The sequence below is a fragment of the Carassius carassius genome, chromosome 35 (assembly GCF_963082965.1).
Source record: "Carassius carassius chromosome 35, fCarCar2.1, whole genome shotgun sequence".
Lineage (NCBI taxonomy): Eukaryota > Metazoa > Chordata > Actinopteri > Cypriniformes > Cyprinidae > Carassius > Carassius carassius.
In genome coordinates, this window is record NC_081789.1 from 22,360,280 (window position 1) to 22,432,368 (window position 72,089).

General features: G+C 36.1%; 1 protein-coding gene across 2 annotated transcripts in view; it reads right to left on the reverse strand.

Moving 5' to 3' along the window:
• Window positions 1–1,567, reverse strand: part of ptbp2a (polypyrimidine tract binding protein 2a) — a 12,634-nt gene extending 11,067 nt beyond the window's left edge. The window contains exons 1-2 of one of the 2 annotated variants that reach the window (XM_059524961.1): window positions 1,415–1,567; window positions 300–327 (exon numbers count right to left, since the gene is read on the reverse strand). In XM_059524961.1, coding sequence (XP_059380944.1) covers window positions 300–327; window positions 1,415–1,422 — 36 coding nt within the window. In that variant the 5' untranslated portion in view covers window positions 1,423–1,567. The remainder of the gene's footprint in view (window positions 1–299; window positions 328–1,414) is intronic. The other variant, XM_059524960.1, reaches the window with a different exon arrangement.
• Between the last annotated feature and the right edge of the window lie 70,522 nt (window positions 1,568–72,089).

The window sequence follows — 72,089 nt, forward strand, 5'->3', positions numbered from 1 at the left end:
TCAATTAATCACATGGCAAATTTGTAATCGAGAGAGACCTATCTCAGAGTAATATATATTTTTTTTTAAATACCCTTGTTTACCATGTAACAGCAGTAGAGGAAACTACTAACCACACTGCTCTGGTATCTATGGGGTCAAATTTCTGTTCTGGTTTCCACTTGTTTACACCATGTCAACAGACAGCCATCTATTAAAAAACTGCAAAATCCTCCATTAGATTACTTTAGTAACCACCTATCCATCCATCCATCATACAGACTACATACTGCACAAAGGATACTGAAAACAGTGTTTACCTTTACACCAACTGCGACATCACCAATGCTGTTGAAAACACACAATGTGAGATTTGATCAGACGGATACTAAACACCAGGAACGCACATGCAGAAAAGAAAAAAAGGGAGGTCTAGAAATCCTTTAATCTGAATCTTTTCAAATCCCCTCCAATATTCGATGACACAAATTAAGATGATGAACATTTCAGTATTGCATCACTTTATCCCACTTTTCCAGCAGGCCAGAAATGCAGCTATAATTGCCGTCTAGGCAGGCTGCTCACTAGGCTTTAGGACTATAATGTTCATAAAGGATATTTTGATATCTAGAATAATTAATTTGGAGGCTAAAATAATGTGTGCAGGTCACTAGGTTATGAACCTTAGATTCTCAAAAATGAATAACAGTTAGGCAGATCACTAGGTTATGGCATAATGATGTCCAAAAATGCAATGTAATAAGGTTAGCCAGTTTACTATGTTTGGGGACTAAGTTGGAGTATGCTGTCTAGGTAACAACCAGTTCACTGGGTTTTGACACACAGCCCTAGAGTACAGGCTGGGGTTAGTTGGTTGACCAGAACTTGTGTTAACTATCAACATTTAGACGTTCAACAATCAGCTTTAAATGCAACACATTTTATAACCAATGAGAGGGGTTTTGTTTTATAAATTTTCTGATGGTATAAATGCTATCGTGAGGCTAACAAAAGATATAATTACAACCTAGATGTGGTCGACTTGGGAATTAAATCAAATTCTAGCACATTTATATAACTAAAACTAGATAAAAGACTCGCTTAATTAAACTAACGTTACTGTTTAATTTTGCGTGCACAACGTGAGCAAACAAACAGCTAAGTTAGTGAGGCTAACTTGCTAACGCATGCTTGCTGGTTTTTGGACTCATTTTTGCTGTTTACTAATTTGAGTTCTTGCCCATTTATATCTTGGAATTTCATACAATACAACCATTACAATAAGAGTATGAAACAACAGTTGGTCAAGTGTTACCGCGCTAGCGTGTTAGCAGCGTTAGCATACCAGTAACGTTATGTGTGAATAAACTCTTCTAATTCACGTTCAAATTATTGTTTTATATACATATAAATAAAGAGAGCTTTTAATGCTCACCCGTCCATTTCTGGCGATCTGTGTAAAAAAAATAAACCCGCTGAAGAGTTAGTGTGTGTGTGTGTGTGTTATTCCTCTTCACTGGCTTTAGCAGAGACACACAAATACACACACACGCACACCACTGACAAAATGGAGCCGGAAACTGAGTCTGAGACACGAGGAAACACGTATACACACACCTACTGTAAATACACAATACATATGAGATACACACCTACTGTAAACTTAAACCCCATTTACGCCTGTAATATATAAAATAATACAGGTAATAGGCTATATTAAGAAAACACACACACACACACCAACTTTAAATAGATACTATTTTATTATAAGCAGTAAAAAATAATAAATGTAACCAATCCTTGAAGAAAGTTTTATTGCTCAGAGCTTGATCTTTCAAATTTCACGACACTCGATGAAGATCTCAGCATTAGCCTTTTACTATATACAGAGAGTTCCTCCTAAAATCCTTCTGAGAAATAAAAAGCACACAAAGGTGAAAAAAGTTTCATTATTTTGTCATATTCGGTGACAATTTAGTTTGATTTCATACCGAAACAATTTGTGAAACTGTTAAGATCTCGTTTAAAACTCTAGAAGAGACGTGAGATAATAAGTTCCTCACTGAAAATACACCTCTGAATCTTGAGACTTATGTATATATTTAATTACATTTGCTGTTGAGGGGAAAATAACAGATTTTATATACAGTATATATGAAGAGTTCAGATGCAAAAGCCTCTAAGTGCCATCTGAAATTTTCACCTAAAATTAGGATTTTCATCAGGCTCCTAAATTTATGTTCAGTTATTTCACTTTAATAGCCTGGAAAAGGACCTGCACATTGCCATTAAAGTAAAATGACTCAACCTAAGCAGCTCGATAAAAATCCAAATTTTAGATGAAAATTTCAGATGGCATTTAGAGGCTTTTGCATCTGAACTCAACTCTTCATATATATATAGAGAGAGAGAGAGAGAGAGTGAGAGAGAGAGAGAGAGAGAGTGACAGCAATATAACAGAGGACAAACTGGATTATAAACTAAAATAATGTATTAAATAGGCTGCATATAACACGTGAGACAGTTTTGTAATCCACCTTCTTGTAAAACCTTTGCGTTTGAGTTATCATTGTTGTTGTCATTAAACGATATTAGGAACCAAAATTTAGTTAATCACTTAGCATAATTAAAGTGATTATGCATTATGCTATTAACATTTAACAAGTCAGTCAAAACTGCTGTAACAGGCGGTTAGATATCATTGACTGTGACAGACTTACATAATGTATGTTGGCTCGGTGCTTGATGCCCCAGGTGAAATTAAAGTCTAACAGCTTATCTTAAAGAACCTGGGATTTAATTAAAAATGACATTTCCCCAAACACTTGGGTCTAGTTTTGCTTCTGAGGCTGCCATGTTGGAATTAGATTCCAGGATCCCTCTGAGCAAAGGGGAAATAAGAAAACTGTCAGCTGATCACCAAATCTCAAACGTTTATCATTTGGTTTGTGGCACACAACAGCCAGACGGTTCTTGACACCAAGTCCCAGCTGCCATAAAACAAGTAACATTCCTTTTAGCAGAATCAAGCATATGAGAAATGATTCCCAACACACTGATAGGTGTCTTCAAGATAAAAAAAGTTTGGTAAAAATTAATGTATAAGTAAGAGTATATGCATGGTAATTTTAGTTGCTGCAACCATTTTACATTTTTATTTTTAATAGCCAAGCACTGGACAAATAAATTTTAAATACAAATATTCTATATATTTACTAACAAAAAGTGCATGCATTATAATTAAAATGATTATAGAAAATGCAAAATTGAAAATTATTTTAGATATTGAACAATTTTAGATATGTCACACTTTACAGAGTTATTATTGTTAACTAAAACTAAAATTATTGAAACAGTTTTGTTAATTGAAATAAAGCTGGAATAAGTTCAAGTCTAAACATTAGATGAAAAAAAAGTCAAATATTGTGTTGTTAACTAAAATAAGTTTAATTACAATTAATAACTGGAAATTAAACAAAAATAATGATAATAAGAATGAAACAAAAATAAATTCAACCTAAATGGTAATATTTAATGACAAAATTGCATAACAAAATTAAACTGAAATAAAATGTAACTAATATTAAAACAAAAACAAAAACTGATGCAAAATATTAATAAAAATATAAAATTATATAAATAATACAAAAATAACACTGCACTATACACAATAAAAAAATTTTACAATTTATTTTACAGTGTGCCTGAGGCATAACAGAGATTTTCCAATGCAAATGTCCCACTGTTTTTTTTTTTAGGCATTATGTCATTTTTCTGATATCATCATGGGACTGATGTAGTCTGGAGTGATGTCACTGCAATTTGACCCCAGTGTTGTGAAATGTGCTGTGGTCACTCTGAACCGACAGCCTTGGGTCGAGATTATATGATACCTGTCTTATATCCAGTTCATCCTTTTATAGTAACTGATGAGATCTTACCAAGATGTGCAAATTTAACTAATTACATCGTAAGATGATAAAATCATAGCGATTCACTGAAGAATTATAATGTATATTTTGTACAAACAGGTTGAGGGTGTACTGAACTCATATGACAACCTTTAGAAAATAATAGGTGACAGGTTCATAGATTCATAGATTTAATAGACTAATAGACCCTTTCAGCCATTCTCCACATTTCTACTGACTCAGACCATTCTACGTTAATGGCAGCATGATGCCTCCCATTTTCTTTAATTACCAAAAGCAGCACTACTTCTGCAATATTAAAACGTTGCATTGATTTTCATTTTTCTACATACGTGTTCTTGCATCTAACCTGCTTCCAGCACGCAGGCCTGTCATCTCGGTCCAGTTGTGTCAAATCAATGTCTTAATGCCTACATAACCCACTAAAGTTCCAATTTAGCACTGTATTGAAAATCTTGCAGCCGTTTTTTGGAAAGGCCAAACACATCCCCATGGCTCTGTTTATATGTTTGATCATATTGTGTTTCTCAGTGCATTCTGATGAAAATGGTCTGGAGTGCATTATGAACCAGGCACAAAATAGAATGCCGTGCATTGACCACCATTACATAGTATGGGTATTTTCGACCAGAATCTGACTGAGTTTTTTTTTCCTGAGAGTGTATGTGTTACCAGTGCCTGATATGGACCATTTCTAAAAGGTCAGATGAATGACCCCCCAAAAAGACAGAATCAGATTAGAGCACTTCTGATTTGCTGTGTGAACACAGACATGAAAATATGTGTGACAAAAGACAACATGTTTTGATCAAAGACTTTCAGAAGCATTTAATTATTGACTGTTAAGTCAGTTTGGTCAGAAAGACCTGGCAGCCTTGCTGTTTGCTGAATTTAATCACAACAGTTTTCAAGCTGTGTGGGAGATGCGCAGCACGGCTAACATGGGCTATTAGGCAACATGCAAGTTGATACCCACATAAACAGAAAGTATAGCGACCTAGCTGACGGTCCAAATTATAATCCAAAACTATGCACGCTTTTATCATAACGTTGAGTGTGGCTGTGTAATATTGATGATATGACCTTACTTAAATATCTTCTTGTTTAAGCCAAGATGTTGCTTTGTAATAAAAGCAGCCAACAGCATGTTTTCACATAAATTGAGGAAATGGAAATATTGAATACAGGAAAATAAACAGCATTAATGAGTCAACACAACATATTTCTGAACTATTCCATTATTTAAACAGTGACACGAGCTTATCAGAGCGAATTTAGCATCTGCTGAAGAGTAATAAACAGCCAGGCGTGATCACAAGGTCATATGTGATCAAATATTCATGTGCAAGTGTTGCAAATGAGACTATTGTGTTGGTTTGAAGGAAAAGCTTACAGTTTTCACCTCACTGATGAATTCATCTGTGTGGAAACAACAACACATTTCAACACTAAGAGTTTTAATTAAAGCGATAGTTCAACCAAAAATGAAAATTCTGTAATTAATTAATCACCCTTTCAACTCCGTAAGACCTTCGTTCATCTTTTATAACAATGTCCTTACTTCCTTTCTGGGCCTTGCGTTGCTCTCTGTGCAGGATCAGAAATGCTTTGGATTTCATCAGAAATATCTTAATTTGTTTGGGTTTGGAACAACATGAGGATGGGTAATTAATGACAGAATTTTCATTTTTGGGTGAACTATCCCTTTAAGAAATGGATACGTTTATGTATTGTTATTATTTGAGGAAAAAATTATGTTGCCAGAACGAGCACCAAGAAACAATATGTCAGATTTAAGGTCTAAATTGGACACAAATCAAAGTGAAAATAAGACTTATGTGAATACTGTTATGTTGCTAATCAGTTGTTGAGTGGTATAAGGGGGCAGGACATTCTCATTCTAAAAAGCATCTGATTGGACAGAAATCTGTGTAGTGCAGGAGTCATCAATATTTTCTTATCTATTTTCTTATCTATTTTCCCACAAGATAAAGGCTGTAATTAATATATATATATATATATTTTAGCATACAATCAGAATTGACTGAGCAGTTTTGACTAATGCTGTAAACGTGAATTTTGTCAGCTTTTAGTAAAACGAAAGCATAAAGATAGTCTCAAAGCTAACAAACACAGACTAAAAGCTACAAAACTTTAATTTTGTTTGCATGCGGTCTTTAAAGTGGTGTACTGTTGCAAATCGTGTGTGTCTTTCCCTTTTTTTATTACCCGTGAAGCTCAGACAAGGGATTGTTGGAATGGTGGTGGGAAATAGAATTGGGTACATTTTTCTAAATTTGATCCAATTTCCATGATTCTCAAGTCTCCCTTTTAGATGCTCATTCAGTCCATGCAGAGCCCAGACCTGGACACTTCTTCTGTAATAAAATCATGTTTTCTCCCAACGTGGCCTACATAATATTGGCACAGCTGTTGCTCTAGGACGCCTTATGATTATGAAATGGGATGAAATGGAGAACAGCAAGCTATCTTGTGTCTCTTGCGGTCCATCACCTTCATGGCGGACACGCTGAGACCAGCACCAGCCACTAAATCCGGCCCGGTGCTTCCTGGTGTTATTGTTCTCAACCATTACCTTACCCTCCATGTTGCCTTTTATTGTCTTCATAAGCCATTTGCCTGTGGTGAAAAGCCCAGTGAGTAGAACAGCATGTGCGAATTTCACAGCTGATGAGTCTTGCGATGAGACGAACAAGTTGCCAGTGTCAGCTCACTCCTGGCCTTTTGAGGAGTAAACACTGAGCAGAGGGTTGATGAGCTTCTAGAGAGGTTAAAGGGTTAATAAACAGATCCATTCAGTAGTCCTGTGTGGTTCAAAGCAGCTTTTGGTGGTTAGCAGTTAGCTTCTGCTGGAAGATGCTGTAACTACACCGTTCTGCAAGAAACATAGAAAAGATTTTAGTATATTATTAAACCTTCTGTTGTGTTCAGGTTAGTTTGACCCATGTTCAGTTTTCTATCTGCTTGAAACACTGGTTTTGGAAAGGCTGTACAACTTTTGTGTTTGAGTTACAATTGACCACCTCATTAGTTTTTTAGGTTTGCCAAAAATTAACTATTTGAAAAACAACAAAGAACCAGTTGAAAAAAACAACAACTATGAAATACAAGAGAACTTGATATTCACTGACATTTTTAAAACTATAAGTGAAATATTTTTGAAAACCATGAAAAACTGCATTTAATTCTGCCATACAACATAACATGAAAGTTAATTGATTTGTATATATATATATATATATATATATATATATATATATATGGTCACATGGTGCACCATGGATTTAAATTTGAATGACAAGAAGAGGAATTTACAGAACAGTCACATTTTTTTCAACAAAATGTATTAGCTGGTGAAGTACTAAAAATCTAAAAGAGAACATAAGAATGTTAAGGCTCAAAATCTATTTGAAACTGAAAACTCCATGATATTCATGATAAATTCATTTAAGTTTCACAGTCAGAAAAAAAAAAATATGTCAAGGCATTTGTTTGGTTATTAAATGTATGAATCTATTTATTACTATACTGTTGCACCTACAAGTGAGAAACCCATTTTATCCCCACAAAGGTTTGAGAACCAGACATAACAAAAAGCCAGAAATACAAATAGCAGTACTTACACATAACTACAAAAAAATGTTAACCATGACAATATAAAAAAAATTGGGTTTTAAATTTTGTGTCTGTGAATCTAATTTTCAATATTGAACATAAAAATATGTGTTCAATTGATCACTAACACCCTAGAAATATTAAATTTTTCACACATTTTTTTTTTTGTCTCTGACAAGCTATAAGAGCGATCTTCTGTTTATACATGAATCTTTGTTTTTCACAGTATCTATTTTTGGCAAATTGCATGGAAACCAATGTGGGCCAATTTGACCCACAACACAGAAGTTGTACCCAGTTCTTTAACAAAACAGGAGGGTTAAAGTAAATGTTTTACCAGGCCTTATTTGGTTTTGGAATGCTCTTAAAAGTGTGAAATAGACTTCACATACTGTTCTTCCAGCGCTGCATGTGCCAGTCGAGCAATTGCCATGTAGATGAATGGAAACAGATGGGAAACACAGTAGCAGCTTGTCACATGTGAAGCAGATATGTCTTCGATGGGAAATGAATGTATCCAAAGCACGTAGGAGCGAAGTTCAGCAGAGAGATAGAAAGCCCAGTGAGTGGATCCAAACAATGGAGTCGATAGATGAGGCCAGTGACCCATCAAGACCTCACTAAACTCAGCAATCATAGATGAACCAGGGCTACAAAAGCACTCATCACTGCGATCCAGAACCTCACAACACTAATTTCTGTCCACCAGGATCCACCATTTTTATCAGGATTTAAAAATGGGAACTTCATCTTTCAATTCATGAGTTGGAATTTGAATTGAATTGGTCACATGAAGCAAGGGATTGAGTTTCATGTCAGGAAGAGAGATTTACAAAAAAGTCACACTTTTTTTTTTCAACTAAAATATAAATAAATTTTATTAATTTGCAATAATTTATTCCTTGACATTTAGATTAAAACTGATTATTGATATTTTTCTGAACTGTGAGTCCAATAAAAAACAACAACAAAAAAACATGAAAAACATTTAATTTTGCCATACAGTACAACATGAAAGTTAATTGATTCATTTATAAAAGGAATACATATTTGTACGTATTACGTATTATTGTATTATATATTATATTCGTATTATATATATATATATATATATATATATATATATATATATATATATATATATATATATATATATATATACAGTGCCTTGCATATATATACACGTTTTGTTGTTGCAGCCTTATGTTAAACTGCTTTGCATTTCCCCACATCAGTCTACACTCCATACATCATAATGGCAAAGCAAAACAGAACTGTCACAACTTTGTACATTTATAAAAAATAAAATAAAAAAAAATAAGTTAATTGCATAAGTAAGTTCTTAGCTGAAGCACCTTTACAGCTTCAAGTATTTTGGGATATGATGCGACAAGCTTTGACCATCATCATTTGGCAATCATATATTATATATATATATATCTTTAATACATTTGCAAAGATGTTAAAACCTGTTATTTGCTTTGTCATTATGGTGTATGGAGTGTAGACTGATGTGGGGGAAAAAGTAATTTAAGGTAGTTTAACATAAGGCTGCAAAATAACAAGCTGTGAAAAAATGAAGGGGTTTGAATACTTTCACAAGACACTAACAGGAGACTCTTATCGGGCGATAAAAAAAATATTTTAGATGGATGTATACCTAGCCGAATCTGTAGGTGGCGAGAACGAATCTTTAAACCTGTGTGTATGCCTACTGTGAAATAAATTACCACATCAAACGTGACGTGCTAACATGGATGCAGCTAAGATGCCGCCGGGTTTGCTTCAGGGAATTTTTTTTAAAGAAGCCTCCCAATGGAAACCTCGACAAGACGAACGCCTGTTTCACACATACTCCATCTGCAGTTCGTATGCAGTCCATGTGCATTTCGTATGTGGTACAGAAGCAGCACGTACTCATTGTGCTTTCACACAGGACGCGTTTGCAGTCCGCTACTCAGTACGTGAACAATCGCTGCACTGCTGCAGACGCAACGCTCCTGGAACACACTGACGGACCGCAACCGTGTGAACCCTGGAATTTCTCAAGCAGTTTGTGATGCATTTTGGAAACAGGAGATGAGCCCCTGGTCTAATGCACCACCTGTCTTGAGAAACCCGTTCTCAAAGACTTAACGTTACTTTTAGTCATTATTTTATTTGGGTAGCACACATATTCTGAATGCCTTCAGCAGAATTCAAATGAGCCATTTTAATCTAGATTAATTCCAAGATTACAGTGAGATTAATCTAGATTTAAAAGATTAATCTATGCCCACCAATAATATATATATACAGTACAGACCAAAAGTTTGGACACACCTTCTCATTCAAAGAGTTTTCTTTATTTTCATGACTATGAAAATTGTAGAGTCACACTGAAGGCATCAAACTATGAATTAACACATGTGGAATTATATATGGAATTATATACATAACAAAAAAGTGTGAAACAACTGAAAATATGTCATATTCTAGGTTCTTCAAAGTAGCCACCTTTTGCTTTGATTACTGCTTTGCACACTCTTGGCATTCTCTTGATGAGCTTCAAGATGTAGTCACCTGAAATGGTCTTCCAACAGTCTTGAAGGAGTTCCCCGAGAGATGCTTAGCACTTGTTGGCCCTTTTGCCTTCTGACTGCGGTCCAGCTCACCCCTAAACCATCTCGATTGGGTTCAGGTCCGGTGACTGTGGAGGCCAGGTCATCTGGCCCAGCACCCCATCACTCTCCTTCTTGGTCAAATAGCCCTTGATGCCTTCAGCGTGACTCTACAATTTCATAGTCATGAAAATAAAGAAAACTCTTTGAATGAGAAGGTGTGTCCAAACTTTTGGTCTGTACTGTATATATGTGTGTGTGTGTGTGTGTGTGTGTGTAGAGAGAGAGATCAATAGATACACAGACAGACAAACAGACAGACAGACAGACAGACAGACAGACAGACAGATAGGTAGGTAGGTAGGTAGGTAGATAGATAGATAGATAGATAGATAGATAGATAGATAGATAGATAGATAGATAGATAGATAGATAGATAGATAGATAGATAGATAGATAGATAGATAGATAGATAGATAGGTAGATAGGTAGATAGATGATAGATAGATAGATAGATAGACAGACAGACAGACAGACAGACAGACAGACAGACAGATAGATAGATAGATAGATAGATAGATAGATAGATAGATAGATAGATATTTGTGTGTTTACTTAATATAAATGCATATATTATATATAAAAACTTAAATTATGTAAGTGGCATTTCAAACATGGGTAATAACCCATAAGTTCTGTATATAATATTATGTTTGAGGGAAATTCATATAGAAAAATCAAATGTATTATTAAAAACTGTTCACGGTAGGTTGTGTGATTTTTTTTTTTCTGAATCCTAAATCCTGTGTTAAACAGGAAATTCATTTTTGATTCCGAATGGTGCACAACCCTGACTTGTAAGAAATAGTTCCCATCAGAATGCAATACAGAGCATTTCTTTTGTTGAGGTCACGTTATTTACACACACGTTTGCACAGTATTTGCATAGAAGCTTAGAGGCATAAAGCATGTTTTGTCTCAAATGACACCATTCATTGCTTCTGGGCTTTACAGCATTTCTCAGCTTTAAGTTCTGAGATAGATAGACAAATAAATGTGCTTTATTGATCTCTGGAAATTCAGGAAAATCATTGTGCGCAGCATATTGGGTCTGTGGAGTTTAACGTTTGCACTTTCACCTACGGGGCACTGCTGCTAAGAGCGGAGTGGTGTTAAAAGTCAAAGGTCAATTATTGTTTCCATGGGTTCGGCACAAAAATAAACACACAAAGGCAGCGAGGGTAAAGAAATCATATCTCATTGCATGCAAAGTAAGAATATGAAAACTGAGTTGAGCTAAAGCTAGCAATATTTTATTTTGCTTCACAAACTAAATCTTCATTAATTATTTGTGTTTTGTGTCTGTAATATTTATATGTACATCGAATTACTGCTTCTAATAAAAATTAATGGTTACACTATATTTTAAGGTGTCCTTGATACAGTGCGATTATACATTTAAGTACTGAGTTAATATTAACTAACTAACTACATATTAATTAATTACATGTACTACTTATATGTTTAGGGTTTGGCTTAGTGTTACTTGCATGTAATTATGCATAATTTATTGTACTATAATAGCGTAAAAGTACATGTAACGTGTAACAAGGACACCCTTAAATAAAGTGATACCAAATAAACTTTTTAATAGTCAACATGTTTCGATCAAATAAGATATATCAAGTCCAAAAATGACTTCAGAAGGTTTTGTAGCTCTCTTCATCCCATGACTTGAAGTTTTTTTTTCATTTCCTGCCACAAAACAAACAACCACTGCTCAACATCTTATCCTGCATTTACATGTCACTTTTATTGTCGTGGAGTGCTCCATTCCTTTGATGGTGTAATGGCTGCAGACAGAGTCTGAGCTAATTTGACATCCTTAGACTTTCTTTCCTTCAAGAACTGTTCTGTTTTGACAAGCAATATAATTTCACCACAAGGTAAGTGATCAAGTCTGCATTTTAAATCAACAGTTCATCTTTAACCTGAGTGACAAAGACATTAAACGATTCGAGTGATCTGCCCATATGGTCAATGGGCCCCTAAAATTGTAATGACTCCCATTCAAAAGGCATAATTTATCTAAAGTGACTTAAACTGCATGAATAGTCCTGCTGGTGCATCCAGGGGTCAAATGTCTTGCTAATGGACACAATGATAAAGCTAAATCATTCAGCTAAAGCTAGCATCTTTATTGCCAGTTCATAATCTTCACCCCAGAGGATGGTTTTATTGCTTAGAAGCTGCTCAATATTGGATTTCTCTGTTGTTTTTTAAAGGCATAGTTCACCCAAAAATGAAAACCCTGTCATTAATTACTCATCCCCATGTTGTTCCACACCTGTAAAACCTTCATTCATCTTCAGAACACAAATTAAAATATTTTTTATGAATTCCAAGAGCTCTGCATAGACAGCAAGAGTGCTAATATATATATATATATATATATATATATATATATATATATATATATATATATATATACTGTGTGTGTGTATAGAGAGATAGACGGTGGTTCAACCGTAATTTTACAAAGCTATGAAAAGTTTTTTACATTCAGATCAAAGCGTAAACAATGTATCTTTCTACATATGTTGTTTACGTATGTAATACTATCAAAAACGGTGCTAAAGAGTGGTGGAGACAAGTTGTTGAATAAAGTCATTATTTTTGTCTTCTTTGCACACAAAAAGTATTCTTGTAGCTTTGTAAAATTACGGTTGAACCACAGGTCTGGAACGACATAAGGGTGAGTAATTAATGACAGAATTTTCATTTGTGGGTGAACTATAACGAAACTATCAACAGTAAGGCTGGGTAAAAATATACATTTGAGAAAATAATTGCAGTCTTTATGTGAATAATATACATTCTTGAAATCTCAACTTTTCACATGGCCTCACAATCCTAATTGAATGTCTTTAGACAACAACAAGTTGTAAAGGCAAGAAAACATTTATTTCTATGGAGTTGACCTCACAGGCTGCACACAATAACATACAGCGTGACCAGTGTCTTATAAGCTGTTTTTTTTCTCAGTGAATCAAAAACATTCAGTGCAAACAACGTAGTCTGATTCATGAACAAATGATTCTTTTAATAAGTGATTCAAAAAGAGCCACAAACTAAGGAGTTACAAAACCTTCATTGAATTATACATCAGCAAAATGGGCATTGCAACTGAAATTTACCCAAATGAATTCGAATCAAACTGAATCAAAATTGAACCGAACTGAGAAATGTGTATTAATACCCAGACATGTAGAGAAGACATTTCAGACATTTCCTCAGACGAAAGTTTCATTTTGCACTCAAAGATTAAAAACTTAATCTAATTTAGAAGAAACAAGTAGCGGTATATCATTAAAAATGCTATATTTCTTTAGAAATGAGATAAGCCTAATAGAGATGAGCACAGACAATGAGATTTGATGGCATAATGTGCATTAAAAGGACGTGACTGTTGTCTTTATACTGCTCAAAATTCAGCTGAGGACCACTGTGCAGTTGAATTCTCCACAGGCAATTTAAGTGACTCATAAGCCATTACAATAAGGAATAGAGGATAGAGAAAATAAACCGTCCTCTTGATTAATGTGCTGAAAAAGATCAACATCAATGGTAGAATCAGTTACCTTTCAATATTTAGTTTTTACTCTACAAATAATGAGCACTAGGCCTTGTCCTTTTCAAACACTGAGGCAGAGGAGTGGAAAAGACAAACTTCTGACTGTCTTCAGTGGCAGCGGTGTGCAGTGAATGTACTGTGATGATGTTACACACTGCAGTGCTTCTTCCTTCACACGACAGACCGCTGGAACCAGAAGTCTACGCTGTGTTTCACAATTCTGTCCGGCTCCACAGAAGCCCGTGATTAATCAAACATCCATCTCGGCTTGGAAAAGCCGAGACACTTTAATCATTTCACATACTTGTGTGTTTAGCTGTAATAATTTGACTCTATCATGCTAGGACAGTTCCTGCAGTGATTTATGGGCGGCTCTCGTCTGCCAGTAGACACACAGGAATAAAGCTTTCTCTCTCTCACTGTATTTTCTCACGGCTCATCATTTTTATTCCATCAACAGTCAAATAAACACTGTGTCCGAATATGTGCACAATATAGCAGGCAAAAACCAGTATGTTCAAATGAATCATTTACAATTCATGAATCATTTATGATTATTACGCCACTCGCAGAAATTCCACCCATGTTTGAACCGAAGTCCATTCCTCTACTAAACTGGAAGACTCTTCTGTTTATAACAGGATGGTTGTTTATTTGATGTGATTAGAAAAGATTCATTTCTGTGCTCATATGCTGTGTTGTTCTTTGATTAATGATGCTTGAAACCCAAAGGGTTTGAAAAATGTGAGACGCAACTGGCTGACAGTTCCACCTGAGTTCTCACTTTTATGACATGCTCGCACATTATTAGACAGTAGGATGCTTAGCATTGTCATCACATTCATGCATTTAATGTCAATCTCATCATTTGTATTTGTCGAGTGTCCTACTTCTCTATTGCTCTCAACTATCCTGTTCATTAAAAATAATAAAATAAAATAAATATACATTTAAAAAAATTATAAGAAATAAAATGTGATGCTTTTAAAATAAAATATATATTAAAGTACAAATTAAAGCAATATCATTTAAAAACAATTACACTATAAGTGAATGTGGAGGTTTATATTAGATTTACAAAATGTGCTTATAAAATGTCTAGATACACATCATTAAACAACAATTTGGGGAAGTCGTGGCCTAAAGGTTAGAGAGTTGGACTCGCAATCGAAAGGTTGTGAGTTCGAGTCTCGGGCCGGCAGGAATTGTGGGTGGGGGGAGTGCATGTACAGTTCTCTCTCCACCTTCAATACCACGACTGAGGTGCCCTTGAGCAAGGCACTGAACCCCCAACTGCTCCCCGGTGTGTGTGTGTGTGTGTGTGTGTGTGTGTGTGTGTGTGTGTGTGTGTGTGTGTGTGTGTGTGTGTGTGTGTGTGTGTGTGTGTGTGTGTGTGTGTGTGTGTGTGTGTGTGTGTGTGTGTGTGTGTGTGTGTGTGTGGCTGTGGCTGAATGTCACTTCACTTCACTTCAATCATAACATCAGTAGCATATTGGCTGGTTTAAAATAAATAAAATAAAAATACAAAATTAAAATAAATAATTTGCAATAAAATAAAACATTAAATAAATAAAAAAAACTAAATATCCTTTCCATTAAAATAAAAAAGTAATAAAACAATAAAATAAATTGTATAATAAATTAAATTGAATAATTTTACAATAATAAAACAGAATAATTGAAGATAAAATAAAATAAAATATGGTCCCCTTACATTTTCAGTGGCTGGTTTAGATGTTTGTTTTCTTAATCTACAAATAAATGTTGAGGTCCATGTGTAAGTGCTTTTAAAATCTATACACACCAAATGTAAATGATGCAAATTAAGCCTTAAAATCTAATTCACTATGACAAGTCTTTGCAAATCCCTGCTGTAGTCTGACACAATTATCCCGAAGTAGCGCCAACAAGATAATGGCAGTGGCCGTTCGAGCCTCAGGAGTGAGAATGTGATTAAACAGAGGTTGTTCTCCCTGTTGCTTTAGGGGGTTGAATATACTGCCTGCCGAATAAACAAATGCTTAGTTTAACTGAGTGGCCTTTAACAGAAGAGCTTCCTGGTTTACGATTCGGCTGTTGGAAATGTCACGGTAAAACTGTGGTGTCTGCTCTTGTTTATCTGACCATCTTGAGACGCTCAGCGCTGAAGCTGGTTTGCTGGCCCTGTGCTTTACGGGCTAGTTATGGGTTGGCCTTTCCATTCCTGCAATTTCTCGCATGCTGACTTTTAAAAGCACATGAAGGATAGCTTTGTTGCCGCTGCTCCCAAAATAAGCCGGAAAACGTATCGCTCAAAAGTTTTCTGTATTAAGCAAATAGGCTGCTAAAGCATAAAATGGATTGCAGGGGCTCTGCAGACCTCCCAGTGAACTCGAGCCCTGCTGCTACAGATTTAAATTATGCCACACATCAACGTGAAGTGGCTTCTCTCTCCGCTGCATCTGTCTGAGAACGGTCTGGAAACAACAGCAGATCAGGCTGCAGACAAGACGGCCGGGACAGCTTGATCCAAATGTTGTTCTGAAGTTGTTAACCTTTTAAGGGGACTATGGATGAATTTTCTGTCTTTTATATTTCAAATTCAATGAGACTAAGTCTGTGTGCGCCACACTGCGGGACATTAAGGAGAGCAGAAAGCCTGTTTTATGGGGTATTACCAGCGTAATAGTTCATCTGTCAGCTTTTAGAAAGCAGAAAACTTTTTTTTGTAATGCGGAGATGCAGATTGCTACCAAAATGACAGAAGTTCAACAACATTACTGGTAGAATGTAAAGTCACTCAACATTAAATCAAATGGTGTATTTTAAATGTATGCAGAATATAAAACATAATGTTGTGCCCATAACATAAACATTATTCCATAATACTAAGTTTAACCCTTTAGAGTCGAAATGAAATGGCATTCACAATGCATTTAATTTCCATAATGGGACATAAAGGGAGTAAAAAAGAATATTTAGACTGGGACTTGAATTCATTTATTAGCATTTAATTAGAGTCAATCTTTAATAAATGGAAAATATGTTAATAGAATAAAATAAAATATAATAAAATATAGTTGTGTGCTTTCATTTAATTTGATGTACAATATATATATATATATATATATATATATATATATATATATATATATATATATATATATATATATATATATATATATATACCGTACAGACCAATAGTTTGGAAACATTACTATTTTTAATGTTCTTGAAAGAAGTTTCTTCTGCTCATCAAGCCTGCATTTATTTGATAAAAAAATACAGAAAAAAATCTAATATTGTGATATATTATTACAATTTAAAATAATTGTTTTTACATTTATTATACTTTAAATTATCATTTATTTCTGTGATGCAAAGCTGAATTTTTAGGATCATTATCACATGATTCTTTAGAAATCATTCTAATATGATGATTCATTATCAAAGTTGGAAACAGTTCTGCTGCTTAATATTTTTTCAGAACATGTGATACTTTTTTAGGATACGTTGATGACTAAAAAGTAAAAAAAAAAAGAAGAAGCTATGTTTTTAAAATATAAATATTTTGTAATAACAATATACACTACTGGTCAGTAATTTGGGGTCAGTATTTTTTTTTCTTTCTTTTTTTAAAATAAAATCAATACTTTTATTCAGCAAGGATGTGTTAAATTGATAAAAAGTGATAGTAAAGAAAATATATTATTAGAATATATATTATATATATTTTTTGCAGTTCTTTTTAACCTTTTATTCATGAAAATATATTAGACAGCAGAACTGTTTCCAACACTCATAATAAATCAGAATATTAGAATGAATCTCTAAATGGTCATGTGATAGACTGGATGTTACATGTGACACTGAAGGCTGGAGTAATGATGCTGAAAATTCAGCTTTGCATCACAGGAATAAATTATTTTTTAAAGGATATTCAAATAGAAACAAATAGAACTATTATTTTAAGTTGTAATAATATTTCACAATATGAATGTTTTTTCTGTATTTTTGATCAAATAAATGCAGGCTTGATGAGCAGAAGAAACTTCTTTCAAAAACATTAAAAATAGGAATGTTTCCAAACTTTTGGTCTGTACTGTAGATAATACAAATTACAAAACCACAATAAAATTACTTAAACTTTTACACAACTTAAAATGAAATAAATACAATATAATAAATAAATAAATTAACATTAATTCAAAATACTGATCTTTTTTATATAAAACAATAATGTGTTTTTTGAACATTAAAGCATGAAAACATATTATGTTACACCAAATACACAAAATAATGATCTTTAAAAAAGCATCATATGACCCCTTTAAGAGGCATAATTTATTTATAGCATTTTAATAAAAATCATAATATAGGAGCATTTTGTTTAATATGGAAAGAGTGCACAGAAGAATAGAAGTACATTTATCATAATGTTGTAAAATAAGGTTGTCATTTTAAGAGTTAAGAGCCATTCTCTTCATTCTTGATTGAATGGCTTCAAAACACGATGCAACACTCTAACCACAACAAATCGAAGAGGAGGCGCCTTTGAGGGCATCATCTCAAGGGTGCGACAGCATCTGTGTGATTTATATGCACGAGGTGAGGAACAACAGGAAATGGGTGCTGTCCATCTCATTTGATGCACATTGATTGACCAGAGGGCAAAATCACTTTCTCTGTGAATATGACCTGAAAAACGCAAGTCAAATAAGTGCTCATAGCAGCACTCCTCTATTTGCTATAATCAGCTACACAGTAAAAAAAGAAAGCGCTGGGCAAAATGTTATGTTGTTTTAAGCATTCACAATAAAAAAAAGGCTCAATCATCAGCGTAAATGTATTTTTCAGCTTGCATGTGTTGGTGGGAGTCAACTGGCCCTCAGTCTACAGCTACTCAATATTCAGACTAAGCTGTGGTGGCTTATTCAGTGGTTTAATTGTGTTTCACTTTCTCTCTTAAAGAGACAGTTCACTCAAAAATCTAAAATCTGTAAACATTTACTCACACTCATGTCGTTCTAAACCTGAATGAGTTTCTTCTTCTTCTGTGGAACATGAATAAAGATGTTCACACCAAGGACTGTATATAAGAGATATATAATTCTAATAGATATGCTGTATTTCATCATATATATTTATATAATAGATTTTTTTCTAAAATATTTGTACAAAAGTAAAGGAAAAGAAAATCAGAAAATATTATCTAGAGAATACTTAAAACATTGTAAATCATTCAATTATGCATGCAAAAGTCCAGTCTTTAGAAAGCAGAAATAAACAATAGTAATTTAATTCATATAATATAAATTATAATAAAGTAATATAATATGAAGTATTAATATAAAAGTAAAGTAATATCAATTTTGTAAATATTGTACAATTTCAAAAAATTCAGCAATTCAGACAATTATCTAGAGAATACTTAAAACATTTAGTATTTTAACATTTAATAGTTAACTGGAAATTTTCTTAATTTACTGCAGACCCCAAAAACACTCCTTTATGGCCACTCCTGGGGGGTCCCGGGACCCAACTTTAAAAAACCCTTATATGGACTATTTTTATAGTGCTTTTTGTCACAGGTAACCATCCTTATATTCTTAAGAATTCTCCTGAATATGTATGTTTACATTGCATAGAAGAAGAAACGTCAAACAGATCTGGAACCAGATGAGCACATAATGACACTTTCTTTGTTTTGTTTTGTTTTGTATCAACTATTCCTACAGTTTGTTTCAAGTGAAGTGCACTGTCGTTATTGTTACCCCTGCAGTCTCTGTAAATCTCCACTACTGAACAGCCAAATCAGTCATTTTTCACAGAATTTTTCTGGCTATTTAGATGTTTGGGGCTCTATGGGAATGGAGGTTGCTTTCGTACGGTCTTTCTCTCTCTCTTTCAGTGGCCCAGCTGTTATCTCACAACCATGGGGGATGGAAGAAGTGTTTTCTCCCTCTCTCCTTCTCTCTCTCTCTCTCTGTGTGTGCCTCTGGCAACAGTAAACTCGCCTTCTCTTCATGAAATGCTGCTTCTGTGTTTGAGAGGCTGTAGAATTGCTCAGGGGAGCAGCACAGGACTGCAGTACTGCCACCATGACTTTACAGCCCAATTTTTCACCCGTGCAGAAACAAATGAAGAATCAGAACATCGCGCATGTTCTAAAAATGAAAGGAATAGAAAAAGATTTCCAAGTCATTCACACTCTAAAGCAGAGAGACAGAGAGCGAGCGAGTGCCAGGGTGAAACTGTCCTCCAGGTGAGCAGTGAAAACTAAGTTGCCTACGGGTCCTGAAGGCGATTCTTAGAGGCTCCACCCACGAGTGATGATGTCATCCACAAGTGTTTGTATCTGAGGTGAAATAGAGTCTCTGCTAGGGTGTTATGTGATGTTATTTTTAAAGGAATAGTAAAAAAAAAAAAAAAAGAAGAAAAAAAATTATAATTTCCAGAAAATGTACTAGCCCTCAGGCCATCTAAGATGTTTTCATCTGTAATTTTTTCATCAGAACAGATTTGGAGAAATGTGGCATGACGTCACTTGCTCACCAATGGATCATCTGCAGTGAATGGGTGCCGCAAGAATAAGAGTCAAAACAGCTGATAAAAACATCAAAATAATCCACAAGTAATCCGCACGACTTCAGCACATCAATAAACATCTTATGAAGTGCAAAACAGCCTATTTGTAAGAAACAAATCCATCATTAAGTTTTCACTTTAAACTGTAGCTTCTGGCAAAAGCAGCAATCAAAATTGACTGTTTGGGACACGTTTCTCTAGCAGTGCTTGATCTGTGCATATTTCTCTCCTGATTCAGAATAGATGCCTTTTTTCACTGGAGAAAGCAATATTGTGGATAGAGGATTTGTTAGACTTGATAGTCCGGAGTCATGTGGCTTACCTGTGTATTATTGTGATGTTTTTATCAGCTGTTTGGACTCTCATTCTGACGGCATCCATTCACTGCAGATGATCCATTGGTGATCAAGTGATATACTACATTTCTTCAAATCTTTTGAGATGAAAAAATAAACCATTCTAAATCTTGGATGGCCTGAGGGTGAGTACATTTTCACACCACTATTCCTTTAAATACTTTTCTCCTTTTTGTATTTTCTGTTCATCATTGTAAAGGAAACAGGTCAATTTAGCTCAAAGGGAATCATTTAAGATTTTAAAGGGAATTTGAACAGAATCACTGTTTCACGGCTGATCACTGAGACGCCCTGCGATTCACTGAACGAGCCGTTTAACATCAAATCTGCGCTGGATATTAATATCCAAACTATAGTGAAAACACTATCAATTAGCACAGTAACAAGATCGCCAGTTTAAGACATTAACTTGTAAGCACAAAACACAAGATACTTCTCTTTTCAATATGAATAAGGCTTTATTAGATAAATCTAAGACATATAAACTAATCTAACACATAAACGCACGCACTCACACATTCACACAAGTTGCAGGAAGATCGAAAGTTAGGGAAAGATGAGTTTAAGAGAATGGAAATATGGAATCCCAAGTTTACAGCAATATGTTAAATTGCATAGACATGAACAACCATCAATCTCTTAATTAACCCTCGCACTGAGTTCCTCAATGAGGTTAAAATTATATTAGATACACCAGCACAAATGTCTGAAGGTACATTGCCTGTGTAAAGTTGTCGCTGATTGGCTGGAAGTTCAGTAGTCGTTGAAGTGACGTCTTGAGAAGGCCGTGGTTGGACGTTGGCTGAAGATGGAGTTGTGTGGCTGGTTGAAGTTGAACGGGCACCCGAGGTCAGGCGTCGGAGACTCGACGTTACAAAACTTAACTCAGAACGCGAAACTCTCAAACGGAAAAGAAAAGAAATAAAGTTTGACGAGACTATAGCTGGTGTTTCTTCTCATCGTGGCTAAGTAGCAACCAGCGTGCAGGCTGAAGCACGCTGGGTACCGCGCTCAAAGAACAGTGATGACAAACAGCATGGCTAAAAGCTAAAGCTAAGAAGCAAAGCTAAAAGCTAAAATGACTGATAGCCAAAGCAAGGCTAGAACTAAAAGCTGGCATGACTAGTAGCAGAAGCATAGCTAGAGACTAAAAGCCTAGCTAGCTAGAGACTAAAAAGCAATATTTTATGGGGTCCTGGGTATTTAAACTGGCCTGTTGGCCACACCTCAAAAGTTGTCTTGACCAATCAGATATAGTCTTGGCTCGGGGGTATCACAAATCATCTGTTATCTTACCAAGCATGTGGTCCGAATTTTCCCGCTCTTGCAGGGTATAATTTTGGACATGATTCCTATAACACGAATATGATACATTTGATAAATATTTGATTGTCAGGCCTATTTAAAGCAAGCAGTTTCCATCACAAACATACCAAACATGATTATGAATCCTTAAGTTATCCCATAGTTATTAAAAGACATACACAATAAGTGATTATAACATGGTAGTCAAAGGTGTGGGTTACATATAAATGAATATGGAGTTAATCGATGGACTGATTCATTTATAAGTCTTTTTGAGTTCATTCTGGTCCATATATATGTACAAAAGACAGTTTATTTGCCATTCTCTTAACACAAAGACTTATGTGGAGACCAGAGGTTCCCTTCCCCCTTAGGAATTTCAGTCTGGTTCTGTTAGGTGGGGGAAAGTCAATGGAAGTCTTTAACTCTCATGGGTTTACATGTGATGTCCAGCGTTGCATTTCAATTATGAACAACAAATTTGACAAATCTCTTCTCCGAATTGAAATTGTCAATAATTGTTCTAGTGATGTTAATGTTGAAAGCTGTTCTGTGAAAGCTTTGGTTGGTTGGTTATCTTGCTTGGGGCACAGAATGTTTTATGACTTCCTGAGGAATTCGGCTCATGTTTCAAACACAGCCCTGATCGACTCTTTAATTTGTCTGGTTCGAGTCATTTCGGCTTCATCATTTATTTTTTCTGTCATTTAGAAACCACAAGTCTGTTGGGCTGCAGAAAATCTACAACAGGTCACAGGTGGAGATAAACATTTTAAACCACTTAGTAAACATGCAACATCCAAAATGGAGCAAAATGACAAAGGACACCATGATTTAATGATGGAATGGACTTTACATCGCCGATTTGTCATGTCAGTCAGGGCACGTTTGGTTATAAATTTTCTTTGTATGTGAATCACTAATCAATATTGTGATACATGTAAATATATTTGTATATGTATCAGTTCACTTGACTGAAATTGCTCTGTTACCAAATTTAAGCATAGTACTGTATAATTAGCACATAATGCCGTGGACCTGCGGGGGCGTCCCGTACGCCAGTGCTGAAGGCCTCGAGTTTGGATGAGAAGCCGAGAACTTCCCACTACAGGGCAAGAATTATGAAGCCCCTCGCTCACTTTACCAAGGAAACTGAGATAAGATACGTTTGTCTTTGGGCCAAAACACAGCTGGCATCTTAAAATATATGCCTAGCCAAAATCAGTTTTAAAAATGCAAAACAAATACTTTTTTTCCCCAATAAATTTCCATGCTGGACGGACTCAGCCACAACCCTGAGGCCTCTGTTTATTTTGATTTAAAATAACTTTATAAAAGTTATTTGATTCCAGTAAGAACAAATTCTTGTTTGGTGCATGATGCATCATCTCTGGGCTGTGAGTAGATAAATCTTGCCAAGAATACGTCTGCATTATTTCAACCTATTTCAGAATAAATAAAAAAAGAAAGAAAAGGAAACCAATTTTTAGGACTGGGTTAACCAGTTTTAGGACTTTCAGGCCATTATTTCCATGACAATTAAGCATATTTTGTGCTTTTGTGTCTTGACAATTTACTTTTAAATCCATAAAAAAACATTGTCCATTAAAAAAAATATTTCTCATTATTGTGGGTGAAATATGCCTTGGACATGTTTTCATAACATTTACCCAGTTGGTTTAGCTTTCTGGTTTTGTAGCTTCCCTCAGTGGCTGTTTACCATGGAACCAGTAGAAGCACAGACATAGGACATCACAACGGATCAGCGGGCAACACGAGGCCACCAATCAACATGAGACATGGGCCAGGAGACAGAGCACTCTGGGAAAGGAGAAGGAGAGGTGAGAGGTGCAGGTTGGTTGGTTCCTGTGTGAATGTGTGTGACGGTGTGTTTCTGGCTCCCTTGTGTGGGTTGAATCAGCTGCAAAGGTCCGTCATGAATTCTGTCTTCCTCCTACTGTCTGTCTGTTGTAACATACTCCACACACTTTAGCCTCATGGTCTGACCATTTTAAAAACTTGTTTACTCCTTTTGTAAGGAACCAGGTTTTAGTTAGTCAACATGAAGGTCACTTGGATGAGGTCTTCACAAGTAAACTTGGCATGGTAAGATAGCACAGTGTGTTATCACAGTTTTTTTTTCTTGCATTAATCAAGATTTCCTATATTATATATATATATATATATATATATATATATATATATATATATACAGTATATAAGCGAACCTGGACCACAACACCTAAAGGGTTACTCCACCCAAAAATGAAATTTTTGTCATTAATCACTTACCCCCATGTAGTTCCAAACCCGTAAAATTTGTCTTCGGAACACAATTTAAGATATTTTGGATGAAAACCAGGAGGCTTGTGACTGTCCCATAGACTGTCAAGTAAATTACACTGTCAAGGTCCAGAAAAGTATGAAAGACATCGTCAGTATAGTCCATCTTCCATCAGTGGTTCAACCGTAACGTTATGAAGGGATGGGAATACCTTTTGTACGCGAAGAAAACAAAAATAACGTCTTCATTCAACAATTCATCTCCTCTGTGTCTCACTGCATCATTGTAACGCCATTTTGGAGAATATGAGCTTAACGTACGCTCTTCTGAGCATATGCTGCTTGCGTCATTGGGATATTAAGAAAATAAACACTTGTGTAATATTGCTCTCACCGTTTGTTTGATTTCGCTTATCATATAATATGAATATGAGACAGAAACTCATATAGGGTCATTTTTTGCACCCAGTATCTTGACTTGTAGGACATACAGTAACTGAATTTATGGAGCCCTGCATCATATTTTTCAACAATCCACAGTATGAAATGTAAGATGACATATAGGTCTGGGGGCGGGGTCAGTGTGTTAACTGCGTTAAAATATTTGTATCAATATATTTGTAATTAACACCTTAAACTGACAGCCCTTATGTACAGTATATATAATTACAAAAATATTTTTACAAATTATATTTATTCACATTTTAAGGTGAGACACTGCAGGCAAAAACACTGTTTTTTCAAGCACCTGTCAATTTTGAGATTTTGGGCTTTTTGGTTTTTCATAAAGTGCTTTTTCAAACTAGTGGAAGGAAAACATCCAAAAGACACTGTTAAGTGTTTCTTTTATAGCACTTTATCTGTTTGTGTCAATAGATTTCAATTACAGTACATATTTTTAAAGGCTGTTTTCCTAAAATGAGTTTTTTCTTCAACACTGAGCCATAAATCTCCACTTCAGTAGCACTTACACACACCAAACTTGACATTTTTATTCCTGTCTATATTCTGAAGGTTTTTACAGAGGGATTTGTTCATATATATTTTCCTTGATTATATACAACATTTTATTCCCCCCAAAATTGTGAAAATATATTGTTTTCTGGCTGTTCAAAGTATTTTCTGAATTATGGAGTGACAAAAAAAGATAACCAGAATTCCCTCTGTAAAAACATTTGACTCTAATATGTCAAAAAAATTAAACAAAAATTTTGAAACTGACTTCATCTAGTGTTCAGATTTTTGTGCAAATTAGCACATATTTCATTAAATAATGCCTCATTTGCATATTTAAACATAAAATTTTTGAAAACTTGTAATACAAAAAATGTTTGCAATAATCAATGTAATCAATCAACTGGGTAAGTAAGGTGATAACTATTAGTTATTTTTTTTGCCCTATTCACCTGCAGTGTCTCGCCTTAATAAAATATTTTCTCTTTTTCCAAATATGTCAACATATATTATGTCAATTATTCATATATATGACTGTCTAGAGTGTGAAAAATGTTTAGCTCATGAATATATATTAATTTTACGAGCGCTGTAGTTGATGTATTACCATGGCTTGATGGACAATGACGCAAAATAGGCTGGATCACCTGACAATATCTGAAACCGACCGCACGCATATTACAGACATCAATTTTTACATTTTCAATACTCTTTCAATGAAATATCGGCCACTATATTTATAATCCAATATTCAAAATCTAACCAATTTACCTGAAAAATCAATGATACACTGGCTAGAGGATTACAACAGGGCTTCTTTTCATGTTGGCAAAGAGTGTTACTCTTCAAACAAAGAGAGGGAGTGTGAGAAAAGGGTATGGGGAAAAAAGGAAAAACATATAGAGAATCAGTGTCATTGACCTTAAATCACTCTCTGGTGTCTCCAGGGAAAGGCCTTTATAAACTAATGGATGAATTGCCTCATTTTTTCACCACGGCACAATTAAGTTGCCTGAAGCACAGCGTGGCTTTTCCAGCAAGAGCCCCTTTATAGCTCTGAATATGAGGGAGACTTGATTTATTCCACAGAAAATGTGTGGAATATGAAACGCTTTAGTTGCTGACGGAAGGAATAAATATTAATTGTCTCTCATTAAAACGGCGACGTGAGAGATTGTTGTCGTGGAGATGGCAGTAATATTTATCATGAACATAAAGATATGATTACGGTCATGCTAACTGACATAGCTGTGAATGATGGCTTAAAAGCGCTGAATGCTTCGACTTCAGATTGTTCTGAAGAACCAAAACCTTTTTTCTGTCTGTCAGTGACAATTCTCAGTGCGTTTTGTATTGCATATTAACAGTGGAATCATACATTTTTTTCATTTAAAGCACAAAACACATTAGCCCTAATGCTAACCCTCATATTTATCAGCTGTAGCTGCATGTATGTCCCTGACGAACAAAAAAGAACAGCTTAAAACAGCCTCAGCTACTGAACTGCTACATTTCTGATTGGTCTAGTCTGCTGGTTTTAGAGAGGCTTTGGGCACAAACCAGCATCTAAAGTTAGTTAAGACTGTCTTGGAATTTAAACCACCTACACACTGAAATCATCCATTACCAGATGAAGAAAAGTGCAACTGTTTGGGGACTTTAGTGCAAGAACATGATAAGAATTGGTGTCTAGAAACTGTGAACTGAAATAAACACTTTAACTTGGATAAAACCTTAAAGCACTACTTAAAAATATACAATCTTACCAACACTATAAACTAAAGTCAAGCAGTATATATCTGCTTATTATAAGCTATTTTGGGTGTTGGTTTTTTTCATAAACTAGTTAATAACTGAATTAATATGACATTTAATTTACATAACAATTACTGAAATTTCAGCTTTGCATCACAAGAATAAATTACATTTTAAAACACTTTTAAACTTTTATATTGATATCAATGATATCGAACAAATTTAAAAAAAACTAATTTCCCTTGTTTAGACTTAATTCTTTAAATTTACTTTTTAGGTTTGATTTTATAAATGGATCTGGCAACACTGAAGCTAGTGCTTTGACAATGAATATCAAGATGGATAAGCAACAAAAGCCCTAAACTTCTAACACTTTTGGTCAACATCATATAGGCCTAACACAATATACATAGAACGTCATAGAAAGTCAGACAGCATCGCTCCACTGCTTATCAAACTGGATCAGATCAAACAAAAACCCACTTATTGAAAATGAAACCAAACAACAAAGCAAATTCATTTCATTAATGCTACAAGATCTAGACTGAAACGAATCGTGACGGCGGATTTAGTCATGAAAAGGAAACCAAAAAGCCCTCTATGATTGACACGATTCTTATTTGTACATGTAAAAACCACCCAAACCCAATGCATGCAGATAAGAAAAGAGACAAACAATTCTGAAAAGCCACGGTGGCGTGAACGCCAATTTAATATTCCACTTCAAATAACAACTTCCGCCAATGAGGAATGGCTATTTGCACAAGTGGAATGAAGCATCATTAAGATGGAGGTCAGGTGACGCTGGTCGTTCTTCCAAAACATCACAAGTAGGCAGCTCCGAAAATAGTAAATGAACCATAAATAGTGAGCTAAAGAAGCTTCCACATGACTCTGCGATGCATCTATGGACTGTTTGCATCTTGCCAAGTGTCAGCTCTCTATTCTCACCCCGAAATCTGTTGATCTCTATCGCCTTTTTTTTCTTTTGCTTTCTCTTCGTCTTCCTTTTCGCCTGTTCTGATTTTTTGTTTGTTTATTTGCATTCTCTTTTCTTTTTCCCAATATATTCTCTCTCTCTCCTACTTGCTTTCGCTTTTAATATAATAGAAATATGACATCTAAAAAGCACAAGGCTGCCCGCCCTCACATTTTAGCCTGATTCCGCCAATTGTTTAATGTAAAAAAAATGCATTTTTCCACGAACGAATCCCTGGCAGATGCATCAGCGAATAGAACCCCAAGGCCACATTGGAAGCCGGCAGCATTAACTGATGGACTTATTAGCATTTACAGCCCTCTCTCGTTCTCAGAAGTGCCATGACAACATGTGTACGTCCTAATGGGCATCTGTATCTTTCTATGATTGCTCCCAGTGACTGCCAATCAGCTGAAATGCAGCAAGAGCCTTAATAAGTACAGCAGGCTATTTACCGAGCACCGGGAGTCGAGTGACGGATGGGTCATAAACGCATACCTTTCAGATCCATGGAGATTTGGTTTGATCGCATGAGGGCTGGCTTTATTTGCTGCTCTCCCAAGAGCTACGGGGCAGTAGTGTCAGGCCGGAGATGAGATTCACAGAAAAGGTATGGATGGAGACAGATCGTGTTTGAAGGCTTTACGTTTGTGTGTTTTCTAAAAGGGGGAGAAAAGCAAAACGCCGCCTTGTGTGCGCTCGTCGCGCCTTGAGCGAATCTCCTCTGGGCCTGTCATGGAGTTCCTCCAGCAGAACACACAGTTGGTCCTGTGAGCTGCACTATTGATTTGAAAATTACTGGCCTGCATAGTCACACCATCTGTTCTGTTTACTGCAAATGCCAAGCAACATTTTCCACAGCAGGGAGGAGAGACTCTCGTTCTTTACGTGTCTTTACAAGCGAGCTTGACTGTTCGCGGTGAAAAGTCAACAAACGAGCCAAGTGGACAGAGCAAACATGCATATATTTAGTGGGTTTGAGGTGTTTGTTTTTTATATTAAAGATCTGTGATGCCAATTTGAATGCATAACAATGCAAAAGAAAGGCTTGGGCTTGATTCTCAAGGTCTTGATCTACATCATGGGTTCGATTCCCAAAGAGTGCATTTACTGATAAGCTGCTTTGATAAAATGCATTTTGATTATTTGTGCATGAGGCTCTGTAGAAGGTGCTTTTAGAATATTCTTTGAGTGTTCAGACACCAACGACCATGTTTTTGTACATAAAACACAATATATTAAATACAAATATGAACGTTTTTGGTTCTAAAAAAGCACACGGTTGCTGCCTTCGCATTTTGTCGCATTTTATCGTGTCAAAAAAAAAAAACTCCATGAAAAATGATGCAATAGGAAAATGGTGAAGATAATTAAAAAACGGCTCACATTTGAGTTCACTAAAGAGTGTGCAAATGTGTGAATTAGTAGAAATACATGATATATTAATGTTTTTAGTGGGATTTTGCAAGATCTTTTTTTAGTAAAAAAATAAATAAAACTAAACTCTTGTATTAAAATGTTTTAATGCATGTAAAATTCTAGAATTGAGATGTTTAAACAAAGACAACAGTATGTGTTAACAGATTGTATATTGTTTAATAAAATAAAAAATATATATCATTCATGGTCAACACCGATGCATCCCTACTAATTAGTATGAAGTATGCGCTATATTCAGCAAAACTGATAAAGGTTTTTTTTTTGTTTTGTTTTTTTCAAATGAAAATAAATTAAAATATATTTAATGATACATGTAGTTCACATTAATTCAGTTTAATAACACAATGTTATAATAACAATGTATAAGTGTTTTATATATTTAAAATACAACATACATTTGTGTAATAACATATATAAATTACATTAGTGAAAAATTCGGTAAATTTAAGCAACACTACACAAGATATCATGACTAATCTTTATCTTTAATATGCCTTACTGCAATTTAAAGGTGCTCTAAGGGATGCCGGGAGTCGTAACTTCTTGTTGACGTTCAAATTGTTGTCAAATAAAACAGAGGCTAGCTAGACCCTCCCTCCTCCTCATCCGTGCACTAACCCTCCAAACCCCACCCCCAAAACTGTTGAGCCCAGTTTGTTTTTCTTGTTGTTTGTGGAGCCTGTGGTGTCTAGAGAGACCCCGTTTTTTTTACAGTGTGTTCAGGGGACAAGCAGCTAGCGGAGAGTGAGGAGATGTTTGCTGGATGTGACAAAAAATATTTTGGCCTAAAAAATGTTTGACATCACTTAGAGCACCTTTAAGTAAAAATCAAGTAAAATCTAATCTTAACAACTTCATATTCAAGTAAATTTATTTTGTTTTAATGATCTTTAGATGTTTTTAATGAGATGTTTTAAGTCAAAGACTAATTAAAAATTTATTAAGAACTCATTTTTAGCAGCGTAGAGACCAACACTGTCTTAAATCACGTTATAAAGGTAGGCCACTTGAAAGTTCATGTTCTCTATTCAGCACACACTCTTGACTGCGTGTTATGCAAATATGTTGTGTGTGTGTGTGTGTGTGTGTGTGTGTGTGTGTGTGTGTGTGTGTGTGTGTGTGTGTGTGTGTGTGTGTGTGTGTGTGTGTGTGGACGTGTGTCGTCTCTGTCACTCTCTCTCTCCTCGTGCCCCTTCCTCCTTTCGGCAGCAGGCTGGCTTGTTATCCGCTGGCGTGAGGCGGAGTGTGACAGCCTGATAATCCGTGCAGATATGTGCCGTTGACCCCGAGATGTTCCTGCCTGCTGAGAATTCTGGGGGAACTCGGCCATCTCCCACTCTCTCTCTCTCTCTCTCTCTCTCTCTCTCTCTCTCTCTCTCTCTCTCTCTCTCTCTCTCCGACCCTCTTTTTCTTCTGCTACAAATATTCCAGCGGACACATGCTTCCCCAGTTCACTGCAGAGCTTATGGTGTTTGTTAGGCCGACACATCCGGGCTCAGGGTGTGTGAAAGTGATTTGATCTTCCGCTCTGGAAGCTTCATTACCTGGGTCACAGTCCGACTCCGGGGGCTGCGAGGTGTGATGCTGGATCTCCGGCAGGTGTGTGAAGATCCAGAGCGTCATTGACACCAGCCTCACTGACTTCATCTGACACAAACAGAAATCTGTCCTGAGAAATGCGCAACCATGCGACAAATCTGAAGACAAACAAGGGAAATTATTTCAGTCCCACTGTATTTGTCTCTCTGTTTTAGTAATACAAGTTTCCCCTGTTTGAAAGACAGGGCCAAACCACTCTAAACAGGTTATTAGTGGGAATTCCATCTGGTAGACCTGGATTTGACCTGGTAGACCATCTTAGTCAAACTGGTTTGAGCTTGAAACCAGCTACCGTAATCCAAATCCATTTTAAACTAATATGACCTGTCTTCACACCAAACAGATCAATCTGGTTAATAAATCATGTTCACCTTCTACAGAGGCACCATCGAGAGCATCCTGACGAGCTGCATCACTGTGTGGTATGGCGCCTGCAACGAATCCTGCTGAAAGACTCTGCAATGCACAGTGAGAGCAGCTGAGTCTCTCTCCCCTCCCTCCAGGACATTTGTGGAACCCGTCTCACCCGCAAAGCCCTCTGCATCAGAGGTGATCCCACACACCCATCACATAGCTTCTTCAGCCTGCTACCATCAGGGAGGAGACCGCGGAGTCTCCAGGCCAGGACCAGCAGACTGAAGGACAGCTTCATCCACCAGGCTGTCAAGAAGCTGAACTCCCTCCTGAACTTGCCCCCCCCCTCTTCTGCCCCAGGCACCACTGAACTATGAACCCCCCCCCCCCCCACACACACACACACACTAATTATATGATGGCATGCACCAGTCACTTTGTGCAGCATTGGTCTGCTCACTACCTCATTCAGCATGGAACTGACGTCATTCCACTACCTCATCAGTCAGTTAAATAAAATAACTGCTCTTGAGCCCTTTGTCATTTGTCACTTTAATGAGATTTAATAAGGTTTTTTTTTTGCACTAAAAATCTTTTATCTGCACTGTTGTTCACTTCATTGATTTGCACTCTATCTGTCATTTGCCTTGCGCTGCTTTATTTAACTTTATTTTTAATTTTATTATATGCCTTTTTTTGTACATTCCCTTATTGTATAGATGTATCTACATTTTATATTTGATCTAGATTTTTAGGCTTTAATGTTAATGTTATCTGTACGCACCGGGGTCTGAGAGTAACACAATTTCGATTCTCTGTATGTATGTACTGTACATGTGGAAATTGACAATAAAGCAGACTTGACTTGACTTGACTAATAACTATTATTTACTAAGTACTAATATTACATCAAATGCGCATTTTATATATAATGCATATAATTGTCAGTAATTCAGCTTTCTCTTCCTTACGAAATGTCCCGTACATACAGTACACTGTACATGAGGAATAAAAATGGATAAAAACATAATAATATCACTTTTTGGGTGCTAACATAAATAACATATGAAAACGGTAATCAAATAGTAGACTAGCATGCTATATATCATAGTACAGGATAAGCCATAAAATGATATTGAGAGAGAGAGAGATTTTTATGGTAATCCTTTTGTGTTTATGGACAAACCATGCAAAAAATGTGATTTGGACATCAATATGATACATTTTTTATTATTACTTTTTGATTAAGGACAATATACATTATATAAAATCAATGTAAAATGTGCCAGAATTAGCCCGGGGCAGGCTAGTTATAAAATAAAAAAAAATAAAAAAAAATAAAAAATAATTTTAACATTAAGATCCTTATAAATTTTGCCTTTTTTGATTTGACAAAAACCAGACTTTTATTTATTTAATTTATTTATTTGTTATTTTTTTGGGGGGGGGGGGTGGTTCTTTAGTACCATGGTATTCTTTTAAATACTTTATAGCACTATTTAAACACCAATAACAATAGGCTACTAATATACATGGATATCAAAATACCACAATATTTCCATAAAAAGATATTGAAAGAGAGAATGATTTGTTTATGGCAATACTATTTTGTTTGGACACCAGTATGATATATTTATTATTATTTTTGAACCAGGCACAATACACGTTAATAGTACATAAAATCAATGTAAAATGTGCCAGGTTTAGCAAAGGTGGCTAATTATTATCTCTAGCCCCTGGGCTGGTTAATTTAATTTATTATTACTATTTTTAATCAAACATCAACATTTTGATTTGACAACAAAAGTTATTTCTTTATTTGAGAAACAACATTTGCTTTTATATAGTACCATATTATTATTATTTTAAACACTTTAGAGCACCATTTAAAAACCAGTAACAGTAGGCTATTATGATATTATATATATATATATATAAAAGTACCATGGTATTCCCATCTGGTGCCGTAAGTGAACCATGTTACCGCCATATTGCTTTTTTCATAGTGCCAGCAGCCCAGCATCACATGTCACATGTTTCTCTAAAACATGGGCTGAAACTGGCATAAAACACTCCTGAAAACACAAACACGCCTCTCTGGGAAAAAAAAGGCATATCCAGAGCTCCCTCTTGTGGCCACCAGCTGTGTCTGACAGCAGGTTAAATAAACCACCTCCCATCCTCCTGAAAAGAATGAAAAAAGGAGGACTGGAAATCCCCCCTCGCTCCAGCCAGACCTCCAGAGAGAGGCTGCGCCTGCACCTGAGATCCACATTACAGTACCTTCACAGACTGCAGGCCTTACCCAACATCTGTCCACTAATCACACACAGATGACAGTAATGTTAATTAAAGTTAATGTAATCAAACTCCATCCATATGGCCTTGTCCCTGATTAGTAAGAAATGCTTTTTTTTGTCCTGCTGTAACTTGTTAGATTAGCGCCACGCTTCATCACAATGGTGTCTGGAACCAAACAACACACACCAGGCCATATTGAAGTACTTTTAAAAGATAAAAGTAAAAAGACACACATAAGCAAAAGTGACAAACACATTTCACTTGACGTTGTGTTATATATAAAAAAAAAAAACAGTAAGCTGTATGAATGCTGAATTTTTAACAGTGTACTATTTTATATATATATATATGCACTCTCTCTCTCTCTCTCTCTAATATATATATATATATATATATATATATATATATATATATATATATATATATATATATATATTTAGTGCTCTCAAATGGTTAATCATGATTAATTGCATCCCCCAAAAAACTTTTGTTTAAATAACATGTGTGCATTATGTATATTTATTATGTATATATAAATACACACACATACAGCATATATTTACAAAAAAAAAAAGTATATATATATATATATATATATATATATATATATATAATAAAATTAACATATTTTCTTAAATATATACGTGCATGTGTGTGTATTTATATATACATGATAAATATACACAGTACACACAAATATATTTTGTAAATACACTTTTATTTTGGATGTGATTAGTTGCGATTAATTGTTTGACAGTACTGTGTGTATGTATGTATATGTATGTATATATATATATATATATATATATATATATATATATATATATATATATATATATATATATATATATATATAGCACAATATCATTTAGTGTAATAACTACATATATTAGTGCTGTTAATTTATATAATGTCAATAACAAATTAATAAATCATTAATAACATTACATTAATTTTGTACAACAACCTATAATGTCAATAGAAGTATTTTATATATCTGTAGCATAAAATTGCTATTTTAATAAAATCAATAATTATAAAAATAAATTAAAAAAATATTTTATAAATTATTATAATTTCTAAATTAAAATTATTCATTAAAAAAATCTTAAATGCTGAAGACTCTAGGCTGCCATTTGTTACCATTTCTTTTTGTTTCTTCATTTGTATCTTATATCCATACTCTCCTACGAAGGCAAACACAGTATATACAGTATCCACATCATGTTGATTTTTATTTTTACTTTAAAAGAAACATTCAGTAGAGTTTTAGAACTGGAAATACTGATTTCTTTTATGCTACACATCAACTGAGGCTTTCCACAACACAAAGCGACAACCAGTGTGGATTACACACGGCCTGCGGGTTACAAGCTCCCGATCGCCTACTCTGAGACAGTTTGCCAGGATTTCTGCAAGGACGCCCACTCTCTGACTACAGAAAATATTGTGCATAACCGTGTAAATGAAAACTGAAATCAGTGGAATGCAATTACAACTAGAGAGAAACAAATAAACACATCCTGTGTGGCACGTGTGTTTAAAGCAGCCGAGCAAGGAGATTTATGACACGGGTGGTGAATTAGAGCAGCCTCGAACCGGTGGCCTGTTGAATCGACCGTCTATTTATTGGCCATAGAGAAATGAGCCCAGCTCCCCTCGAGCTGTCAGTAAATTTAGGACCTCGGTGGGATTGTAAAAGACTGTGTTGCTTGTCATTGTGTCTTTAGGCCATTATGGGCCTATTTCACCCCCCTTTTTGGACCGAGAGGTAAAGATGTCTTCTCTAACATCAGTCCTACACTGGTGGAAATAATGCTCAATCAAATTCAAAAGGGCTTGATAAGATATTTTAATGCTGACTAAATCTCTCTAAATCTAATCAAGGCTGCATGTATTTGACCAAAAATTTTATACAAAAATACGTTTCCCTTTTTGTATTCTCCTGTTGCATTTTCTACGGTCAAGGTGTAAAACTAGGTCGGGTCGCTTGTTTGCATGCTGATAAAATGAGTGACAGCTGATTGACTTCTGCGATTGATGTTCAATCCTCAGCTGGGGTAATAATGCATTCAGTACAATCAATAGATGGGAAGATATTACGAATCAAACATATCTGTTTACCAAGAAACAGTAAAACAATCACCGCAATTTGATTTTTCGGTCATTACTGCAAATGTTCTTGTCTCTGCTGCTCGCCGACGGTTATGTTAAGATTTAGAGTAATTGGAATCGATGAGCACGTCGTTGCACACAGAGTCTGTGTTCAATAGCTTCTCTCAACAGACTAGATCAGCAGTCATGGAAGCTCACCACACGTACCTGCGGATTACGAGACTGCACAATCGCCGCAAACCACCGGAAATGTTCTTCAGTAAAGAGCAACCAGACAATTAAACAAAACAAACATAATAAAACACTTAACATTGGCCACATTCGAGCAGTGAAGCAGGTCATCTGAACTTTTCAATTAAAATGTTTTATCTCTATTTAAAGAAAATAGTTCACCCTAAAATGAATATTTGCTGAAAGTTTACCCCAAGGTCATCCGATATGTATATGATTTTGTTTCTTCATCAGAAGACATTTGAGGAAATTTAGCTTTGCATCACTTGCTCACCAATGGATCCTCTGCAGTGAATGGGTGCCATCAGAATGAGAGTCCTATAAAAACATCACAATAATCCACAAGCAATCCAAATAATGTCTTTTGAAGCAAAAAGCTGCACGTTTGTAAAAAACAAATTCATCAAGATGTTTAGCGAGTCCTCAATCCATAAAATTTAAATCAGGAGTGAAAAAGTCATCTCGTCTGAATCAGGTGAGACATATGCACAGCTCAAGCACTGTTTGGCCAGAAGTAACAGTTTAAATGTAAAACGTATTACTGATGGATTTCTTTAATGTAAATTACTTGTGAATTTTTGTGATGTTTTAATAAGTTATTTGGACTCTCATTCCTTTTTTTTTGTTATATTTTTGGTGCGTTTATGTCTATATTGCTGATAGAACACTGGAGACATGACCGGAAGGCTGACGGCACCCATTCACTGTAGAGGATTCATTGGTGAGCAAGTGATGTAATGCTAAATTTCTCCAAAACTGTTCCTGAAAACCTCAAACACAGCCTACATCTTAGAATTTTGGGTGAACTGATCCTAGTCTGTTTTCTGAAAGTCTGTTACTCCCCTTTAAAGAAATCCTTGCTTAAATTATAAGACAAACATAGTAATTTCTCAAAAGTTCAAAAGGTATGCAACCACCAGAAATGGTCAGTAAAGAGCTGGCAGATAATTAAACAAAGCAAAATGTTTTTATACGCTTCCCGTTGGCCACAACAGTAGCAAAGTAGGTCGTCTGAACTTTTCAAACCAAACGTTTTATCTCTAAAATGTATTTGGCTCAAGACTGTCATCTCCAATGACCCTTAGCGCTGCATCAAGAAGGGGAAAAAGGACAGAGAATAAAAGCGAGAAGAAAAAACGCATTTCCACTCAGTTGTCCCGGTGTCTAACGTGCTGGCTGCACTGATGAGCTAATAAAACCCACCAAAGTTTTGGACCATTTCTGAAGATGATTGTGTGTCTGTAGATGAGGCTCGGTGCTGAGTGTGACACTAAGATGCCCCGGCTCATTAGGGGGTGTCATCTCTCCCCTCCTCCCCCTGTAGGAGGAGGGGGCCCCTCATGCCCGGGCCCCCATCTATGACTCCCTTTTGTTTCTTAATGTTCAAAATCGATTAAGAGATGATCGGGCCGGCAGCTAATTAAAAAGGAGCAGGTGCCAGAGTGTAAACAGCCGTGGCGCCAGGAGCAGACATAGAGCGGCACAATTATTCATCCTGAACGCTCAGAACTCATAAAGGCGAAAAGGCGAAAAGGCGCAAAGACAGACTAATGGAGACTGACTCACCCTCTAACACACTCACATTCTCTCTAAGAGTCTGGAGCAGTGCAAAGCAAGACGCCTTAAATGACAGCGACGAGACTGAGGGAAAAACATATGCCTCTCTGAGTCATTCCTACTATCCAAAATATTGTCAAATTCTCATCATATAATAAATATGATATCATTTTAAAGAGATAGTTCACCTAAAAATGTATATTTTGTTGACTCAACCTCATGTCATTCCAAACCTGTATGTCTGTCTTTCTTCTGTGAAACACAAATAAATAGATGCTGAAAAATGTATTTGTCCATATAATGAATGTCAGTTGCATATTTGGGTGAACTTTTCATTCAATATACTGAATAAAATTTACTATATTTACTATACTATATTTAAAGTTATGACATGACATTATTTAGTTTGCTTTTATCCAAATATCGCTATTAAGTGAATATTATATGATTTGAAAATCATATGCTCTGCATCTTTGCAATTTAAGTTAATAAACTGGCATTTTATTATTTATAAGAAATATACCATGTTTCTTTTCTTTTCTTTTCTTTTTCTTTCTTTCTTAATAAAATGTTTTCTTGGGAATTTTGCTGTAATCTGTAACACTTCAATACTTTTCAACAATCTGAAAAGTAGTCAGGGGCATGGCATATTGTAAACATTACATTTAAATATATATTTTTCAATTAAATTACATTATAAACATTAAAATCACTTGGGCAAGTTGTCTTCTAATCGTCCTAAATACCAAAAGACCATCTACATTTTTTAAATTGTAAGACAAAAATATAAAAAATTTTAAAGCTGAAGTTTCAGGAGTACAGTAGGATCAGGATTATTTTAGTTAACTAAAACAAAAACCATAAAAGGTTGCTTGAAATAAATAACACACTCACACACACACACACACACAAATGTATATATATATATATATATATATATATATATATATATATATATATATAAACATCTTGCTTCAGCATCATATCTCATTTTCATTCAGTTAAACTTGGTGTACTAAAAATATAAAATAATAATAAATGTAGAAGTATGCAAAAATAAATAAACCTGACAAAGTGACCAAAAATGAAACTACAATGTAATTATGAACTACAACATGGAAATATAAAATCAAATACTGATTTAAAATATGAATAAAAACTAAATATAATAGTTTCCCGAATGACACTATAATACTGAGCAGGAATAACGCCTGAGCCAGTTCATACAGCTTAATAAGAGACGGACACATAAACACAAACAACAGCACTTTGGAAATATGAGTTTGCGTGTTCTTTATACTGTCTCCATCTCATTATAGAGGAGTTATAATAAGAAACAACGCTACCACGCTGGGCCGGCACATGTCACTTTATTACCACAGCTATCTCCATCTTATTGACAGACAAGAGAAGGGACATGAAATTTCATTAAAGTGTGACATAGCAGAACATAAATCAGTGTCTTTGAAAACACAGATGAGAGTGATAGACAATGGAATAACTCTCTTTGACATGTGAGTTCGCAGCCGCACTGGGGATACTGGGGGATTTATACAGAGCCATCAAAGAGAGTCATCCAAGATTTGTGGCCTTTCATGTGTCCCAATGGCAGCGCCACAGCGCTAACCGTGAAATTTAAACGGGTTACTGTATGGTGCCTCTGAGTCACTTTAAATTAAGTCTTCTGTAAGGATGAATCTGTCAGAAAGGCAAGAGTGTCGATACTGTAGGGATGTATGTGATGAGTCTTTTACTTGGCCATTCAGTCTCTATGTGACCTGTACTCAAAGAAACCATTAAGCAGGCTGACTTAATAAAATTCAAACAGAGTTGAAGAATCAGCCATGGTTTTCTGAGACCACAGTAAATGCTTCTTAATGGCAATCTGAAACCATTTACAGCTCGGCTCGAAGGATAGCACATGCAGTGGTTTGCTGAAGGACAAACTTTGGAAAATGTTTTTCCAGAAACCTTACAATGTCACCAAGCTCTTGTAATGCACAAGGACAGGTTCATGAACTCAGAAATGAGTCCAGTCTTTATGCTCAGCGTGGCTTCTCAATGGAAGCGGGCTATAATGTGTATCTAAACATAGACAAACATGACATTCTGTGCTATTTGTTGATAATGCTTATGTTTCCGTATGCAAAAAATATATATATATGCGAATAAAGCAGCATTTCCACCCCATGTGTTCAAAAGATGGAAAGGTTAAAAAAAAATTAAACGGAAGGTGTATCCACTGTGTCTCTGTAATTAAATTTAATGAATGCCTACTGGTTTAGATTGCACAGAAAAAAAACTGCAAAATACAAATCTATCCACCTCAAGCAAATGTATTTATTTATTTGTTTGTTTGTTTAGTAAATGTCATTTTATCACATCATTTTTAATAAAATAAAGTTCTGTTCATATTATTCTTATAAAATAGTTTTAAAAAATTATATTTAAATTAAAATGTGCAAAATTTGCATACAAACAACTTGCTTGAGGCTGTTACATTTGTTTAATTAATTAATTTATTTATTTTATTTCATTGTATTTGGAAAAATCTTTAAAAATTCTTTATTATTATTTTGGATAATTCTTTTTTTTTATCAAAATATCAAAAATTAGCATGCATTTTTAAGAAAATAATATAAATATGTCTTATTTGATCAAAATTTCAGAAATGTGCCTAAAAACAAACTTGCTTGAGAGGTCAATACATTTAAAGAATTTTTTGGGAATAATACAAAAATAATATTTTATTTTATTAAAATGTCAAAAGTGTACATAAAAAAAACTTGCTTAAGGTGGATAACATTTTCTAAGACCATAATAAAATGAGATATTAGTACATTTAATTGAATCCAAATTAATTAATATAAATATAATAATAGATTATTTTATTATATTATAAAATAAATAAATAATAAAAACACTTATCATTCCCAAAGGAAAACTATGGGTCTCTTCATAATTGGAGAGAAACTTAGTTTTCTAAAGCTACTTTACCTCTGAATTTAATCAGTGCAGCTTGAGAAATTTGGGGGGGTTGGATGGCTAAAACTCCCTTCAGCTCAGACAAGTTCACTGGCCAAATTGCCTCTAAACTGTATCACATTATTTCCACCAGTAATAGTCGTAAATCTGACCTTTAAAACACTGACAATTAAAAATGTATCAAAGCCTGAGAGGGTGGCTCCTGTGTTGACGGTTCACCCACATACAGACGCAGAAAGAGAGAGTCTGGCTGGAACTCACAGTACGGCACCACGGGGGGTCACAGAAAACGAAAAATAACTTCACACACGCCGGCGTGGGGTTCTCCACTGACTCGGTTTTGTCTTTCTCCATTACCGACTGTTTGAAGTAGATAAAACAGTCGGTGTGTAATGGTGGCCCGGCTGACCCGTGTGGCGGCTCCTCTGTCTCTGGCAGTTCCTCAGAGGGGATTGTGGGTAGGAGTGGGATAAATGGTGGGTGACTACTGGTGAGGTGCAATGTTGGATGATATGAAGCTTTAAAAAAAAACACGTAACCTTTGATTGTGCTTCCGGCGGATACGCACGCGTGCCAGTATCTTCACGAGCATCTCTGCCAAAGTCTCTCCGGCAAGGCAGATCACAATGATAATTGACCCAGTGAATCACAAAAGCCTTTATAGATCCAGTGTTGACAATGCTAATTATTCAAATGTAAAAACGCCATTAAAAACATCATCATGGCATCTGTTGAAACAGGAACTTGGGGTAAAACAAAACTTTTCAGTTCTGGTGCGCCATATTAATTTTGTTGACTGAATTAATTCTGACAAAAAATAAAATGAAAAAAACATGCATAATTTCATTATAAAAGCATTTTGTTCTCATTATGTGGAGGAAATTTGCATTTTATTTACGAAGGTGTTTTTTTGGATCATAAAAATGTTGTTCCCCCCACTAAATTAGTTTGAATAGTCCTTGATTAACAAGTTTGATTCATTGTATGGAATTATAGAACTGATTTCCAAGTCTCATTCTATTCTGATTGATTACAATTCTGTTCAATTTTGATTACATTTGCTTCAAATCTGATTTGTTTTGATGCCATGAACTACTGCTGGGTATCAACACTGATTATGAGAATCATTGTGTTTGGGATTCATGAAGTTCGCAAGATTGATTCAACTGAAGTTGGAATAAGAAAATACTTTTCAGTAACAAAGTGCCGGTGTAACAAATTAATTATTTAACACAAAATGAAGTTACTTCAATGCATTTCATACTTATTCTGTGGAGGACATTTGCAGTGGTTTTGGGGATCACAAAATGAATTTTTTAAACATCAGCAAGATCCATCGTGTACATTAAATGCTTATTTTCTGGATTACATTATGTATTTGTCCACATATTTTATGATCCCTTTTATGACCAAAATGCATATCTCATGTGCAGTGGCATTCTTTGACATGCTGAATCACAAAACTAACTATCTAGGTCACATTTTATGTCAAAATTAGAATAAAAAAATACATATTCTTTAGTAAAAAAAAGTATATTTTGCATAAAGAAAATAAAGCCTACATTATAGTTGTGCATGGATGTTTTACCTTTAATAGCTGCCCTCCTGTTAGAGATTAACATTGCGATTGTCTGTGTGTGTTAAATATGAACATTAACACATTTTCATGTCACTCATAACTGACAGTTTTACATTTACATAAACATTATGGCACAGAATCCAGTCAAACATGCACTTAAGCCTTGTGTGTGTTAAGTGTGCATGCGGTATATGTATGATTTATAAAGTCAGCAAGACTGCACCTATACCTGACCCTGTGACATAATTTCATGGCTAAAGGCTTCATAGGTAGACGTCATATCTGTCAAAAATATGAATACCATGTTGTCAGTCACCAAGTTTCTACAGATATGTAATCTGTTTTGAGATGGTCTGTGGCTGTGATAGTCTGCTGGCCGTCTCTCGTTTGCTGTGGCCTCTTTCTTCACATCATTCATCATGAAAGCAGTTTACACATAAGAGTGAGGGCCAAGAGCAGTGAAATCTTGGTATGGCCTGGCCTAAGAGTGTCACACACACACACACACCTCTTTGGCACAATGAATCACCATTTTCAGTCTGTCACAGAGCAGTACTACACCACTGATTTCCCATGATTCTATTCTGATTCATCAGACTGATTGAATTTGATTTGTCAATTGGAATAAGGACTGGGAACTGGCACTGATTTCCCAGTTTGATTTGATTCTAAATCACACAGTCATAATGACTTGATTTGATTCCGTTCAGATTTGAACTAGGACTGTGCATCAGCCCTGATTTTCTATTAAATTAAATTAAATTTGGGTTCAGTTTATTTCAAATGTGATTTGATTCAATGTCAGGAACTAGTTTTGGGTTTAAGATTTCAAAAATCATTTAATTTCTGATTTACAAGGTAGTAGTCCTTTTAGTATCAGTGAGATACTAGTTTGTTAAAGTTTGATTCATTTGCCATTTGTCACTGACAATAGTTTTTCTTAATTATCTGTTAGTTCATTTAATTTCAGCTTTAGATCTAATTAATGTAATTTATTTCAGTTTTAGATTCTGTTATTTTAGTACATCAAGTTAAACTAAATGAAAATGATAAATGCTGCCGTAGCAATATCTGAAATAAAACAAGTTATCAAGAGTTTTGGTTCATTAATTTTTAAAAGAATTGTAAATTCAGTTTTAATTTTCTGATTCACAATATTGATTTAGTGTGCATCAGCCCCGATTCAGCCCTGGTTTTCTATTAAATTAAATTAAATTTGGATTCAGTTTATTCCAAATGTGATTTGGTTCAATGCTAGGAACTAGCGTTTAAATTTTAGTTCAGCTCAATTTTCTGATTTTATTTTCTCTGATTCACAAGACTGATAAGATTGATTCAGCTCAGTGGCAGAAACTAAGGCTGGATTTCCTGATTCCATTCCATTCAACTGCAATTCTCAAGTTTTTGATTTGATTAGTTTCCAATTTGACTCACAAGATCTTGATGTAATTAGATTCTAATTCTGATTCTGATTCAAACAGATGCCAGGAACTAGGACTTGGTATCAAATTTAAAAGGTCTTGATCAATTCAATTCAATTCTGAAATAATTTAATTTGGTGTGACATGATATGCAGTTACTAGTTTCCAAAATAAGCTACTACCTCCTAAAACTCAACTTCGTCATTCCTTCAAAAGCAAATTTTCACCTGCAAACATGCAGAAGCAGGTACATTCTCTCCAGCACAACCACCAGCCATCCTCTCTCCTTCTCTAGTGCCAAATGGACTGTGAGCAATTGAATAAAGACCAGGGTCTTAATTGAGCCCATTCGTCTAGACTCCTATAGCCATTCTTTTCTGTCTAATTACCTGTGTGTGTGTGTGTGTGTGTGTACACTCAATAGCTCTGAGTGGACAGTTCCCTTCCCAGAATCAACGCATGCTGCAGTATAAATTTAGCTGAAGTTAATCCAGCATGTTTGCTGTGAAGGAGAGCTGTCTTGCTTTTGCCATTACAAAGACAGAAATACAGTGAAATGTAGTTATATTTTTAAACTTATGCTTTTACATTCTACTAGACTTTACAGACTGATTCACCATAGTTACCTGTAGCAGAAGAACCACTTCTCAATTATTATTAACAATTATTAACTTATTGTTATTTTTAGGTCACGTCCCAAAACCATTCAAGTTGGCGGTTATTAAGCCTCTTATTAACTTATTAAGAAACCACAACTAGATCCTAGTGAACTGGCAAATTACAGACCTATTTCAAATCTTCCATTTATGTCAAAAATTTTAGAAAATGTTGTGTCTGCTCATTTGTGCTCCTTCTTGCAAAAAACTGATCTGTATGAAGAATTTCAGTCAGGTTTCAGGCCCCACCATAGCACAGAAACTGCACTTTTTAAAATTACAAATGACTTTCTCCTTGCGTCAGATCAAGGCTGCATCTCATTGCTAATTTTACTTGATCTTAGTGCTGCGTTCGACACCATAGATCATGACATATTCAGAGAGTGGTTACAAAACTATACAGGTATTCAAGGGCAGGCTTTAAGATGGTTTAGATCCTACCTGTCTGATTGCTACCACTTTGTTTATTTAAATGGGAAGTCATGTCATTATTACCAGTGAAACATGGAGTGCCACAGGGATCTTTCCTAGGTCCTCTGCTATTTTCAATATACCTGTACATGTTGCCCCTTGGTAATATTATTAGAAAATACTGGATTAGTTTCCACTGTTATGCTGAAGATACTCAACTATATATCTCAACAAGACCAGATGAAACTTCTTAATTATCTAAGCTTACAGAGTGTGTTAAAAATGTAAAAGATTGGATGACCAATAATTTTCTTCTATTAAATTCGGATAAGACAGAGATAGTTACAATTTGCAACTAGACAGATGTACTGTTACTTCCTCTACAGTCAAATGTCTGCATGTTTTATTAGACAGCATCTTGTCTTTTGAAAACCATATTTGCCATGTTACAAAAACTGCATTCTCCACCTTAGAAACATTGCCAAACTACAAAACATGTTACTTGTTTTTGATGCAGAAAAGCTAGTTCATGCATGCATGACCTCTAGACTGGACTATTGTAACACACTGTTAGGTGGTTGTCCTGCATCTTGTCCTCCATAACTCAGAGTCGCACAACGGTCCATTTTGCTCTGACTTAGTTTGTAAACATTAACTGGCAACATGCTGCCTAAAATATAGCCTACAGTTTGTTTAGCAATATGAACTTTTTGTTTATTGAACTGCTCTAAAAACAGTCACTCACAGTTGTATTTGTGTGTAAGAGTGAGGATCTGCAAGATAATATTTTGGGAAGGTTTTTAGGCTATGCAAATCAATAAAACGCAAGTTTATACCTTTGCTTATATAATTATGCTCCCTCACACAGATGATAAATTACAAAAATTCTGTAATTAATGAGGCGTTATAATCTCAGATTCACAACACATTTCAATATCTACCTTTTGCCTTGACCACATTAAAGTGATACTGAAAGCTAATTGGCTTGAATGGTTGCGTCAGTGTATGATTGGTTATATATGTGGAAAGAGGAAGATTTGAATTAACTTAGCATCTTGGACAGAATATGAATAAGAATATGAATATTCATGAAATATGAATTTATATTATATAAAATAGATTACTCATATGCTGTAGATTGTATTGTTTTGTATTTGATTTTTACGTTTTTTATTGTTAATGCTTTTAATTTTAAATTTAATCTCTTTCTCTAGCTTTCATGTTTATGAGTATGACTTCAGTCTTCAGTGGGGTCAATATGACACATGAGTCAGACAGATATGAAGTCTATAGTGTGACATGTTTGCCCCTGCACTCATAACTCCGCTTAAATATGGGGAGTAGGACGTTACATCACCATAACACACTGTAATATTGTGTCAAAAGGGCTGAAATGGGTTTAGTGGGCCACTGTGTGTCATACGTAAAACCTTCAGTAGATTATACATCGCAAATATAGAAAAATTAGAAAAGGATTCAGACTTGTTCTTATTGGATCAGAATAAATGGGATGGTAGAACGCTGATCTGACCGTTACCTGTATCTTTCCACTTCAAGAAACCGCTGAGCACCGTGACAGAATTTCTTACAGTCGCCATCAATAACTCACTTTGCGTGTACATCTCAATGCATTTAACAAGCTGTCAGGCCCGTGTGTGCTGGAGTGGAATAACTAGATGGACAGAAACAGCTTACCAGTAATTACACTGGCTAAGCTATAATTTCTATCCACTCTCATTTTGCTTTTCTAAAGAGGGAAGGAGTGATAAAAGTGTATTGTAAGAGGTCTTTTCAGGTGGTCTCAGGTGTGGATACATTAGTCCTAGCTCGCTTTGCCATGTTAATAACCAAATTTATAGGCCACAGACTCTCAGAGAGGAAAATGAACAGCATGGAGCTCAGAGGAGTCAGCACCTCTTACACGTGGTCTGGATAAACCCTCTCCAAAGCCAGGGATCTGATCTCTCACAGGTGAGAGAGCATGGTCAAAGCTGGAGATTCTCAACCTGTCCAGCTTGCCTGACCCATCACCCCCTCTGTTTAATTTGAGGATTATCTGAAAAAAAAGCACTTTATTGCTCAGGACGGATGTGAGTCTAAAACAGTGGGGAGATAGAAATACGATCAGACAAAAATGGGAGAAAATGTTCAAATATACCAGACAGAAGTACAAAGAGCAAACCTTTATTGCTCTTTCGTATCACAGGAGAGTTAACTAAAGTCTCAGTTGTTTGTTGTTCAAATTAAAAATATTGCACTGGCAAGGATGACTAACTGAAAGAAAATACATTTCAGTAATAAAATTACTAAAACTAAATCAGAAATAAAGCTAAACAAATATTTTAAATGAAAATAATGAATACACATAAAAAATACTACAACCTAAACAAAAAAAATAAAAGCTATATATATATATATATATATATATAATAGCAAATAATACTAAAATAACACTATAGCACAGATTGTGACATTGTTCAGTCTTATTCAGATGCATAAAAAACTTTTCTCAGAAAAAAAGTGATGTGCAGACATTTCAATTTGATGCCATTGCTGTCTAGAAGAAATAATTGATATATTAAAAATATCTCATTCAGGTAATGACAATGTACATTGGCTGTGACGACTGCTGAATTCTGAGCAGGACCCAAAGCTGTTTGGCTTTGTGCATCTCCAGAAAACAATTTAAATGTATGAAGGCTAATGCACTAATATCAATTATGGATGAAGTATTCTAATTTCCAGACTGTTGGTGTCGATGAGCTTTGCATTCTTTTATCTTTGCTCATTAACCGTCAGCATGAGATAACTATTATTTTTCATTAAAAAGGAAAGTTGAGGATGTTATTTGTCTCATCCCTCTCTATGTCTTGATATAGTGTTCAGTCAGGTGTAACAAGCGTGCTGTGGGGATGTTTGTGAGGACAGCTGTACCAGAGAAAACAGAAGATTAGTTTTTGTCAGTCTATCATTAAAAAAGAGATAGTTGTAGTTCTAAAATCTGCTTGGATGAACCACGTTTAGTGTAAAATATTCTATACTGTATATGTGACCACACATCAATTAAATTCTATATTAATGTTCCAAATTGCTATGTTGCTTAGCAACTGTACAGCTAGACTACATTTATTGATGAAAAATTAGTGGTACCTGCTAAATCAAGCACTATAACTATTGCTCATAATCAGGGTTTGGAATTTAAACCCCATAATCCTACATATTAAACCATCTGTCTAAAACGTTTGTGCAACAGACATTAATGATACTTCAAATCATGCACAAATGTACTTTTCAGACTTATTTTCAATGAAAAGTGTGGAAGAAAACAGATTTACAGCTAAGAAGGGGCCATGGTCCTAAAGACCAGAATATCTTAGAGCAGTAAGCAATATAAAATACTAAAAATAATGATAATAATATATTTTTTTAAGTGATTAGTATTATTTTAATGAATAAATAAATAAGTATATATGTAATGATACAATAAATAATGAATAAATGTATTAATTATAAATGATTTTTTTACATGTAATTATTTTTACAATTACAATAATTACATTTCAATGATTAAATTCTAGTTTAAATAATTATCTTTAAATATCTAGTGCTGTCAAATGATTAATTGCGATTAATCGCATCCAAAAAATATAATAAAAAATGTGATTACATAATATGTATGTATACTGTGCATATTTATTATGTATATATAAATACATACACATACAGTATATATGCTGAAAATATTTACATGTATATACATTTATATTCTCACATTTTATATTATATATAAATATATTTAATACATAACATATTTTTCTTAAATATATACATGCATGTGTTTATATTTATATGTACATAGTTAATTATGCAAACAAAAGCTTTTATTTTGCATGTGATTAATCACGATTAATCGTTTGACAGCACTAAAAATATCTAATAAAATAATGTCTGTTCTAAACACATCCCTTAATAAATGTAAAATCATTGTCTTACATTTTGCTTACTAAACTCGCTGATTATACTGTTGCTAGTCAACATATATATTTAATATATATATATAAGTTGTAAGAAAATACTATTTCAGTCTTTCTATTTAAAAAAATCACATTAAATTCAATGGGTTCCTTGTTGTTTCTTAATAAAAAAAAATAATTTCAAAGTAAATCTGCAACAATTTGTTTGCAACAATTGGTTTATTTGCTATGTTTTCACTGTATACAGTACATACCAGTATTTACATATACTATATACCAGCTACACTAATATGTGGATTGTGAACACAAAATTATAGAACAAGGGCATCTGAAGTTATAAGATCCACTAGTTGAGCAATGGAAGAACTAATCAACCTGCTACAAATCACTGGACGTTAGTGACAATTTTAGGATTTTCTTTCTATTTTTCAAGCTGGCATTGAGCAAAAATGCAAGTCTAATAAAATACTGCCGCTTGTTTTAATAAACTCCTCTTCTCCTCCCAACTGACATTTACCACACTGAGCTAAATGAGGTGAGTAATATTTTATGAACACAGCTTCCTTTGTAGAAAGATATGGCAGAGGTGGTATAGTTTAACCTTGGTGTGTGGCAAATATCTGTCTCTCTCACACACCCATGATCCTCGGAGGCATACAGAAGACAGCACTCTGGGTACAAACCCCAGACTGAATTCAGAATGAAGGATTGTGGTCATTCCTCTCTTTAACTCAAGGTCTCTGTGGACGTCGCTCCCTCAGTCGATTGCACAGATAGAACCGTTCTACAAGTCATGTCCGAACCTTGTCTCCTGCTTTCCCACTTTGCTTTTGATGAATATTTAAAGCGCTAGAATAAAAGCGTTGCAGGTAACCAGCCACATTGATTTTCAGATGTGGAAATTAGATGTCAAAAGTCCAGATGCCGATGTTTAAAGTGAAATGTGGCTGTTTGTGTTCCCAACCGGGCTGTGAGAGGGCAGATCCATTTATTCAGAAAAGAGTTGGAATCGGACTATCTTTCATCACGGTGGTGTGTGTAGAAAGTGTTGCATGAATTTCATTACCTGCAACCCAAGAATATACTAAATCAAATCATTTTAATGAACCTAACGTTGTAATTTGGTCTTGGTTGCATTCCAGCATCACACAAATTTCAGCATCTGAAAGGAAAAACATCAACCAAGAGATTAAAACACTGATGATTTCATGCTTACACTTTGAGTTTAAGGTGGACACTGAGATTTGGTCTTCCATGTTGCAATGCATCTAAAGAAAACATTTAGTTTTTTTCACAGTGTAAAAGGGTCTTTATGCATAAATATTAAAAGCTGCTTTTATATTGTAATTTTAGGATGGCAGTTCCAAATGGGAACAGCATATTTGGAGGTGTCTGGCATAAAATAGTTTTAAAACTCTTTAATTACAATATTCATCAAAGGTCAACACAAATTAGATTTGAAAAATAGCAGGTAATTTCCTCCTTCATTTTTACTGAGGTTATGCAGGGAAAACATCATGACAGTTTTAGTTTATCCACAGACTTAATTAAGACAAAGAAAGTGTGTCATTTTCCAGAAGATATTTGGTCAAAATAAATGAGGAGAAAGTTCTGAAAAAGAACAGGTTTTGCAGTTTAATAAAATTTGGGCAGCAAATTAACATTTTGTGGATGTTAGATTACATTTAATAGAGACAGCATTTTTGGAGTACGTTCAATTTAAAATCATAAATATCCCCTGAAGTTGGGCTCTTTAAATTTGGACCAGCAAGGAACCACCTTAGCAATCCCAGAACAACTCAGATGATAGAATTCACAGTAAATAACACTTCTAGTGTCACAAACCAAAGGCTTCTGGCTTATCCACAGACTTCACTTGAACTCTGAAGTCTGTAGAATAGCAGCAGCGCTGTTATTGAGTTTCTCCTTCCTGTCTAGTTCTTTCAAACGCCCTCATTTTCAAAGTATTTACTCCACCACAACGGACACATTGATTTCAAATATGTCTCATGGTTTGTGACTGACGTTCAGTGCGTGCAAGGAGCGGTTCTAATTGACAACATCAAACTTTGAGCACTGAATTGATTATGTTGAGATTGTTTAGCAGGGGGCTGAATGACTGCTGAAATATATGAGATAATACATGAAATATAATTTGATGGATTTGCCTGGCTGGGATGTAAACATTCTATTACATTAGGTCAAATGCATGAATGCTTTTTTACTCTTTAACCTCTTTTGTGAACAATTTGCTTATGCGTGCAATCTTTAACATTATACAGAGAGGAGGAGATTTCTAAAATGTTAATAACTATATTATATGTATAAGAATATAAATAATAATATTATTAATTAAATTAAGGTAGAAAATATGACATCATCTGGAGAAGTCGAGGAGATCTTGGTAAATCTCCCAGGATGCAGTTCAACCCTGCCGCTAACACAGTGAGTTCAAGTGAAAAAGGTCTATTCCAGGCCCTCCCCACCTCTCTGAGTTCACCATCCCTCTCTTTCCTTTCAGAACTAATTGCTGTAATTAATTTGCATGAACTACAGCCAATCCTAGTTCTTTTTATCCCCTGGTCAAGGTATTAGCGAGGTGTGAAATGAATTTACAGCTCTCAGTGGAGGTGCGAGCACAGCAGCATGGTGTCACTGCATGGCAGAAAATCCACAACTGTATACTGCAAAGACAAAAGAGCATTATTAGCAGGTATGTGGAAACAGGATGATGGATCATTTTATCTGATTGGATGTTTGTGGTACCTGAAAGGATTCTATAGAAATATGCATATAAACATGAAGAGTATATATTATTTTAATCATCATAAGAGTGGATTTAATGGTTAAGGTCAGTGTGCACACCTAAAGCGAGCTGAATTAAACAGATTACAAAGTCAATGCGAATTTGGACTGGGTGACGCAAATGGCTCAAATTGGGTGACTCAGGCTACTCGACTGCAGCAAATGCATGATTTTTAACTCAATCATGTCAAAAATGCTGAGCTTATTCATAATTTACAAGAGCAAGATCCAGCTAATGAAAATTCCTTGATTTTCCAGCCATTTCTGATTACTGAATAAGGATTCTAAAAAGTGTCTTGATTTACATCATTTTGTGAACTGAATCAATAAAAAGATTGAACAACTCACTTTAGAGTAAGAGCAATATATTTGTCTTTCTGACAAATGCATGACTTTTCTAGGAATTTTTGATTGTTGGATTATAAAATAGTAATAATGATAATAATAATAATGATGATGATATAGACCATTTTGTGAAACAACTCGACTCAAATGAAGAATTTGCTTAAAATAAAAATTCACAAGAGCAATATTTAGATGATTAAGTATTTTAGAACAAAGCATGACTAAAATAAGGTATATTCATATTAAAAAGTTCCATGCTTTCTAGGCCTGGTAAACACAATTTTTAAATTCCACATTTTCATGACAGTGAGACTACATTAATTATATATTTAACTAAAGACTTTGAAAAAAATTTTTTTATTAATTATTTCTCACTACTCAGGGCAGGATGTAAAAGAAGCGCATCTGTTCTCCAGAGAGACGTCATTTATAAACAGTCCCTAACGTCACATTCAAATATTAGTCTAGTTTTAGTATAGCTTTATTGGTTATTTTTGCAAACCCAAACAAGAGATGTTTTTTCTACCTGGCTCTTCTCAAAGAGGTTACATCTCATGGGTCTCTGGAGAGGGTGGCATCGTCGTGGGATGTGCCAGAACAGCTTGGTGGTGTTTGCTCAGTGTTGGCTGCAGATAGCCAGCAGAGGAGACACAGATAACAGGGTTTGCCAGCATAACTAGTGACCTTTTCAAACGCCCCACAGGGGGCAATGCTAGTACCATTCGCTGCTTTTCTCGATCTCTGATGCCCCCTCAAGCCTTGGCACTTTTCGGACCCCTGATGCTGAGAGAAGACCCCTACTGCTTGCCACAATCAAAGCTGCCAGTGAAGGTCAACCAGGAGAAAGCCCAGAATCATTCCTGACACAGATCTGTCAGAAAGATTAGATGGGGTTACATGACATAATATATCAGTGATTATATTTGATACTGCACCAAGGCCAAACTACTTCTTGGTTTATGACATTTTTTTTCTTATTCTTGAGACAGAAGCTTTGTGCACAAACTTTGGACATAAACGAGTGGGACAAAACCAAAAAAAAAACCACTTGTAACTGTATTTATAGAAGCTAGTTTCCACCAAACCGTTTAAATTAATAAAATAAAGCAACATTCAGAGATATTTACATTACAGTTATTCATTTAGCAGACCCTTTTATCCAAAGAAAGTTTAAAATGAGGAGCATCACAAGCTACAAAGCTTGCAGTTATAATGAATAAATGCAATTGCAGTCACAGTTTTGAGAAATAAAATGCAGTAACAAGAAATAGTTGGAAATTAATTGTGACAGATTCGCAGTTATGAGTTTTGTTTTGTTTTATTTTTTTTTTTCTATTTAAATATAAACTGACCTATAGATCTGAGAAAGTAAAAACACACACATACATTTTTTGTTTTGGAGAAGGTACAAAGGTGTTTTGTTTTGTTTTGTTTAGTAAATTTAAATGTAAATTGTCTCATAAATCTGAGAATGTACAAATACAAACAGACTTTTGTTTTGTCTTGTTGTATCTCAATCTAAAATAATAATAAAAAACTGAGTAGATGCAAACATGCAATGATGAGACATTTCCAATTCAAATAATAGTTGATTCTTGATTTTCAAGTTGGTGAATTTATGGTTTAAGAGAAAACAGTGACACCTGCTGTCAAAACAAAACAAACCTATTTAATATCAAACAGTGTATGTCCAAATTTATCTTATTTGATCAACCTCATCTCTTCTTAGCACTGATCATGAAATGCGATGTGATTGGCTGTTCCTGTAGCCAGTCCATTCATATGCAGCATAACTGCTCTCTTTAAAGGGTGAGTTTTGGGCCAGTGTATTTGAATGCTTGTGTAAGAGTCACCGTTCATTGTAGATTTGAGAGCAGGTCGACTCTTTCCAGCCCTCAAACAAAGCATAGTGGGTGTGCTGACCCACCTGCAGCCCCTACCTTTCAAAGGGGCAGTTGGGAATGTAGGTCTGTTCCTCCTGTGGAGCAGCTAACAGGTTCACGGTGGTTCAGTTCACAGCGTTCCCGATTGATCCATGTCACAACATGAGAGCCGAATACGAGCGTTCAAAAGCACAAGAACAAGTCATGCAGGAGAGATGTGAGCAGGAAGACAAAGTGAGCTAAAGGCAAGGAGAAAGAGATTGCGTTTGAACATCAAAGTGAACATGAAGTCAAAATGGACCGTATTTACTTCCTTAATACATGTTTCTAGTCTTATTGTAGAATTATTCTGGTCATAAAATAGCCAGTGGTTACCAATACCAAAATAGCAGTCTGTCTATTCAGTACTCCTTCTCTGGTTGCACTGTATGGTCTCAATTTGAGAAATTGCACTACACTGATCGCTCCTTAAAAGGATAGTTCACCAAAAAATTAAAATTACCCATGACTTACTCACCTCCAAGCCATCCTAGGTGTATATGACTTTCTAGTTGCACTTTATTTTACAGTACATCTTTCTTCTTACTGACAAATGCAGTCTGATGCCGCGTTTCCACCGAAATTACCCGGAACATTTGTACCAGGAACTTTTTTTCCCAGGAACTTTTTTCCCCCCAGACCTGTTGCTTTCTGCGTTTCCACCGCGGTGTAAAGTACTGGGAAGATTAGGCAAATAGACTGGTGACGTAGGTCTGCGTGCGTTTCTCAATACAAAGTACGCTGATTTTGGACGTGCATTCTCGGTAGTGCGGACTTTGTGCATTCGACTCGGGAGTGTGATGTCCGCGACAACGCAAATCCAGTAAATCTGCAAACAGTAGCATATACTTGATAACTTCAGTCAGCTGACCATGGCTACTATTTTCCTCTCTGTATATTTACAATAAAACGAAATAGGATATCAAATACCACTGCCTCCTTTCGTTTTCATTTAAGCATAATAACAGCTGCAGAAATTTACTTAGTTCATTGTTCATGTGTTCATGTGTATATATACAGCCATTACAATGAAACAAAATATTATATAGATTTGCCTTTTTTATTTTAATTTTAACATATAGATAAATTGAATACAGACCAAAGATAACCTGTTAGATTTACCCAAAACAAATTATATTTTATGTTTAACCACTAAAGAGACATCAGAGCCAGCGGCACACATCAGAAGGTCTAGCCGAGTTGAGGCTGCTTCTCGGCGGATACATGAGGACTGAGCTCTCGCTGATCGCGTCGAGCTGACCGTCTCTGAGATCGGCGAAACACATTTTTAAATAGGCGCTGTCTTTATAAATAAACCACAGATTTGAGTTTTAAACAACTACATTCTCGCCTGAAATACTTTTAAAATTACATTTCATGACACAATAACAGTAATATTTTGAAAATGTTGATCCGAATAAATGGTGGTTGAACTCAACCAATGCTGCGTCAACTCAACCAATCAGGATGTTTTGCGGCCAAGCCCCGCCCCCGAAAGTTCCGGAACTTTGAAAAAGTACCACCTCGCCAGCAGGGACTTTCTGAGGGGCATTTTTTTACCCGGAACTTTATTTAGTTCCTGGTTCCTGCGGTGGAAACACACTGAGTACCAGGCCAAAGTCCCTAGTTCCTGGGTAAAGTTCCTGAGGTGGAAACGGGGCATGAGTTATATAAAAAAATGTCCTGGTTATTCCAAGCTTTGTAATGGCAGTGAATGAGTGTTGATATTCAATAGTCTAATAGAAGCTCAACAATAGTAGGCCATCCATCATGAAAAATTACTCCACAAGTCTCCAGAGGTTTAATAAAGGCCTCCTAAAGCAAATCAATGCATTTTTGTAAAATAAATATCCATATTTAAAACGTTATCAACTGTAATATCTAGCACACATTTAGATTTAGTATTGCTGTCTCACAATTTAAAGTAATTAAACATCCCAAAAAAAATATTGGTATTTTTTTAAACAATGGAACTTGACTAAAAGTTACTACAACATTACACACTTTCAGCTTTAAGCCATAAACGTCAAGCAAGTCTTTCAGTTTAGCTTGTGCTAATTCGTTCTCAAATCCATTCGAAAAGACAGAAAAACCCACACATTAAATCTCAGGTCAATACTTGTAATAGGCAAATATGTGTTTTCCGTTAGCAGAGAGGGGTTTCCTATAGTGCTGTACTGCAGTCTATAGGCACATTACACACACACTTACCCTCACATCCTAAAGCTTTTGTTATGCATATTAGGGCCATTATGTAGTTGTGAAAAATGTGCAATGAGGGAAGGCAGGAAGTGCAGAGAGCTCAGAGGTATTAATATTCTTCCAGCATCAAAGATATTTCCCTGGAGGGCCCCCTTTAGGCCACACTGTTATTACCATGTCGCTCCATTATCTCCAGCTGTACTTGATATTAAGACAATAATGGAGACAGTGGGATTACTGGCAGGCGACAGGAAAGCATAAAAGCGATTCAGAGAGATGTGGTGTGAAGGTGGGGGGTGGGGGGTCACTGGAAGGAAACAGAGGATCATGTGATCTGTACAAGTGCCTCATCCGAAAAAAAAAGAAGAGATTTTAGAATTTTTTTCTTTTCTATTTTGTAAATAAATGCCAGAACCTAATCTAAACATTTTAGCTGCCTTGGTTGATGTAGTTGTTAAAGCTGCAAAGCTTTCAGCAAGGTGAGAAGTGGTGATTTCTAGAAATGTAACATGTTGAAGAGAACCTTGAACCTCTTAATGAATCATGATGAATCAAGCATAATGTTGTAAATGACATAATTATGTCATGAGATCGGGTTGGTATTATATAGCTGGATTAGACTATTTTTAACAATTTGTGATTTTTTTCACTTGTTCATAGAAAAACTAAATTATAATGTGAAAATTAAAATGTACATCACCAGCATAACTAATTGGTGGCTAATTTCCACGGTTCTGTATAATCTGCTTATGCCCTGCTAATGCTTATGCTCAACTAATGGTTAGGTTATTTTTTGTACTGTTTATATTAGACTACAATTTTGATAGATATTTTGAATTAGATTAATTTTTATATTCTCAGTTCTCATTTTAGTTTAATTTTGTGTTTATTTTGTTTTGATTGGGGTATTTTTTTAAGGACTATTTAGGTTGTATTTATTTTTATTTCAGTTTTAGAGTTGTTTTATTTATTTATTTATTTCCATTTAGAAATTTTAGCACTTAAACTTTTTATAGTTAGTTACTAAGGCAACATTTCTCAACATTTAACATATATTTTTTATTATTATTATTTTAGCTAATGATAATAAACCTGAATATTTAAATAATTTAATAATAACTTTAATAATTATTGTATTATACAATATACATGTTTTTATTTCATATTATTAAACTTTACAAATTTTTTTGTTTATATTGTATATTTTTCTTTTTATTATATGTAAGTTTTTTTGTTTGTTTTTTGCCCTACAGCAACGTATTTATTTATTAATTTATTTTTATTGGTGTCCTATGAGTTAGAAACAGCTGGATCCCGTCATCACTGCAAATTAACCCTTTCATTCAGTGCTCAACAATCCAAAATAAGCTGGCTGTGCAAACTCCTTAATTCTTTTTCAGCTTCTGTCCAATGTTAATTGCGGCAACAGAGTCAGGCTGGCCGATCCTAATGGAAACCGCAGCGGTGCAACGGCGGTGTGTTTTGGGCTATGCTCAGGATGTGGTGAAAGGGAACGGGAAAGATCAGGCCTGTTAACGGGCGCTTCCAGCTTCAGACACTCTCACTAGGAGTAAATCAAGGCCTAATCAGATAAAATGCCCATGCTCAACGATGTTTTTCCAGGAAGTATGGGAAGGCCTGCTCACCCTATTTCAGTAATTTGCCTCTAACCTGACCATCTCCTGCTCACCCATGAACACCATTGGGTTGTTTTTCCACCTGAAACTGAATAAAACCATCATAGACAGATGGTAAGCACACACCGTAATGTTTTTAACCTCTGGCCTACTTTCAGTAAGAAGTGAATGTAACACCAACACTCAACATGCTTTTTTGTTAAAATAAAATAAATAGTTTTTTTTAATTAAACCAAACAAAAATCTAAACATAAAATAATGTACAGATATTTAAACAAAATAAAATGAACAATTCTAAATCAAACAATTAACTAATCATTACTGACATAATGTTACGATCGGAGACCCAGTGAAACACAGGAGACGAGAGATCCAAACGCAGTGTGGGTTTATTTGGGTAATCCAACTCAGAATCCAACATGCAGGGGTCAAAACCAAAAATCCATCCAAACAAACAAACAAATAAACAGGAAAAGAAATAGGAATGGGAACAGGAATAGATCCTAGAAACTCGGAATGCGAGGAAACTGGGTGATGGAAGAAAAGGACTCCATGAAGACAAACAGAAAAGACCGGTTAATATAGGCAGGGTAATGAGTATCAAGTGAAGACACCTGAGTGCAATTAACAGGAGTGCAATTACTGTGATGAAGGGACAAGGTTTTGTGGGAATTGTAGTGCCTACGGTGAGGTGCCTATGGGGAAGCGAGACCACTACCAGATGCTACACCGGAACCCAAGAAGAGACCAAGGAACACAGAGACCATGAGGGAGGTGGAGCGGCGGAGGACCAGGGGGAGGGACGGAGGGCCAGGTAAAATGAGGAAACAGAGACAAGAAGTGCAGAAAACAAAAACAAGGAGCCCAGGAGGGAGGTGGACCGGTGGAGGATCAGGGGGAGGGATGGAGGGCCAGGTCCATAGAGGGAAACAGAGAAAAAAACAAAGACAAGGAGCCCAGGAGGGAGGTGGACCGGCGGAGGATCCGGGGGAGGGACAGAGGGCCAGGTCCATAGATGGAAACAGAAAGAAAAACAAAAACACAGAGCCCAGGAGGGAGGTGGACCGGCGGAGGTTCAGGGGGAGGGATGGAGGGCCAGGTCCATAGATGGAAACAGAGAGAAGAGGAACAACAACAAAACACAAGTCCAGGAAGGACATAACTTTCAGTCCCCAGGGCCGAACCGACAGGGCAGGAATCCAGAGAGGAGCAAGGTGGAATTGGAAGCCCTGCGGTCGAGACAGAAGCCCACCAGGGCGGCGCAGAAGACCACCACATCCGTGCGGTCGAGACAGACGCCCACCAAGGCGGCGCAGAAGACCACCACATCCGTGCGGTCGAGACAGAAGCCCACCAGGGCAGCGCAGAACACCACCACATCCATGTGGTCAAGACAGAAGCCCACCAGGGCGGCGCAGAAGACCACCACATCCGTGTGGTCGAGACAGAAACCCACCCGGGTGGTGCAGAAGACCACCACAGTGGGATCGATGACACAGGAGAGCCAGTCTGGTTAGGCAAGTCTGAAACAGAGAACATGAGCAAGTTAAGGGTGGCCTCCGTGGCCACGACAGGATCAGTCGAGCGCTCAGAGAGTTCGGCTGAGACGTGACGAGACCCTAGAAGTTCCGCAGAGACAAGGAGAGGCTCTGGTAGTTCAGCCGAGACGAGGAGAGACTCTGGTAGTTCAGCAGAGACGTTGAGAGGCTCTGGTAGTTCAGCAGAGGCGTAGAGAGGCTCTGGTAGTTCAGCAGAGGCGTGGAGAGGCTCTGGTAGTGCCGCAGAGGCGTGGAGAGGCTCTGGTAGTGCCGCAGAGGCGTGGAGAGGCTCTGGTAGTTACGCAGAGATGTGGAGAGGCTATGGTAGTTCCGCAGAGATGTGGAGAGACTCTGGTAGTTCTGCAGAGTTTAGACTGGATTCAGGAAGATCAATGATGACTTGACTCTGCTCATGAAGATAATTGGTGACCTGACTCTGCTCATGAAGATCAATGGTGACTTGCCTTTGACCATGAATATCAATGGTGACTTGCCTTTGGCCATGAATATCAATGGTGACTTGACTCTACTCATGAAGATCATTGGTGACCTGACTCTGCTCATTAAGATGATTGGTGACTTGCATTTGTTCATGAGCAAGTTAAGGGTGGCCTCCGTGGCCACGACAGGATCAGTCGAGCGCTCAGAGAGTTCGGCTGAGACGTGACGAGACCCTAGAAGTTCTGCAGAGATGAGGAGAGGCTCTGGTAGTTCAGCTGAGATGAGGAGAGACTCTGGTAGTTTAGCAGAGACATTGAGAGGATCTGGTAGTTCAGCGGAGGCGTGGAGAGGCTCTGGTAGTTCCGCAGAGGTGTGGAGAGGCTCTGGTATTTCCGCAGAGGCTTGGAGAGGCTCTGGTAGTTCCGCAGAGATGTGGAGAGGCTCTGGTAGTTCCGCAGAGACGTGGAGAGACTCTGGTAGTTCCGCAGAGTTTAGACTGGATTCAGGAAGATCAATGATAACTTGACTCTGCTCATGAAGATAATTGGTGACCTGACTCTGCTCATGAAGATCAATGGTGACTTGCCTTTGTCCATGAATATCAATGGTGACTTGCCTTTGTCCATGAATATCAATGGTGACTTGACTCTACTCATGAAGATCATTGGTGACCTGACTCTGCTCATTAAGATCATTGGTGACTTGCATTTGTTCATGAGCAAGTTAAGGGTGGCCTTAGTGGCCACGACAGGATCAGTCGAGCGCTCAGAGAGTTCGGCTGAGACGTGACGAGACCCTAGAAGTTCTGCAGAGATGAGGAGAGGCTCTGGTAGTTCAGCCGAGACGAGGAGATACTCTGGTAGTTTAGCAGAGACATTGAGAGGCTCTGGTAGTTCAGCGGAGGCGTGGAGAGGCTCTGGTAGTTCAGCAGAGGCGTGGAGAGGCTCTGGTAGTTCCGCAGAGGCGTGGAGAGGCTCTGGTAGTTCCGCAGAGATGTGGAGAGGCTCTGGTAGTTCCACAGAGACGTGGAGAGACTCTGGTAGTTCTGCAGAGTTTAGACTGGATTCAGGAAGATCAATGATGACTTGACTCTGCTCATGAAGATAATTGGTGACCTGACTCTGCTCATGAAGATCAATAGTGACTTGCCTTTGTCCATGAATATCAATGGTGACTTGCCTTTGTCCATGAATATCTTGCCATCTTGCGTCAACGGTGACTAGCCCTAACACTGGATGGTCAACGGGAACCTGACTCGACTCTGGAGGGTCAACGGTGACTAGCCCTGACTCGACTCTGGAGGGTCAACGGGAATATTACTCGACTCTGGAGGGTCAACAGGAACCTGACTCGACTCTGGACGGTCACCGGGAACCTGACTCGATTCTGGAGGGTCAACGGGAACCTGACTCGATTCTGGAGGGTCAACGGGAACCTGACTCGACTCTGGAGGGTCAACTGTGGCTGTCATCCTGTGCAGAGGCGCTGGACAAGCAGCCATCTTGTGCCATGTCTCTGGACCGGCGGCCATCTTGGGCAGTGGTGCTGGGCCAGCGGCCATCTTGAGCAGTGGCACTGGGCCGGCGGCCATCTTGGGCAGTGGTGCTGGGCTGGTGACCACCTTGTGCTGTGCCGCTGGGCTGGTGGCCATCTTGCATCGTGGAGCTGGGCTGGCGACCACCTTGTGCTGTGGTGCTGGGCTGGCGGCCATCTTGTGCAGTGGTGCTGGGCTGCTTATTGCAAGTAAAAACAATATCTGAGTACTTGTGATGGATCTTCCAGACAAAAGCGGAGATATGCTTGTCTGAGCGAGTGTGGCTATATCTGACTGCCATTTACATAAAAAAAAGCTTTTCATATTTGGCAAGGCACTCATACAAAAATGTTAATGCCTGTTGCCATGGAGATTTTAAAGGGCCACAACATCAGGCCAGAAAATCCAAAGCACAGAATTGAACAAAGAAAAGGCATGGAAATAATGGGCATCAAACATGCACTCGAAATGTATCGTAATCATAGTCATTTGTATCCTTTTTATTCTCGCAGCATAATATAAAAGTCGAAATCTTACAAAATAATGTGGCTAATACAAATCATGATCTCGGCATTGACAGAGTGAATGCAATTCAGGGTGCCAAGGTCGATGTTTCATATCAAATCAAAGACTAAACATTGTGCACCCAATGCCTGACCCCTCTGTATAAAACACACGGGTACAACCCACAGTTTTTAGCTAGGTCAACTGGCTTCCTAAGTGTGCTGGACTCTCTCACAAATGGCACATCACAGGGGAATCTTGAACTCTAGAAGGAACGCCGAGAAGCGAGTGGCTGTTCATGACTTCCATTAAGAGCATTAGGCCCCTGTCGCCAACCAACCCATCTTAAAATTTCCAGAGCTCAGAGTGCAATGACGATATCACCGCAAAACTGCAATTTCTCCCCGCGGAGCATTTACTGATGCAGAGATTAACCCGAGTCCATCAGCCAACCTGTAACACATTTATGAACAGATAATCAAGAACATCTCTGTTTATGAATGGTGTTTTCTAAAAGCTACTATTAACATTATAAGTGGTCAAGCTTAAGTCCAACAAATCTTTCTTTAAAAACTCACTTTAAATGTATAATTACCTTTTATTTTACAAAATCACAGCATCATGGCAGAAAAACAGTTAGGATCTTGATTACATAAAACAGCCTTTAAAAAGCATAAGACTTAAACACTAAATGCAACAAATAAAATAGAAACATCTTAATTAAATAAAACAAAGTTAAATACAGTGATTAACGTGTTTAAAATATTAGGGTCGACACATTTTTTAAATGTTTTTGAAGTTTCTTATGCTCACTAAGTTTGCAGTTACTCTAATTGAAATACAATAAGTAACACTAATATTGTTACAAATTAAAATAACAGTTTTCTATTTTATAATTTAAAATGTAGTTTATTCCTTTGTTTGAAAGCTGAATTTTCGCAGCTATTACTCTGTAATACCAGCCTGATCTCACGGCAATTCCTACATATTTTATTAGGGGGCTTATTCATATGAATTCGTACGATCTCACTCATACAAAATCAGGTGTTTTGCTAAATTGTATGTATTTTACAAGATGCAGAATTCGTATGAATTTTTGTACAAATGACCTACACCTAACTCCGCCCCAAAACCTACCTGTCACTGGGGTCTAAATAAATCTTTAAAAAATTGTACGAGTGAGGTTGTAGAAATAAGTATGAATTAGCCACCTGGTAAAATACGTACGACTTGGTCATGAGATATTGTTGGTTATGCTGATTTTATGCTCAAGAAAGATCTTTTCTTATTTTAAATGTTAACAAAAATTAATTTTATATTTTTGTGGAAACCATTATACATTTTTATGATTCTTAAGAAGAACAGATTTGAAAAATAAAACATTTCTAAATTCTTTTACTAACATTTTTGATCAGATGAATGTATCCCTGCTGAATAAAATAATAAAAATGTTTAAATAAAAATTCTTACTGACCCCAAACTTTTGAGCAGTAGTATAACTAAATACTATTATTTTTATTTATTTATTTTTTTTTAAATATGTTTCAATTATTTACAAAGAAATATACTGGTGGGTGAGAAAAAAAACACATTTATATATATATATATATATATATATATATATATATATATATATAATGTTTATTTTATTTTTTTTGCTTAACATGTCTATTTGCTGCACTGTAAAACAATACAGTATGACATACTGTACAGCATGTTACTTTCTGTCATGCTGCTTGCTGACAAAAAAAAGATAGTTTCACTCTACTGATAAATGAAGTTAAGTTCTCAGCACTGTTACTTTCAGTCAGTTACTCCCCAGCAATGATGCTAGAAATTTTATCAATAAACTGTGATGAACACAACACTGGAGTGATAATTACCGTGAGTATAATTAAAATGCACACTTTTGCTGGTGATACAGTGACAAGCTGTCGTAATTACAGTTTTTTTGTTCAGGTCTGCCAAATGTCCAATTAGCAGCTAAGTATCGACTGAAATTTGATGTCATTGTTCTAACATTCCGTTGGAAATTTTTGAACACACTGAACAGGTGGACAATTGTCTAAGGAAATTACACCTGCTTCTTCCTCTTAAAAAAGTTGCCCCCTCTTCAAACAACTTTAAAGCGCTTCAAGCGTATCACACAATATGGGCCGCTGCTTCTGGTTTCATCTAGTCCTTCAAACACACTCCTCTCAGATCATACCGCATGTGATTTTACAGAAATTATAGCACATGCAAAAACAACACATCCTACACCCTTTAACCCTTAATGTTAGTCCTGATTTTTAGGGTTAGGGATCTGAGCAAACTACTAACCAAAAGTTTTAAGCTAACTATTTATGCTCCATACATAAATGGCTCCTCAAATCATACAATCATCATACATTAAAATCATCATACATTAAAAAAATACTTCTTGATGTTTGTATTTTATATATATATATATATATATATATATATATATATATATATATATATATACACACACACACACACACACACACACACACACATATATATATATATATATATATATATATATATATATATATATATATATATATATATATATATATATATATATATTCAAAAACAAACATGTTTTAATGCAGTGTTATTTGACATTTTCTTTCACTATTTTACATTTTATTATTTTACCTTGCATGTACTAAATATGAAACTTAACTTCAACAGAAAAGCCCACTACCAACTGCATTTAATATAGTGTAAATGTAAAAGTTAAGTCAATAAAAACTATCATTATTGTTTCCATAAAAAGTATACTCTTCGTAAAAGTATGCAGAAGTGTACCTTTTGTTAGGGGAGAAAGAAAGAAAACCATAGTTTTGCACATGCGAGTAACACAAATGTAAAATCACTAACTTTATCATCTCAAGTGTTGTTGTTTTTTTTTCTTCACTTTTTTATACTTGTGAATGTTTTCAGGGCTGAAGAAATCTTGGCTTACATTTTATTTTCTGTTCCAAAACAGTGTTTTATTTGTTTTCAGCTGTTATTCCTCTGAGATGTCTTGCGGTGCTCCTGTGTGAGCATTTCACAGCTCTGAACGTGGCACATCACACTGAAAAATCTATCTGTTCCCTCCTGCCACCAAACATCCTCAGCCGGCTTTTGAGCCACTGCCTGGCCCCCCCTTATGATCATGCCAAGTCAGATATTTTTGTCAGACAAGCAGCAGGAGGATCTGGACTGACCGGGACAGATCAGACCCCCTCCACGGCCGGCTCTGCAGAAAAAGCCCCACTGCGTGACATTAGACCCAGAGCAGGTGGGGCCACGGATGGCTGGGGGCCAGGAAGATGACTCTCGGAGTAATTAATGGTGAGGGTTTTATTCCGAGCTCCCAGCAGTCAGCGGGCTGAGACCTTTTTGGGAATTACAGAGCTGTCATGGCAAGGCACTCACACCAGCACAGCAAATATCACTGAGTCCTGAATCAACACAAGCTGCCGGGAGGAGAAACAGTTTGCATTTAACCTTCCCTTCGCTTTGGTGTCCACCGAAGATGAGGGCCACTGTGGCCACATTTACAGCCGAGCACCTATCTGGCCTTCGTCGTGAACCCGACAGAGTAAACAGAATCATGGCAAGATTGGAATTAATAATGTAGACGCTAATGTGTTTATTCAGGTCAGATTATCATTTCAATAAAATATGGACAGGCCAGAGAGCCATCAGAATGGCCACAAGGGAGACAAAGCAAACATCATGGAGGAGCTTAGGGAAAACCTGTTCATTACACACCTTTAACCCAGTTTTCCCACTGCAAATCTCCCTCGTCACCATCTGTAATTAAGCAGAAAGCAGGAAGGTAGGGTGGGACAGTGTGATGCAACTCAAAAACATGGAATGGTTGCTTTGTTTAGGTAAATTGCACAAAAATGCATCTGGGTCATATTTACAATAGGGCTCTCAAATCATGTTTAAATGCATCCAAAATAAATGTTCTTGTTTATGTAATATATGCGTGTTCAATATATATATATATATATTTATATATATATATATATATATATATATATATATATATATATATATAACATTTAAAATATATGCATGCGTGTGTATATATATTTGTGTATTTCTATTATTTTTTATTTTTTATAAATATTTATATTATTTTTAAATACAATTAATTTATTCTAATTATACACATCTTTTAGCATTGCTTAGTATTATGTAGTATTATGTTTATTAGTATTACAAATAATGCGAGTAATAATATTACACATAACACACATAATATTAGTATGTGTATTAGTATTATGTGTAGACAGACAGACAGAAAGACAGACAGACAGGCAGACAGACAGACAGACAGACAGACAGACAGACAGACAGATAGATAGATAGATAGATAGATAGATAGATAGATAGATAGATAGATAGATAGATAGATAGATAGATAGATAGATAGATAGATAGATAGATCTATCAGTTCTTTAGCTCTGCCAACAGTGAAATCTCATTGTTATTTTTCTCCAAAGCTGTCTATTATTAAACCTACTTGCCTTTAACTTGTCATTTCACTATATTAACTGTGCACCGAGTATCCCATTATTGCAAAACGGCCTTTGTTCAGTAAAACACATTCTCTAAACCTGAAAACAATCAGCATCATCTTCAAAGCTGTATTTAGTCTCTCTTTACGCACGTGAAAAATGCAGTCTTTTACTTTCCCATTGAGTAGTAAGGGTAAATTAAGAGTGTGCTGTATCAACACAAGGAGACAGCTCTCCAATAGACAACAGACATTGATATGTTGCCACGGAGACTCTTCCTGGTCCAAGCAAATAAAGAGGAGGAGACGGCAATGGAAAAATGACTTACAAATAGGTTCCCCCTTCTCTTTCGCTCTCTCTCGCTATCTTTCGCTCTTTCCGCAGCCAGTGAGAAAATTGAGAATTTGTTAAAAGGTCGCAGTGGATCAAAGTCATGTTGCGGCAGGCTACCTGCCAAGCTACTGGAGTGCTAACACTTGGCAGACCAGAAAGAGAAAGAATGTGCCATCTGCACCCGGATCAGTGAACATTAGGGAGCGGGCCTAAAAATGGAGCTGGCCTGAGGACAGAGCACTGCTACCAATCGTTGTCATATTACAACCCCTCTTCACCAGCCCCCCACCCTGCCAAAATGCCCCCCTGACTAACCTCCCTCCAGTAAACTGCCAAACAATTCTAGTCGCCATGAAAATAAAGATGCATAGAGTCAAGAGAGAACAGCCATGTTTGAGCTGGACATTTTACATTGGACTGCTGTTTCAGCTCTGCTGAACACTGAAGAAACGTGAAAAGACTGACTAAAGACATGTTACACACTTCCTTTTAGCTGTTACAATTTTAGTTTGAAATTGTGAGAATATAATATATTAGTATATTTGTATTACACATACATACATACATACATACATACATAAAACCATACATGTACCTTCACACATGCTTATGTTATATTTATTTAAAGAAAGAAAGAAAAATGAAAGATGGAATAAGTTTTTGTATTATTATCATCATCATCATTTTTTTAATTTAAAGATTAGTATAATACAGTATGATGTGTTCTATGTTATTTTAAGTTTTATATTTTAATCTACAAATAATTATCTTCCACTATTCCTTAATTATTTTCTTTTTGAAATCTGTTCACCAGTTTGGGATCAGTATGATTGATTGATTGATGATTGATTGATTGATTCATTCATTCATTGAATGAAAATAATTTGATTCAGCAAGGTCTTAAATGTATTATTTAGAGAACAAAAAATGCTGTCGTTTTAGAACTTTCTACTCATCAATAAATCCTGAAAATTTCAACAACAAAAAAAATCATATAATGTTCACAACTGTTTTCAGCATTAATAATTATACTTTTGATCAAATAAATGCAGTGTGAACATAAGAGACTGTTCAAAAACATTTAAAAAAGTAAACACTTCATATTGGGACCAATTCTCACTATTAACTAGTTGCTTATTAGCATGCCTTTTATTAATATATTGGTTGTTTATTAGTACTTATAAAGCACATATTCTGCATGTCCCTGTTCTACATCCATAATCTTACCCAATACCTAAACTTAACAACTACCTTACTAACTATTGATAAGCAGTAAATTAGAGTTTATTGAGGCAATAGTTGTATCTAATAGTGTGTTAATAGCGATAATTGGAACTTAAAATAAAGTGTGACCAAACAAAACCTTAGCAACCCCCAACGTATATACTTCCACTTCTAGGAATATGTCAAACATTTCCAGCTCTAGGCATTGCTTTATTCACTTGTCACTGGTTTTACCATAGTCTCTATTCTCTCTTTCTAGAGGGCCGCCAATCCTCAACTCTGTTATTCAAACCTGAATCAATGTGTTTCTTTACTATTAAAAGAGTGTTCACTCCCCTTTTCTGTGAGCTACGGCTCCACTTCCTGTAAAATACCACAGCGTTCTGACGAGGTTAAGCCTGGAGTCAGGTAGAATTGTGTCTATCTGCGAGCTGAAGACTGCCGAGCAGCATTGGAACTGAAGTCCGGTGTACAGGAGAGCTCACACTGGTCGGGACAGATTAGGGCTAAGAGAGATACAAAGCAGCCTGCAACAGCAAGATACAGGAGAAGAGAGAGCAACCTGGGTTCCTTCCTTATCCTCCACCCAAAAAGAAGTTGTGGCTGCAGAGAGAAGAATGACAGATCTCTCATGTGAATGAGCTGCAATGCTCAAATAGACTGTTGCATTATGGGAAATCTGGTAAATGTGATTCTGAGAGACTTTTATCACTATAAATATGTAAGTAACTTGAATAAACCCTTATCCTCAAGGATTAGACTTCTAAATGATCAGATTCACAAGTTCAGACTTCACTGTGCACTGAAGGAAGGACTACAATTCTAAAAATAAAGGTTCTTTATTGGAATCTATAATTCCATACAGACCCTTCAATAGGGAAACTTACTCAAAAGTGAAAATTCTGTCATTACGCACACTGAAGTTGCTCCAAACCTGTACGTTTTTTTCTACTGCTGAACACAAATGAAGATATTTTGAAGAACGTGGGAAGACCGTTTTCAACATTGATAATGATAATAATGAATGACCTGTAGCAACCACCTACAACACTCTAGCATTGCAAAATCATATTTTGCAATGGGAAACACCAATTAAAGGCGCAGTATGTAATATTAATAGCTCACAAAGGGGTTGCCAGATTAAGAAAATGCAAAAGGAATGAGTGTAATTGACAAAGGAAGGTGATGAAACCCATACTGTGTGTTTATGAGTTAATTTACCCACATTTAAATATGCCTCTGGTCATAGAGCTTTTTAGATGGATGGTGAGGCTTTTTAGATTGGGTAGAATCTGCGATCTCTGACCCAGTTTGTTTGCAGGCTTGCATGGGTGCAATATGCTTTTTTCCACCAATTGGCATGCAAGGTATTTTCATGCTTTAGTACAGTCAAAATATTACATGCAGTACCTTTAAATGACAGAAAAACCATGCATTTCATAATTCAATAACGATATGCAAATATGCAGGACCGACACTCATTATGACTGCATCGATTTGGCTCTGTAATCAAAAGGCTCCATTTCAAGTCTACCTTATGAGTAAAGTAAATGTTTTTCTCTCTCTCTGAAGTCCAAGTCTTATGTGAAACATTATCTTTGCCATCTCCATTTAAAAAAAGTGTGATTTTCAAAGGTTTGATCTGACATCAAGCCTTCTAATTTACAGATGGACCAGTCTAGCACTTGCTTAATGCAGTGGCACTTAGGATAATAGACAGTGAAGATCAGACAATTTTAATAAAGCAGAAGATATGGAGAGCCGTGGTAAATTGGTTCTGGAACAATCTAACACTAGCTGGCGTTGACACTGGCCTGTGAGGTTCAGGACGTACCTTTGAGAGAGCAATTAGATCGAGTTAAGGAGGGATTCTTCACTAAAGTTCTGGGTTCAGTTGGAGAGTTTTGTGGAGTATGAGGGAATTAAACTTCTAGATCATCCATAACTGACAAGGAATTTGTGGAATTTATCTTAAAGGGCTCATATGATGTGATTTAAATTTTTCCTTTCTCTTTGGAGTGTTACAAGCTCTTGGTGCATAAAGAAGATCTGTAAAGTTGCAAAGACTAAAGTCTCAAATCCAAAGAGATATTCTATGTAAAAGTTAAGACTTGTCCACACCCCCTGAAAATGGCTCGTTTTAACTCGCCCCCACATCTCTACGTAACTATGTGGGAAGATTTGCATAACGCTTCCCAAATGGTCACACAAAGAAAGAAGGCGTACCTTTTATTCTCGTTGTAGTATCGTTGTTGCCGCCGACGCCACGTCGTATCGATGCAGTGTTTCACTGTGAAAGTGAAACTACTTTGTTTGGCCTTCCAAAAGAGGATGATATCCGCTTCATCATGCCTGGAGCTGATCCGTATTGGTCGCTGAGGAAATACATCAACTTGCTGCAATCCCAACGGACGCATGCTACTTCGTAGAATCTGTCGGCTGTGCCATTTTCAAGCCCGCCTCTGCACATTCAAGCCGTCCACCACTCACTCTAGGCCTCCGGCCTCCGCTCACTCAAGGCCACGGTGTGTGATGCTGTTTCGTTGAGAAAGCGAAACTATTTTGTTTGGCCTTCCAAAATAGGACAAGATTAGAAATCATGTTAATATCACGTTTATAATGGGTTTTATGTTTATGTCTCATCGCTCCAACTGGAAAGGCCATCAAAATATGTTAAGGGGCATAACATTTCAGTCACACGTTTGAGGTATTCGGCCAATCACAGCACACTGGATAGCTGGCCAATCAGAGCATACCTCGCTTTTCAGACCGATGAGCCTTGTAAAAATCGATGCGTTTCAGAAAGCGGGGCCCAGAGGAAAACAATAATGTACAGTGTGTGGAAATTAATGTTTTTTTAACCTTAAACTGCATAAACACATTTCATTACACCAAATAATGTTCTTTTCTGTCATCCCCTTCTATTTTCAATATACATGTTGCCCCTTGGTAATATTATTAGAAAATACGGAATTAGCTTCCACTGTTATGCTGATGATACTCAGCTATATATCTCAACGAGACCAGATGAAACTTCCCAATTATCTAAGCTAACAGAGTGTGTTAAAAATGTAAAAGATTGGATGACAAATAATTTTCTCCAGTTAAATTTGGATAAGACAGAGATATTAATTATTGGACCAAAAAACACTACACAGAATCTTGTAGATTACAATCTGCAACTAGACGGATGTACTGTTACTTCATCTACAGTCAGAAATCTGGGTGTTATATTAGACAGCAATTTGTCTTTTGAAAATCATATTTCCAATGTTACAAAAACTGCATTCTTCCATCTTAGAAACATTGCCAAGCTACGAAACATGTTATCTGTTTCTGATGCAGAAAAGCTAGTTCATGCATTCATGACCTCTAGACTGGACTATTGTAATGCACTTCTAGGTGGTTGTCCTGCTGCTTCAATAAACAAGCTACAGGTAGTCCAAAATGCAGCAGCTAGAGTCCTTACGAGGTCAAGAAAATATGATCATATTACCCCAATTTTACAGTCTCTGCACTGGCTACCTATTAAGTTCCGTATCAGTTACAAATTATCATTACTTACCTATAAGGCCCTAAATGGTTTAGCTCCTGTGTACCTAACTAGCCTTCTACCACGTTACAACCCATCACGCTCCCTAAGGTCACAAAACGCTGGACTTTTGGTAGTTCCTAGGATAGCAAAGTCCACTAAAGGAGGTAGATCTTTCTCACATTTGGCTCCCAAACTCTGGAATAGCCTTCCTGATAATGTTCGGGGTTCAGACACACTCTCTCTGTTTAAATCTAGATTAAAAACACATCTCTTTCGCCAAGCATATGAAAAATGTATCTTTTAAATTGTGAGTTGCATCTGATCAAATGTGCATTTTTATTCTTTAGCTTGTGTTAAACTAATTTTACTTTGTTGGAACATCAGCTATGCTAATGATGTCTCTATTTTGTTTCTATGTTTTGCCACGGGATTTACATCCCGTGGTAACTAGGATTTACACAAGCTCCAGTCTGGATCCAGAACACCTGAGAAGAGATGATGCTGACCCTCAGAGGACCCCAGATGATCCTAACCTTGAATCAACAACAGAACTAAATAATTATTGCTACATGTGTGACTGCATCACATGATAACTATTAATTAATAATATTGATAGTTCATCGTCTAGCTGACTACGTCTTGTATTATTATTATTATTTTTTATTTTTTCTAAAATCCTGTCAAACGTGCACAAACTACTAGCTACTACTAAATATTGTAGAAACATAATTTTCTGTAAAGTTGCTTTGTAACGATTTGTATTGTAAAAAGCGCTATACAAATAAACTTGAATTGAATTGAATTGAATTTTTAGCAGCATCATATGACCCCCTCAACGCAACTTAAATCAGATAGTTACCACTCTTACAGACTCCGGAGATTTACATCAGGCGTAAAGCACTGGGGAATTTTGTTCTTAAACTTAACAGATAAATTA